Raw genomic sequence first — 72,089 nt, 5'->3', positions numbered from 1 at the left:
GAATCCAGACAGCAGCACCGCTTTTTGCTAACCAGGTCCCTGGTGACCCCACAATCACTTCTAGTTCCATAGGATTTTTGTCGGAGGCACAATTGCATTGTGGGAGGACTCAGGCGCTGACCCTGGGGCCGTCAGTCCGTGTTCTTGCCAGGACCCTCTATTTCCTCCAGGCCTGGCTTCTCACCAGCCAAGTTGGCAGCAATTACAGGAACAAATAGTCTGTGGCTAAAGGAGCCCTGAGCAGGCTGAGCAGGGTGGGAAGGGCTGGCTGTGCGGGAAAGAAACAAGAGAGCGAGGGCGCACAGGCAGGGTGCTGACAGAGTGATTAGGCACTCCGCAGGTCCGGAGGTTAGATCTCTTCTTCTTTCTCCAGGGTCTATTACTTCTTGCTGAAGAGGCAACTGTTTTGAAATGGCCACAGGCAGCTGGTCTCCTCCATATCTGTGGAGTCAGAAAGCAAAGCAGCCCTTGCTAGTAGAAAGAGATCTTTTGTGAATTGACTCAATGAAATCCGTTACTTTTTCTCATAAAGCTCATTTCTAGTGCTTTCCAACTAACCTGGTGACTAGTTTTGCTTTAGTTTCTGGTACATCCATGCACTGAGTCCCAAAGCACTACAGGCCCCCAGTTATCTCAGCACACAATATCCAATTGCAGGAAATAACTGCTCTTAAAGTACTAGAAGCCCCTTATCCTGTCCAGGGCCAGCCATTGAAGATGGAGGATGTATTTCCTTGTGCTGGCTACATATGAGTACAAAAGTCGTGATCTGAGATCATGCCACCATCCCCTGACCCAAACAGAGCCCACTTTGCCTTTATGACGGGTTTTGTTCCTGGCACAATCTATATCTAATAATGTCTAGAGAGGTCGTTCTGAGCATAAGAGGAGAGGTGTGGTACTTCCAGTCTCAATTCTCAGTAAGAAGTGGGTTAGGTAGCAAAAAGAGTGAGGAATCAGAGACTTTTCTCGTCTCTCATCTTTATCATGAGAGATAAAGAGGGTGAATTAGAGTTGCTGCTATTGCTGGTTTGCATGCAGAGAGACAGGCCATAAGCAAATGGGCACTCATTCAGGAAAAATGAGGGTGGGGGGATGAAGAGAAAGGAAGCACAGTGTCCTCTTCTAGGACATCCCTCTTGTGCCAAATGAGACAGGAGGAAGAGAACAGAAGTGAGACCAAGCCTGGTACCAGTGATAAACAGATAGGAAGCTGCTGAAACCTGGGACACATGGGCTATCTTTTCACCGACCCAGTCAAAGGTCATTTGTTCAGAAAGTAATTTGATCAAAGCTGATTTCTCAGACTAAGTCTGAGAACCAGTCCACACAGACAGTTTTTTTTCCCATAATAAGATGCTTATTTTCCTTCAGTTGTTAAAGCAGTATGGGAACCAAAATTGAAGATGCAACTGTTGGCAGGGAAGTACACAGAATTTGAAAGATATCTCCAACAATATCAAGTGGATGTTTTGCTTCGGTTTAGTTTTTTTCCCAATAAAACTTTAGACATCACATTCTAGAGAAATACTCCTTTCATACTTTTTTTATAATCAAGAACTTTCTGAGAAGCCCAAAAATCTTTTTCGGCTTAACCAAAAGCTGTTAAAAAAAAAAAAAAGCATCCCATTCCTGTGTCCTCTAGAAGAATTATTTGTGAACTGCCTTTTTTTTTTCTTTCAATTTTTTTTTTTTTTTTTACATTGAAAAATACCTAGCTGAAAAATCCAGGACCGTTCTTTTGGCAATCACAGTATAAAAGTATTTAATAATCACAGTATGTAAATTATTTATTACTCTATTTTAGTGAATCATAATACATTACTTATCCCTTTAATAATTATAGAGGGCTTCCCTGGTGGCTCAGTGGTTGAGAGTCCGCCTGCCGATGCAGGGGACACGGGTTCGTGCCCTGGTCCGGGAGGATCCCACATGCCGCGGAGCTGCTGGGCCCGTGAGCCATGGCCGCTGAGCCTGCGCATCCGGAGCCTGTGCTCCGCAACGGGAGAGGCCACAACAGTGAGAGGCCCGTGTACCGCAAAAAAAATAAATAATAATAATAACTATAGAAAACCGAAATAAAATATGATCTTAGTATGTAATACACTAAGAAAATCAAAATAAAAGGCATAAAAATTTTAAACTTGGCTAGAGAGTTGGGAGAGGGGAATATAAAGGCCTAAAAAATTGAAAATTGTATAAGCATTTTTAAACCATATATGATGAATAATTATTATATTGTTTACTGGACAAAAAGAATATCTATAAGTTTTCCACTTCTGTAAATTTGTTAAAATAAAGAAGCTCCTGATGGCAAAATTAATAGTAATAGTAATCACAGTATACAACAGCTAGAATTGAACTACCCACATGCCTCCCTTCAGCTCCCATGTAAACATGGGATTGAAAATGGAGCAGAGGGACTTAACAGTTATAATTTATTTTGCATATTATGATCATATATGCATAATATGAAAATCATATTGACAAAGTCCATGACGTCTTCTGACCTGTGTCCTAACCCTTGGTGCATTCCACCCTTTGTTTTTCATTCCACTCAGATCGGAGCAGTGAGAGGATCCTTAGCTCCTGAAACACAAATGAGTGACTGATGTATGTTCTCAGATTTTAAAAAAAGAAATATTTACCTTATGTACACCATTCTGCTATCTGCCCTAGCTCTGAAGCTCATGTATGCTTCCTAGGGGAGGAGTTGAGAAGCACACAGCATATTACTATCAAGACTTTTCCTGGTTGTAAATGAGGCAATTTCCTGCCGGGAGGCCGTGGGGCACACAGTGGAAGTTGCTGTAATGAGGGTCACCACCAAACGTACTGTGATTTGAGTATTGATTAGCTGTTTCACTTTTCTCATGGATATATATGGGGCTCTCAAGTAAATCATAAGACTTGCTTATGGCAGTCTCCTTCAGCATACACTGCCTTGTAATCCCCCAAATGCACAATGACATAAATTCTAAATGAGGATCCTTAAGAGGGATGGTTTCAAAAGATGCCTTAATAATCATTTCAATCTCTCCCCCAAGGAAGCAAGAACTTTAGCATTTAAAAGTATATCGTAATGCTGGGTGATCTGTAGTCTGTCATTTCCTCTATCCAGGGGAACAGAGAATTTGGGAGAGTGTAAGTGCGAATGTGTATGAGTTTTCATCGTTTGCATTACCATAGCTCTTAATTACAGTAATCATTTTCACAAATGGGCTTTGTTTTCTACTCTGGCTCCTTGGCTTTTGGCAGGCTGCACCGGGCAAACACCTGTTGTCTGGTTATACAGAGAAACACCTGTCAGTGGAGCCAGTAAGTACTAATGTAGAGACTGTCATCTGGGGTCTTGGGAACCTTTGCTATTGTCAGAAGAAAGGAAAGAACACCTGCTTAGGGCCCGGGAGGGCTGAATAATAGCTTACTGACTTCTGACAGAAGATGTCGATGAATCCCTTCCCTCTACCTACTCCCCAGAAATGCAGCCTGGGGCCACAACATCTGTTAATGAGTGAATGAATGTGGTAAGGTTTGAGGAAATTCCTTTCTAAAGGAGACTGTAGTTTAATAGATATGAGGGCTTTGAGGCATCAAACTATAAATGGCTTTTATGTATGAATACCCAGTTGCTAAGAGTGGATGAAGGGAAGCAAGAAGAAAAGAGAGAGGATGGGAAGAAATGTTGGGAGAGCAAGAAAAATGGGGCAAAGAAGATTTTTTCCATATGACAACCTCCTTCAGAAAATCACCGTTTGGAGTGCATTCGTGGTACTGGGCTGGTCCTATGTAGAGACAGGTATAACCAGCTTAATGGACTTATCTGGAAAAAGTCAGTGCCAGTTCCTGAACTTATCGATTATTCTTTGACAGTTTAGCTATTTAGATACAGTTTATGTCCACACATGGAGAAGGAAGGAAATGAAATGATACAAAGTTTTGGGAAGGAGAGAGAGAAGATTAAAAGCCTACATTTTTCAAAGATAGATTTTAGCACCAATATTTATTTTTAGATTTCCTAACCTTTTGTTTCCCATAATCAAGATATATAGAAATCCACACCAGCTCAGAGAAACGTCTTGATCCTGCCTCATCTGGTGAAAGGTAACCCACAGAACTAAGGAGTGTAAGAACGGGACCATCGAGACTTTCCATTTGTATCTCTTTCCATTTGGAACTGTTTTCCACTATATTGTGTGGGAGGAACTGTCAGCTTGAAATTCCTCCTCCAGATGGATTTTGCTTCTCTCTTCTGTCCCACTGTCTCCTTTCCCTACGTTATGACTTTTCCTAGGCTCAGAGCTCTCTTGGCATTAGATAAAAAGAGGAAACGGGGGTGCATGAATAAAATTGTAGGTAAGGAGAGCAGAGAGGAGAAATCATTAAGAGAACTTTTAATCTTGGATTCACTCTTGATTTTTCTCTTTCCTGCACCCACTATATGCAATCTATCAGGAGCTCCTTTTGGCTTTATCTTCCAGATGTATGCAGAATCCACACACTTCATACCATCTCCATTGTAACCACCCAGGCATAAACCATCATCACCTCCCAAAAGACCTTGCTTTCGGCCTTTCCACCCTTTCAGTTTATTTTCAATGCAACATAGTAATCGTTTTCAAAAGAAAAGTCAGTGTATGCCACTCCTCTCCTTAAAACTACCAATCACTTCTCATTTCACACCTAAAATAAAAGCTAAACTCCTCCCAGTGGCCTTCCAGCCCCTAACTGAAACCCAGGCTCACTCTGTTCAAGCCAGACTGGTTCCCTGGCAGTTCTCAAAACTTAGCAGCCGCACGTTCATCTTACGACATTCACCAAGGTCTCTTCCTCTGTTCGGACTACTCTTCTCAATATATTTGTCTCTTTCACCTCTTTCAAGTTCTGCTCATATGTTTTCTTCCCAAACATTACCTGCCCACCCTATAAAAAACTACAGGCTCCACACTCCCTAACTTCCATGCTGCTCTTCTTTTTCATTTTTTCCCCACAGCAGCTATTTTTTTAATAAACAGTTATGTGGCTCTTACTATCAATCAGGCATTCTTGCCAGGTATTATTTCATCAGATGCACATAGCAACCTATGGAGCAGACCCTATTGTCTTGTCTATTTTATAGTCATAAGAAAACTGGGGCACAGAGAGGGTAAGTAACTTACCCAAGTCACACAGCTAGGGAGTGGTAGAGCTGAGGTTCAGACTCAGTCTGATTCTAGGAGCCATACCCTTACAAATGTGCTCAAAGTACTTATCACTTTCTAGTATACTATAGGATATACTTCTTATTATATTTATTGTTTATTGTCTGTTTCACCCTGCTAGCATGTAAGCTCCACGATGGTAAGGATCTTTCTTCTGTTCACAAATATTTATCATTCACCTAGAATGATGCTTGACATATATTGTGGGTGTCAATATTATTTGTTGAATGAATAAATAAACTGGATGATTGAGAGTCGGCTCCCCAGCTTGAGATACATTATTTTGGGTTCATTACCAAAACATCCACTTCTCAGTTTATCCTCCAGGGACTTCAGGTAGAATAAGAACAAGGAGAAACAGCATTCTAGTTCAGATATTTTATTTCACCCTACAATTTTTATTTATTTATTTATTTATTTTGCGGCACGTGGGCCCCTCACCGTTGCGGCCCCTCCCGCCGCGGAGCACAGGCCCCGGACGCGCAGGCCCAGCAGCCACGGCCACAGGCCCAGCTGCTCCGCGGCACGCGGGATCCTCCCGGACCGGGGCACGAACCCGCGCCCCCTGCATCGGCAGGCGGACACTCAACCACTGCACCACCAGGGAAACCCACCCTATAATTTTTGAATGAGAGAAACTGCCTCAGAGATGCTGCTGTTATTTCTCTCTAATTTTTTTTCACTGCAAGTTTCCTTTACAACTCCACCCACTCCTCTCCACCCTATATTTGGAGTGGGTAGATGTGAGAAGAGAGAAGTAAGGAAAGGAGTGAGGGTCACACACACATACTAAACACCAGTTATCCTTTAAACCTTACTTCCTCTAAGAATTCTGTAATGATGACAACACGAAGAGAGAAAGATCTGGAGCCAGAAAATGGAGATGGACTATGTGATAGCAATGGAGCTGGTTCTTTGTGGTACCCACACTTGACAAACAAAACAAAGCAAACCTCCTGCATCCAGATTTTTTAAAATTCCAGAGTGGAAGCCTGCAGTGAGTGCTTCACAACTCAGTTCATTTTGTAAAGACAACAGGGGCAATGGTGGAAAAGATCCCTAACGAGGACCAATATACCTGAATTCTAATCCCACAGCTCACCTCCACACATAAACACACACACAGTCACCGTGTGGTGACTCAAACCTTAGAGTCTCATTTTCATTCTCTGTAAAAATAGGGGTAATAATTTCTGTTTTGGTGTTCTTTGTTTAGAGAAGTAAATAGGAGCACAGGTGTGACTATAAATGTGAAATTATCACACAAATTTAATTTATAATTAAAATTATATAATTATAAAAATTATAGCTGGTCATGTTAAATTTGTCAGAATAATGCACTTCCTTAATATACAAAAAATCTAACAATGTATGAGTATAAAAATATTTTAATCGGTTCACCTTGCCTTTGGAGAAATGTAGACGGTAAAATAGATAAATTTAATGCGCTGGTGTGTCATAATTTGTGACAGAAGAGCTCGGTCCAGCAACTTCTTACAAGGTTAGATTGTGATTCCCTATAGGTACTTCAGCAGCTGAAAGACAATCACAATGAACATTTGTGAATTATAAGATGAATGAGATTTATCGGCCTTATTTTGAGGAAAACTAAAGGAAAGGAAAATAATCAAAGTAAAGAAGCCCAATCTGCATTTGCAACTGTCTTTTTCAAATAGTGATCCTAATACCGCTAGTACTTCTAAAAGCAGCAAGAGTCACTGGTGTGTCGTCTTTTCTGACTCTAAGGCCTTTAGCAGGTACAGCAGTTTGCAGAGTAGGAGAATTTATCCAGATAACTTGTCCTTTGAAAGAAAAGGAGTTCTGGTCAGATTTCCATATGGGAATACCTTGGTAGCAGACACATTGACGCCATGGTAGTGAAAGCTACTTGTCTTAAAATCAAACAAAAAATTTCCACAGACTGCTTTGAATAACCTCACAGTGTCTGAGGTGCCCGAGGAGAGCACTTTGAACAAACTTTAACCTGTTTTCACCGCATTTTCTCCATGAGTAAAACTGAGACACAAACGTGTCAGTTTTAAGAGTTTTCCTTATATATGATTAATTTTCAAAGTTTTTTTTAAAAAGCATTTTAGGACCTCTTATTTCATTAAGCTTCATCTGTAATGTGTTTTGATTTGTTTGGAGAAAGATGATCAACAGGGCTGTAGGTTTACTATAACAAGGCCTCATAGGGAAAATAGGGGGGCATGTCTAAGATTAAAAATTTTAAAGGTCAATGTGTTTTAAGAAAACAAAAGAATCAAAAAGAAACTATTTCAGTGGCAAAGACTACTGTTGGTTTGTTACCAAGGTATAGCATTTTGAAACATTTGAAATTGTTATGAAAAATATTACCTTTGCGGGCTTCCCTGGCGGCGCAGTGGTTGAGAGTCCACCTGTCGATGCAGGGGACACGGATTCGTGCCCCAGTCCGGGAAGATCCCACATGCCGTGGAGCGGCTGGGCCCGTGAGCCATGGCCGCTCAGCCTGTGTGTCCAGAGCCTGTGCTCTGCAACGGGAGAGGCCACAACAGTGAGAGGCCCGGGTACCACACACACACCCCAAAAAAAAAAAAAATTACCTTTGCATTGATTAATAAAGAGGTAGGAAACTCTTGCACTCTCCATTGCAGTTGTTTCACACCTAATCTATTGACATTGAAAGCAGGACTGTTAACAAAGCAAAATCTGGGGGACACTTTGGTTACAGCTTCTTAAAGGGAATCACAGGAAACTAACTTCTATGTAAATTCTGGGAACCAGGAAGTATGGTACTGAGATCTTAATATGAATTGAAACAAGATGCAGGCCCAACAAGAGGAAATCAGCACCTAAACATGAGCATTAGAGGCTGATTGGATGAATTATGCAGCGTTACTCCTCTCCACAAACACACCTGACCTTGGCACATGAAACACACACTCAATCATCTGCACAGGCATAATACTCCTAGCTCTGCAGCCTGGACCAGCTTTCTTAACCTCTCTGAACCTCACTCTCCTCACTGGTAAAGTGGAACTGGTGATAACCTCTGTCTCCAAGTGTTGTTTTGATTATTGTTGTAAAAGCTAAGGAACTAATGCACATAAAAGAAGAAGTACTATCCTTTCCTGGCACGTTGGGTGCCTCAGTTCTGTTAACCATCAAAATGCAATCCCTCTTTTCCACTCACTTATTTTGGGGGAAATAATGTTGGACGAGAGAGGGCTTCACATTTTGATGCAAGTTAACAAATGCATCTAAATGGGCCTTCCTTTTCTAAGTCAGATTTCTTCAGTTCTATGAAAGGAAAAGTAAATGCTCTTTATCCTGATGGGTAAAAATCACAAGGGATTTCCTTTGTCATAAATATCGGAAACAATGTCATCAGGTGACACGTAGCGAAGTGATAGGCCTCCAATTTACCAACAATAGTACACAAGTTTTGCAGGCTATGGAATAATAATCACTCATGTCTTCCCATTTCTGGAGTGATGATATTCAGGCACCTATATCATGTGTTCTCCCAGTGTGGGTAGCATATCTTTTCTAGATACCAAAGACACCTGCCACGTAATGCCAGAATAAAGCCTTCAAATGACACTCCATTTGTCACGTCCGTATGTCACAAAAAGTATTCTTCTTGCAGGGATTTTCCTAGCCAGTCCACATATTAGAGGCATATTAAAGAGTCCTTCCTGTATTAGAAAAATAAAACATAAAACACTCAAATAAAAACAAGTGCAAAGAGTCCAGGGTAAGATTAGAATTTCCAGGAAGCACACATATATTTCTGTGTTACTTGCTGCTTCTTTACATGAAGCCCAAGGAGCAACTGGACAACAGTAGTCAATGCTCTACTTTATTTCCATTTTGTTTATTTTGTTTTTCTTTCTTTTAAAAATTTACATATAGTAAAATTCATTCTTTTTTGGCATACTGATCTCAGTTTTACAAATGCATAGACATGTAACCATCGCCACAATCAAGACCTTCATTTGGTTGTAATTTGCCCTAAGATATACGTAACAAAATATAAATACAAAGTGTAAGAGATTCAGTCCTTTAAATGGAAAACACAAAGAATGGGGGAAAATGTTAGAAGAAAGGTACATGGGCTTCTGTCTTCTGAAATAAACCCTCCACTTCCCACAATTTTTCTTAACTAATTTCTTCTCTTTTGTTCCTTTTTTTAAAAAAAACGATCTCAGTTTAAAAGCTATTTCCTCTCAAGTGCCTTCCCTGACTCATCTCCCACCCCAAATCTAGATTAGGTCCTCCCTTGATGTCTTTTCAATGTATCCCATTCTTTATAAAGTATTCTTACTTGCCACAATTGTATCTACGCAGCTTTATTCTACATAGCTTTTTATGGGATAATTAACCAAAGTCCATCTCCCACATCACCTAAGTAAGCTGAAAAAGGAGTTGAGAATACAATTGGTCCTGCTAGTCTCTCCAAAAATGGTATTTTCTTCAACGATTTTTTCAGGCTCAAGAGTAAAACAAGGCTAATACTATCAAATTCTTTTTTTATCTGTTTCATTTATTTTTTAAAATTGAAGTATAGTTTACAATGTTGTGTTAGTTTCAGGTGTATAGCAAAATGATTCAATTATACATACATATGTATATGTATGTATATATTATTTTTCAGATTCTTTTCCATCATAGGTAATTGCAAGATATTGAGTATAGTACCCTATGCTATATAGTAGGTCCTTGTTGGTTATCTATTTTATTTTTTTTATTTTTAAATTTTTCTTGGAGCATAGTTGATTTACAATGTTGTGTTCATTTCAGGTGTACAGTGAAGTGAATCAGTTATATGTATACATATATCCACTCTTTTTTTAAATTTTTAGATTATTTTCCCATATAGGCCATTACAGAGCATTGAGTAGAGTTCCCTGTGCTATACAACAGGTTCTTATTAGTTATCTATTTTATATATAGTAGTATGTATATGTTAATCCCAAACTCCTAATTTATCCCTTCCCCCTCTTCCACTTTGGTAACCATAAGTGTGTTTTCTATATCTGTGAGTCTATTTCTGTTTTGTAAATAAATTCATTTGTATCATGTTTTTAGATTCTGCATATAAGTGACATTATATGATATATGTCTTTCTCTGTCTAGCTTACTTCACTTAGTGTGATAATCTCTAGGTCCATCCATTTTGCTGCAAATAGCAATATTTCATTCTTTTTAATGGCTGAGTAATATTCCATTGTGTGTGTGTTTGTGTGTGTGTGTATATATATATAGATAGATATAGATATAGATATTTATTTATTTATATATATACCACATCTTCTTTATCCATTCATTTGTCGATGTACATTTAGATTGCTTCTATGTCTTGGTTATTGTAAACAGTGCTGCAATGAGCATGCATCTTTTTGAATTATAGTTTTCTCCAGATATATGCTCAGGAGTGGGACCATACCATACCAACCTTTCTCTAATGGTTGAGTAAAAACTGTGTGAAAGTAAAGATCAATGTGCACAGCTGAAAATCAGCATTAGGGTTTATAAAGTACATAAATGAAGTTAAATGTGGGGGCTTCCTTGTATGAACTTGTTTCCAACCAACAAATTGCATGAGACCTACCACCAGTCTCTCTCCTTCTAGGGTTAGACTCTATAGTCAGCTACACTTTTCAGTAACTTTCAATGGACAATCAGCTCTAAGCCAGGCTGGCCCACAAAGGTTGATCTAGGTTCAAATACTGGCAAGAAAGGCAACCAAAATGCTAACAAAGGTTTATTTCACTTTGTCTTACTACAGAACAAGCAGCCATATAGAGTATGGCTTACACACAGAAAGATCTTAGAAGGGAGTGCTCGTGACTGATCATCTCTCCTTAGTTCTTCACGCTACAGTGTGCAAAGTGTCACATTGGTTTATTCAGTCCTTTAAATAACTGACCAGGTATAAGGAGACAAAAAACCATAAGCCTACTGCCTTTTATACTATTTTTTTTCCATTACTCTAGGAGGTGGATCAAAAAAGATCTTGCTGTGATTTATGTCAAAGAGCATTCTTCGTATGTTTTCTGCTAAGAGTTTTATAGTGTCCAGTCTTACATTTAGGTGTCTAATCCATTTTGAGTTTATTTTTGTGTATGGTATTAGGGAATGTTCTAATTTCATTCTTTTACATGTAGCTGTCCAGTTTTCCCAGCACCGCTTCTTGAAGAGACTGTCTTTTCTCCATTGTATATCCTTGCTTCCTTTGTCATAGATTAGTTGACCATAGGTGCGTGGGTTTATCTCTGGGCTTTCTATCCTGTTCCATTGATCTATCTTTCTGTTTTTGTGCCAGTACCATATTGTCTTGATTACTGTAGCTTTGTAGTATAGTCTGAAGTTAGGGAGTCTGATTCCTCCAGCTCTGTTTTTTTTTCCCTCAAGACTGCTTTGGCATTTCAGGGTCTTCTGTGTCTCCATACAAATTTTAAGATTGTTTGTTCTAGTTCTATAAAAAATGCCATTAGTAATTTGATAGGGATTGCATTGAATCTGTAGATTGCTTTGGGTAGTATAGTCATTTTCACAATATTGATTCTTCCAATCCAAGAACATGGTATATCTCTCCATCTGTTGGTATCATCTTTAATTTATTTCATCAGTGTCTTATAGTTTTCTGCATACAGGTATTTTGTCTCCCTAGGTAGGTTTATTCCTAGGTATTTTATTCTTTTTGTTGCAGTGGTAAATGGGAGTGTTTCCTTAATTTCTCTTTCAGATTTTTTATCATCAGTGTACAGGAATGCAAGAGATGTCTGTGCCTTAATTTTGTATCCTGCAACTTTACCAAATTCATTGATTAGCTCTAGTAGTTTTCTGGTGGCATCTTTAGGATTCTCTACATATAATACCATGTGATCTTCAAACAGTGAGAATTTTACTTCTTCTTTTCCAATTTGTATTCCTTTTATTTATTTTTCTTCTCTGATTGCCATGGCTAGGACTTCCAAAACTATGTTGAATAATAGTGGTGAGAGTGGACATCTTTGTCTTGTTCCTGATCTTAGAGGAAATGCTCTCAGTTTTCACCATTGAGAATGATGTTCGCTGTGGGTTTGTCATATATGGCATTTATTATGTTGAGGTATGTTCACTCTGTGCCCACTTTCTGGAGAGTTTTTATCATAAACAGGTGTTGAATTTTGTCAAAAGGTTTTTCTGCATCTATTGAGATGATCATATAGTTTTTACTCTTCAATTTGTTAATATGGTGTATCACACTGATTGATTTGCATGTATTGAAGAATCTTTGCATCCCTGAGATAAATCCCACTTGATCGTGGTGTATGATCTTTTTAATGTGTTGTTGGATTCTGTTTGCTAGTATTGTGTTGAGGATTTTTGCATCTATATTCATCAGTGATATTGGTCTGTAATTTTCTTTTTTTGTAGTATGTTTGTCTGGTTTTGGTATCAGGGGGATGGTGGCCTCATAAAATGAGTTTGGGAGTGTTCCTTCCTCTGCAATTTTTTGGAAAAGTTTGAGAAGGATGGGCATTCTCTCTTCTCTAAATATTTGATAGAATTCACCTGTGAAGCCATCTGGTCCTGGACTTTTGTTTGTTGGAAGATTTTTAATCACAGTTTAAATTTCATTACTTGTGATTGGCCTGTTCATATTTTCTGTTTCTTCCTGGTTCAGTCTTGAAGGTTATATCTTTCTAAGAATTTGTCCATTTCTTCCAGGTTGTACATTTTATTGGCATAGAGTTGCTTGTAGTAGTCTCTTAGGATGCTTTGTATTTCTTCAGTGTCTGTTGTAACTTCTCTTTTTTCATTTCTAATTTTATTGGTTTGAGTCCTCTCCCTCTTTTTCTTGATGAGTCTGGCTAATGGTTTATCAATTTTGCTTATCTTCTCGAAGAACCAGATTTTAGTTTTATTGATCTTTGCTATTGTTTTCTTTGTTTCTACTTCATTGATTTCTTCTCTGATCTTTATGATTTCTTTCCTTCTACTAACTTTCGATTTTGTTTGTTCTTCTTTCTCTAGTTCATTTAGGTGTAAGTTTAGATTGTCTATTTGAGATTTTTCTTGTTTCTTGAGGTAGGCTTGTATTGCTATAAACTTCCCTCTTAGAACTGCTTTTGCTGCATCCCATAGGTTTTGGATCGTCGTGTTTTCATTGTAATTTATTTCTAGGTATTTTTTGATTTCTTCAGTGGTCTCTTGGTTATTTAGTAACATATTGTTTAGCCTCCATGTGTTTGTGTTTTTTACGTTTTTTTCCCTGTAATTGATTTCTAATCTAATAGTGTTGTGGTCAGAAAAGGTGCTTGATATGATCTCAGTTTTCTTAAATTTACTGAGGCTTGATTTGTGACCCAAGATGTGATCTATCCTGGAGAATGTTCTGTGCACACTTGAGAAGAAAGTGTAATCTTTTGTTTTTGGATGGAATATCCTATAAATATCAATTAAATCTACCTGGTCTTTTGTGTTATTTAAAGCTTGTGTTTCCTTATTAATTTTCTGTTTGGATGATCTGTCCATTGGTGTAAGTGAGGTGTTAATGTCCCCTACTATTATTGTGTTACTGTTGATTTCCTCTTTTATAGCTGTTAGCAGTTGCCTTATGTATTGAGGTGCTCCTATGTTGGGTGCATATAGATTTACAATTGTTATATCTTCTTCTTGGATTGATCCATTGATTATTATGTAGTGTCCTTCCTTGTTACTTGTAACATTCTTTATTTTAAAGTCTATTTTATCTGATATGTGAATTGCTACTCCAGCTTCCTTTTGATTTCCATTTGCATAGAATATCTTTTTCTATCCCCTCAATTTCAGTCTGTATGTATCCCTAGGTCTGAAGTGGGTCTCTTGTAGGCAGCATATATATGGGTCCTGGTTTTGTATCCATTCAGCAAGCCTGTGTCTTTTGCTTGGAGCATTTAATCAATTCACGTTTAAGGTAATTATTGATATGTATGTTCCTATGACCATTTTCTTAAGTGTTTTGGGTTTGTTTTTGTAGGTCCTTTTCTTCTCTTGTGTTTCCCACTTAGAGAAGTTCCTTTAGCATTAGTTGTAGAGCTGGTTTGGTGGTGCTGAGTTCTCTTAGCTTTTGCTTCTCTGTAAAGCTTTTGATTTCTCCGTCTAATCTGAATGAGATCCTTGCCGGGTAAAGTAATCTTGGTTGTAGGTTCTCCCCTTTCTTCACTTTAAATATATCATGCCACTCCCTTCTGGCTTGTAGAGTTTCTGCTGAAAAATCAGCTGTTAACCTTATGGAAGTTCCCTTGTATGTTATTTGTCATTTTTCCCTTGTTGCCTTCAATAATTTTTCTTTGTCTTTAATTTTTGTCAATTTGATTACTATGTGTCTCAGTGTGTTTCTCCTTGGGTTTATTCTTCCTGGGACTCTGCGCTTCCTAGACTTGGGTGGCTATTTCCCTTCCCATGTTAGGGAAGTTTTCGACTATAACCTCTTCAAATATTTTCTCGGCTCCTTTCTCTCTCTCTTCTCCTTCTGGGACCCCTATAATGTGAATATTGTTGTGTTTAATGTTGTCCCACAGGTCTCTTAGACAGTCTTCACTTATTTTCATTCTTTTCTCTTTATTCTGTTCCATGGCAGTGAATTCCACCCTTCTGTCTTCCAGGTCACGATTCCGTTCTTCTGCCTCAGTTATTCTGCTATTGATTCCTTCTAGTGTATTTTTCATTTCAGTTATTGTTTTGTCATCTCTGTTTGTTTGTTCCTTAATTCTTCTAGGTGTTTGTTCTTTAATTTTTCAAGGTCTTTGTTACACATTTCTTGCATCTTCTCGATCTTTGTTTCCATTCTTTTTCCGAGGTCCTGGATCATCTTCACTATCATTATTCTGAATTCTTTTTCTGGAAGGTTGCCTATCTCTACTTCATTTAGTTGTTTTTCTGGGGTTTTATCATCTTCCTTCATCTGGTGCATAGCCCTCTGTCTTTTCATCTTGTCGATCTTTCTGTCACCTTTCATACTTTTAGGCTGGGGGAATAGGCCACACCAGCAGCCAAGATCCTATCAATGAGGAATTCTTGCTACTCCACAATTAAATATTCCCACGTTCTCTTTCTCATTTGATCATTGGATCTATAGCAGCCCAGCCATGGTCTCCATGGTCATGAACTCTATTACAGCGGGAACTGTGTTTATTTTGGTCACCAGTTGAATCCACATGATGCCAGCAACTGAGAATGCACTCAGGAAATATTTGTTGCCTGAGTGGAAAAATGAATGAGTGAATGCATCAATGGGTTCTGGTTCTGTCTCTGCCATCGATTAACGATGTGGTTGCCAACTTCTTTATTTTCTCCATACATCAGGTTTTCCTCAACAGTAACATGTAAAATCTGAAAAGCAGTTCGATTAGATAATCACTAAGAGTCTTTAAAAAAAAAGACAGATGTTATAAACACAGGATCAACATAAAAAGTCACTTATCTCTACCTTATTTCAGGTTTTATAGACCACATTACAGCCTATTTCAATTAAACTACATTAAATATTGGAAAGAGTATAGCTTAGTCCTGGCAAGGTTGATTATTGGTATGTGGTTTTGCATATTATATAAACTGCATGGACCTTCATTTTCTTATATACAAACTTAGGAGAAGAATCAGGATATTTCTGACCATTTTTATCACCAATATTTGATTATTCTAGTTTTTTTTATATTTTTTTTGTTTAAAGTTACTCTTTTTTGTGAAAATTCTTGAATTAGTGTCTTTTAAATACTAATTTCCAATACTTTTCTTTAAGCTTGTCAAACTAACAAGTTCTCTAAACCTTATAAAGACAATAAATATTGTAGAAAACAGTTCTGAAAAAGACAATAGAGAGTATATACAAAACTAGGAGAAACAAAGCATAGAGGAAAAGTTGATATCCCAGAAGATGGGGATCACTGTGCTTGCAGAAGGATTAAGATAAGGAAACATGATCACAGCATCCTTGCCACGAGAAGAGTACTTACAAGAATGGATTAACATAATTTCATCTTCCAAACTCTTCACTTTTTGTTCTCTTTGAAACAACAGTTTTGATTCAAGCAGAACACTTTTACTTTTCCCAGACACAAACAGCTTTCATTATTGCAAGGATTTCTTTTAGCGTTTGGAAAAGTGCCAAAGATCCAGGACTTCTCCAGATTTTAACCACATTTCTGACACTGTGCATCCAATAAGATATGACACATGGACATAACAGGTTCCTAGAGATATTTTTTTAAGAAAATAAAACTCACTTTGTTATAATACTAAACCTCTCTTAGACTGACAAGACCAAGCATGATCAAAATACATTTTATTATGTTCTTTCCCATTGTTTTTAATGACACTGCTTTGCATTTGATGAAATAAAGGCACACGGTAGGAACATGCCCTTATTTAGAGCAATTAGATTTAGGAATAAATTAAGTGTGGTCCCAGGACCAGAAACTCAAGAGAGACCAAAGATTCTCTGAAAAGAAGCTAGACCTGTATATACTCACATATGATCCATTTGAGGAAGAAAAAGTTGAGGCATTTTAAACAAATTTTCTGTTTAGTAAACTTTCTTAAGATCTCAGACTTTATAAATAACAACAGTAAAATAGGAGAAGGGGCACAGAACAATGATAAATGCACATAAGGGGCAGAAAGAAAAATTTTGAAAGGGTGAAGAGCAAAATGGATCAAGACAATGGAAAGACTCTATTTTTGCGATGCCAGTAATTAATTTTTAACTTTCTAATGGATATCTTCAATGAGTCTCCCAAAGACTCCTAAAACTTTATCATGTCCTAAATATCATTCATTATCTTTATCTTAGATTTGATCAGAGCCTGAGACAAGGATTGGGTGTAGATAGTTTATTTGGAAGATAATCCTAGGAAGCAGACAAGAGAAATGAGAGAATGAAAGCAGAAATGAGAGAGCCCAAAAAAAGGATAGATTATTGAACTGGTTTCCAGCATCAGTAACTGGGGCACAGACCCACAGGGGACATGCTGGGCACCTTGTAGAAACTGGCTCAAAATTGTCTCATAGAAGGATGGGGAAGTTGGAGCAATTATCCATTGATTCCTCTTCCTCCCACTTCCAGGCTGCATCTACGTGCTAGATGAGGGTACTGTCCCCTTAGAATAAAGCCCTGTGGTAGAAAAGTAGAGAGGTACATTTCCTGTTTGAGATGGGACCCTGGCGATACACAAGGAGCTGCTTACTACAGCAAGGATGAAATATTTGGGCAAAAGAGAGATGGTGCAAAGCACCACATCTATTAATATCTTCACTCCAAACTGCTCCTCTTCATACATATTCACTTCTTCCATTAATGCAATAACCCTCTACCAAGTTTCTCCAAGCCAGAATGCTTTGAGTGATCATATTCTTCCCCATCCATCATATCTAATATTGAAGTTTGCTCTTTTCACACTTTTTTATAATTGTTGTAAACACACACATAACATAAAACTTACCATCTTAACCATTTTTAAGTAGTGTTAGCTCAGCAGTGTTAAGTACCGTCACATCGTTGTGAAACAGACTTCCAGAACTTTTTCATCCTGCAAAACTAAAAATTTATACCCATTAAACAACAGTTCCCCTTTTCCCTTTTGTCCTTTTAAGTCAGGAAATAGGCCACGTCAGCACCCAAGATCTTATCAACTGGGCACTCTTGCTTCTCCACTATTAAATGTTCCCAAGGTTTTTTTCTTATGTCATCATCAGATATATAGCAGTTTGTTCAAACAAACAAGATGAAGGTTATTTTAATTTTAGTATTTAAAAGAATAAAACTTTTCATTGAAATATCATTAAAGAGAATTAGAAAGCTATCAGAAGGGGGTGGGAGGACAAATCACTTATGATTCTAACCCCTAACCATACTCGCAGTCAATAATTCTGATCTGTTTATTTTCTTTTTCACTTCTTTTAACAAGTAGTGTATTTTTCACATAGTTTTAGTCACACTGTATGTACAATTTAGTTCCTTTTAAAATTTTAACATGGTGAACACAGTCAATGTGAAAATGGATAATGATAAAGCCCTACATGTAGGCTTAAAAAAAATCAATATCTCAGGTACAAGATAGATGGGGCAGAGAATCTAACATTGTTTGTGTTAAAACATTCACAAGTACAACACAGGTAAAAGACCTTGGGACTGTTAGTTTGCCTCAATCTCAGTGTAAATCTCTATTGAGACAAGGCTTCTCAAAATCAATTGCAGTATTGAGATACTTTAGAAAAGATATGGATGGGACTTCCCTGGTGGTCCAGTGGTGAAGACTCCATGCTTCCACTGCAGGGGGCACATGTTCCATCACTGGTCAGGGAACTAAGATCTGCACATGCGGTGCGGCAGGGACAAAAAAAAAAAAAGATATGGAAAAACTGTTTCCAAAACAGTGTGACATATTTTACAACGGGACCAGAAAGTTACAGAAAATACAGTATAAAAGATGTGATAATATGAGTATTTGATTGAATGATCAGAGGATGTTTATCATAGAAAATAGAATTGGAAGGACTATACCTCTTTTTGGAGTTATAACTTTTCTGCATTTACTTGGTTGTGTTCCCAATTTCAATCGAAATATAAAAGTGAGGACTTAAACAAAACAGAGGCCTTATTGCCATAACTATTAGAGTTGAACAATGATTAACAGGATCCTTAATGATTCATGTATGAAAACCAAGCATCTCTTAGGGATAAATTTGTCACTGTGTATAATTTCCACACCAGAAGAAATTCTAAAAGCAACTTCAATTTCATGTATATTTCATGTATAGTTATAGCATAGATTGAGATTTACTTTTAAAAATATGTTTTGTATTTTTAGATATTAGTTTAAATTTTAAAAAGAATGCAAACATTCAAATAAAAGGGACCTATATATTTTTTAAAATTAGGGTATAGTTACTTTACAGTGTTGTGCTAGTTTCTGCTGTACAATGAAGTGAATCAGCTATATGTATACATATATACAGATCCTTTTGGATCTTCCTCCCATCCCTCCATCCCACCCATCTAGGTCACCACAGAACATGGAGCTGAGCTCCCTGTGCTATACAGCATGTTCCCACTAGCTATCTATTTTACATATGGTAGTGTATATACCTCAATCCCAATCTCCCAATTCCATCCCACTCCCCCTTCCCCCAACCCATGTCCACACATCCTCTCTCTACATCTGCATCTCAATTCCTACCCGTCAATAAGTTCATCTGTACCACTTTTCTAGATTTCACAAATATGTGTTAATAATATACAATATTTGTTTTTCTTTTTCTGATTTACTACACTCTGTATGACAGACTCTAGGTACATCCACATCTCTACAAATGACCCAATTTCATTCTGTTTATGGCTGAGTAATATTCCATTGTATATATGTACCACATCTTCTTTATCCATTCATCTGTCCATGGACATTTAGGTTGCTTCCGTGTCCTGGCTATTGTAAATAGTGCTGCGATGAACACTGGGGTGCATGTATCTTTTTGAATTATATTTTCTCAAGGTATACGCCCAATAGTGGAATTGCTGGGCCATGTGGTAGCTCTATTTTTAGTCTTTTAAGGAACCTCCATACTGTTTTTTTATACTGGCTATATCAATTTACATTCCCACCAACAGTGCAAGAGGGTTCCCTTTTCTCCACACCCTCTCCATCATTTATTGTTTCTAGATTTTCTTGATGATGGCCTTTCTGAACGGTGTGAGGTGATACCTCATTGTAGTTTTGATTTGTATTTCTCTAATAGTGATGTTGAGCATCTTTTCATGTGCCCCTTGGCCATCTGTATGTCTTCTTTGGAGAAATGTCTATTTAGGTCTTCTGCCCATTTTTTGATTGGATTTTCCGTTTTTCTGATGTTGAGTTGCATGAGCTGTTTGTATATTTTGGAGATTAATTCCTTGTCAGTTGGTTCGTTTGCAAATATTTTCTCCCGTTCTGAGGGTTGTCTTTTCATCTCATTTATGGTTTTCTTTGCTGTGCAAAAGATTTTAAGTTTCATTAGGTCCCATTTGTTTATTTTTATTTTCATTACTCTAGGAAGTGGATCAAAAAAGATCTTGCCATTTGATTTATATCAAAGAGTGTTTTTTAAAAATATAATCAATGTTGGTTAGTAGTATGTTCCTCCATGCCTTTTTCTGTGCTATTTCAAACACATATCCCCAAATATATATATTTGGGTTGTTTTTTTTGTTTGTTTTAAGAAATGAGACCATATAATACACATGACTGTGCTTCCCTCATATAAAAATATGTCAAGTGTGGCCTTCTTAGACTAGATCAGTACATATGAATCTAGTTCATTCTCTTAAATAATTGCTCTATGTTCCATAGAATCATATACAATAAATATATATTCTTTCACTGTTACTTGTTTCCAGTATTTTTTAACCATAGTTACTTGGAATGCAAAACTTTCAAATGTACCTTTGATTTTATTTCTGTGGGATAGATTGCCAAAACTGGGATAGCTGGGTCAAAGGTTATGAGCAATCTTTATTTGAATAAATATTGCCAGATTACTTGTCAAAAAGCTATATATCTCTCCACAGACCCCCTCCACAATGCATAAAACTCTTGATTTTTCACTTTTACAGAAACATAGATATTCTGGAATTTACACTTACATCTTCAATTGTTTTAAAAGATTTGCTAATGAGATTGGGCTATTTTGTATCATTCTAGAACATAGAACTAGCATAAGTGAAATTAGCTTTTGGCTTGGTGTAATTTTTCTAGGAGTGAGAGCTGTTCATAAATGAAATAGACTGCCTTTTTAAGAGATCACTTTACTGTTTCTAGCTGTGCTTCAGAAATAACCTCCTTAAAAATAATCCTTAGGGGCTCCCCGGGGCTTCCCTGGTGGCGCAGTGGTTGAGAGTCCGCCTGCCGATGCAGGGGACGCGGGTTCGTGACTCGATCTGGGAAGATCTCACATGCCGCGGAGCGGCTGGGCCCGTGAGCCATGGCCGCTGAGCCTGCGCATCTGGAGCCTGTGCTCCGCGATGGGAGAGGCCACAACAGTGAGAGGCCCGCGTACCTCAAAAAAAAAAGAAAATAATAATAATAATGTAGTAATAATAATCCTTATATTTGCATAATCGTTAATTGCTTACATAGCACATTCATATCATTTGATTCCTATTGATCTTTGGATCTGCATTAATCTATTATTCTATAGAAATGTAAGTTTTTAAGAAATCTTGTTTTCTGAAAATGTATATTAACCTCTAACATACTCTCTCATTTTCCCTCGCTCTCCCTCTCCCACCACCGAGTTTTCTCTTTGGCATTTTGGAAAAAAAACTAGAATATTATGGGGCACATCATTCACCCAGATGTATGTGGCATAGTCATCAATATCCTAATTATGTATCTTTCTTTTTTTTTTTTTTTTGCGGTACGCGGGCCTCTCACTGTTGTGGCCTCTCCCGCTGCGGAGCACAGGCTCCGGACTCGGAGGCGCAGCGGCCATGGCTCACGGGCCCAGCTGCTCCGCAGCATGTGGGATCTTCCCGCACCGGGTCACGAACCCACGTCCCCTGCATCGGCAGGCGGACTCTCAACCACTGCGCCACCAGGGAAGCCCCTAATTATGTATCTTTTACAGATCGTATACCAAGTTAATGTTCACCTTAAAATCTAAGTTTAATTCAGACTTACCTGTAAATGTAATAGGGCTCTTTGATTTCGACTTATCTCTATCACCTTAGCTAACATGAGTGTTGCTGAAACCAAACTTTTGCAAAATATCCCTTCCTTCGTCTCCCCCTAAGTAAATTTTGATATGACAATCAAAGGAGAAGACTTTAAAAACAAGCTTAATGGAGTAGTTTTAATTAACAGTTAGATTTTATTTTGGTAGAATTTGCAGTTCTTAGAAAGCTGGGGAGTGGAGGAGTGGGGAGTGTTCTTAGAGCAGGAAACACCACAGACCTCAGAACTTGGTGGTTAAATATCTAGGCAACAAAGAGAGTGAACACACCAGCTCAAGGACAGATGACATGATATTTCCCAGATGTCACTGTTTAGTTGTGTCACTGTCCAGCAGCAGCCACCAATTTAAAAAAAAAAAAAAAAAAAACCTTTTCCCCTGAAGGAGCATAACCAGCACTGAAGGCAGCAGGGGAGATGTTGGCAAGGTACCGGAACAGGTGGCAGCAGCAGGTGTGATAGGCGAGAGATGACAAGGGCACAGAGTGTGCTGTTGGCAAGCTGTCGGTAACCAGAGTTCAGGAACTACTGATAGCAGAGAAAGAGCAGAGATGATGGCATGGGGATAGAGGAGCAGGGCAGAACAGACTGTCATAGCAGGGTGGCAGGTACCCCCTGAACAAACAGGAAATGTGATAAGAGTGGAAGTGGTGGTCTGCAGCCCCAAATTGGCTTGGGAGGATCACACCGTGATGACAGTGAAGCCTGCAGAACCCCAGCAGACATGCGAGTCACCCAGAGCTCCCATGCCAGAAGGCAGTCCACACACTGCAGCCACATGGAGAGAGGAAAACAAAGAGAAAAGAGCCTTAGTGTTATTTCTTTTTTTTCATCTATTGTTGATGATTTGCTTTTTTTCCACTCAAAGAACCATGATCTGAGAGGAACATCTGGGTGTCCCCAAATACTCTAAGAACCCAGAGTTCTTAGACTGAGATTAAATATCTTGTTATAGCCCCAATTCTATCTGCTTGATAGCTGTGTTGAGACCACATATCAAGATGGCTAATTACCGATGATTGTAAAACACTTCTCTCATACAATTCAATTGAGTAAATATTTACTGATGCCAGATTACTGCATTAAAAGTCCTATAAAATAAGGAGTCACTGAGGATTGCTACTGTGCTGCATTTTGATACTGCCTTGTCACTATGTAACTATATGATTACATACATAATTCACTGTGATAGAATTGCATCAATATTTTATTATGTTTGTCTTGACAAGTTGTCTCACATTAGAAGATATTCCTCCAGGATTCCAAAGTGTCAATCTTGCTGAGGGGAGAGTTGAGTTGCAAAGCAGAGTTTAATTTCAGTACCTTACTGTATATTATGTTTTCTAATACACTTAATAATTTTTTTAAATAAATATATTTATTTTTATTTTTGGCTGCGTTGGGTCTTTGTTGCTGCACGCAGGCTTTCTCTAGTTGTGCTGAGCGGGGGTTACTCTTCGTTGTGGTGTGTGGGCTTCTCATAGCAGTGGCTTCTCTTGTTGCAGAGCACGGGCTCTAGGCGCGCGGGCTTCAGTAGTTGTGGCACGTGGGCTCAGTAGTTGTGGCTTGCAGGCTCTAGAGCTCAGGCTCAGTAGTTGTGGCGCACGGGCTTAGCTGCTCCGCGGCATGTGAGATCCTCCCAGACCAGGGCTCGAGCCCATGTCTCCTGCATTGGCAGGCAGATTCTTAACCACTGCGCCACCAGGGAAGCCCATTAATAATTTTTTAAATGGAGGTTCTTAAAATGTCAACCTATAGGTATGACTAGATTGGTTTATACATTCAAAATTTTTTTCTTAGTTCTTACTTTGTACCAGGTGCTGTCCTAGGTACTAGAGATGTCATAATAAACAACAGCAACAAAAAACAAGCAAGAATTTTGTTGAACTTTCAGTGCAGTGAAGGGCGGCAAATGATAAATAAACCACTAAAAAATTAATCATAGTAAGCAGGTTGGAGATATTTGGTTGGAGGATAGAATATTGCTATTTTATATAGAGTGATCAAGGACAGCTTTTTATTTTTATTTTTTTAACAAATTGCCATTGCAAAGAGATTAAAATGTGAGGAAGCAAGTTGTGCAGATATGGACAAAAACATATTCTGAAAAAGACATGTCTGGTGCAATTCAGGAAGAGCAAGGAGGCCAATGTGATTGAAACATAATGAGAGAGAATGAGAGTTATAGGAGAACAGGTGGATGCTTATCATGTGCGACTTTACAAATGATGGTAAGGATTGTGAATTTTATTCTGAGAGGTAAGGGAAACTGTTGAAGGTTTCTGAGCAAAATTATATGATCTGACTTAATTTTCCAAAGGGTCGTTCTGGCCGTTGGGTAGACAATATACTGTAAGGGGCACAAAAGTCAAAGCTAGAAGTTCTGTTAGAAGACTATTGAAATAATCTAGTGCTGAGATGATATGGTTGGACTAAGGCATTTGCACTGAAAGAAACTGAAGTGGTTGGATGCTGGATACATTTTGAAGATAGACCAGCAGGAGCTACTCATGGATAGAATGTATGGAGTACAAGAGAAACAGAGAAACCAGAAAGGACACAAAGATTCTTGAACTAAGCAACTTGGTAGAAAGGATATGCCATTGAGTGAGATAGGGAAGACTCCTGGAAGGGTCAATCTGGAGAAGAAAATCAATTGGGAGCTCTATTTTGGCTATCTATTGGGTAACCACATGAAGACATTGACTGGGTATTGATTGTAAAAGTCTGGAGTTTGGGAGAAATTGGCTCTAGAGATACAAATTCCAAAGCCATGGGTGTATACATGAAACAAAAGCCCTGAGGCCAGACAAGGTCACCTGGGAAACTTGTGTAGATACAAATGAGGTCTAAAGGCTTTTTTTTTAAACACAAAGTAAAATTATTCTTTAATTATATTTTCAAGCAATCCAAATGAGGTCTAAAGACTTTAAAGTTAAGCTACAAATAAAATGAAAACAAAACAGACTGAAAACCCCTGGCCAGTGAGGTAAGAGAAAAACTGAGAGAAAAGTGGCCAGAAACCAAGAGAAGAAATTATTTCAAGGAGGAGGAAATGAGCATTCACATTAAATGTTGACAGGCTAGATGAGAACGAAGAATTTGACCATTAAATTTGGCAACAAGATCCTCATCAGTGACCTTGACAAACGCTATTTTTCTAAATGGTGAGAAAGAAAGCCTAATTGCAGTGGATTCAAGAGAGAACAAGAAAAGAGGATTTGGAAAATTTATTCATTCATTCATGAATTTTGTTGTTCAGGGGAACTAAGAAATGGAAAGGTGGCTAGAAAGGAATGCAGGAATGAGAAAAAAAAGTTTTTTAAGACAGAGGGTATTAATCATATATTGGTATCAAGACAAAATGATAAGGTAAGAGGAAAAACTTGATGATACAAAGAAGGGAGGAGAGAAATGCTGGGATGGGATTCAGGGCTCTAGAGTAGGTCAGGATCTCTCTACCTCAGTACTACTGACACATTGGGCCAGACAATTATTTATTGTGGGGATTCTCTTGTAAATTGCAGGACTGCTTAGCAGAAACCATGACCCTACTATGCATTAGATGCCTGAAGCACCCCCTCCCCTATAGTCAAGTTGTGATAATCAAACACGTCTAGACTTTGCCAAGTGCCCCCTGAGGGATAAAATCACCGAGAACCAGTGGTGTAGGACTTGGTCTTAGGCAAGAGTACAGATAGTTCACCCACAGTAGCAAGGGGAAAGGCAGAGTCATGGATTCAGATAATCTTGAAGATGTGATAACGGGAATATAAGGATTGATTCTGTTTCACCTGAGAATGTAAAGGAGAAAGAATGTACTGGAAACTGGAGAAGAGAAGAGCAGTATCTCAGAGAGTGGGAGAGTGAATGGAGTAGGGAAATGTAGTTGGATTACCAGAGAGCCCTAAAGCTAATGGTAATGAATTTAAAGTAAAGCCAATCAGCATGGTTAAAACATTGTGACTATGGTTGTGGGTGAAGGACAATATCCTTAGAGGAAGGCAGATCAAAGAACTGCAAGGGTATTGAAGGATGTATAATATGGATATGGAAACCATTAAGAGATAGTTCAGATATAATAAATTATATACATGAGGGGGGAGAGGAGATAACATCTTCAGGAAATAAGATCTGGGCGTCTGTAGACATCTCCAGCAAGGAGCAACAAGGAGGGTAGCAAGTGGTATAATCCAATGATATGACTCGAAAGCTGGGATTCAGAGAAGTGAGGGGCAAGAACACATACCTCAATTCTGGCTCAATGGCACGAAGGGACTGAAAGACATAGCTGTGACTTGAGAAAGCTGTCAGGGAAGCACAGCCCCTTGTTTAGAGGGGAATAGAGATTAAATTAGAGCAAAAAGATGAAGAAGCATTTAGAAATGCAGTTGAAGACATCGTGGATTTTTCTCATGACAAAACAGGAGCTTCAGATGTCACAGTGGAAAAAGGATGAGGGTTAGGGAAGAAGGTGGAAAAGGGTTAGATGAAACGTGCAAAATTGTATGGAGATGAAAGCCTTCTGGATGCAGTCAGCCAGAATGTAGGACATGGTGGCATTAGTCCTAGTAGTCTCCTGGGCCAAGCTCTTAAAACATTTTGTTTGAAGAAGTGCATTTTATGTGGCTTCCAATATACACTTTCACAAACTAACACTTAAGTTAGCCGTGGGTGAGACTTTTTATGGACTCTCTTTTCTTTTCCTATCTATGCTATTCTCTCTACAATGTTGTAGCCCACCAATAAGATTTATAACCCACTAATAGACTATGCTTAGCAGGTTGAAAAACACTATCTTAATCAGGTTGTGTGGAGGGAAGATTGTGAATGGCTGAAGAAAGAAGCCATTAAATACTTAAATACTTTTCAGTCATGGGGAACTAAGCACAACTCGCCTATAATGGATATGATTTTCCAAATTCTTAGGTGCGAGGAATATAATTCATCTTATGTAACAAATGAGTTTATTTCTCTGGGTGCTTATTACGTCAGATTGGCAAAATACTAGTGATTCCTGGGATCTTCATCCCTCTCTCCATGTTGGGGGCAAGGTGGGGGAGAAGTAGGGAGTCTTGGCTATTAACTGTTTGTGAATATAGGTTGCCACTGAAACGACCATTCATCCACCTTGAACTATCCCTTCAGAATTATTAAACTTGTGCTGGCGTATGCTGTATTTGTGGTATGAATTCACCAGACACTTTTCTCAAAGGTTTTCTTCCTCTCTGACAATGCTACCTGAGCCTCAAAGCCCCCAAATATCTCTCTCCTCATATGTCTGCCTCCAGGCTACCCTTACCCACAATATTGGAGGTTGTGCTTTTATTCTGTGGGTAGGAGAGCACTACCTATGCCCTTGAGTTCTGAGGCACTCTGTTGATACCTGAGAATTCCCTTGTCCCTGTGTCTTCATCCACAAACCCTCTCAGTTCTCCTAAGTGTTGTTTGGATTTTCAGTACCCTGAAATACTTACATGGTGCTTCGGCTTCTACCCAGCCATGTAGTTCCTCTAGCACAATAAAGTGTATAGTCAGCCACTTGTTCTGATGGAGATCAGGGGAATGGGAAATACAGAGAAAAAGGAATTTAAATTAGCAAATCAAGGTATTACCTAATCACATTAAGAAGCTATTCGTGGCTACTCCTAATAGACACCTCTAACAAGGGTCATATTTTGAAAATTGTAAATATGCTTCTCTCCTTAATCTTTCTGAGTGTAAGATCTTTACCAAGCTCACCCAAAATATACAACTGCCTGGAAAGGGAAAATAATGGTAAGAATTTGCTAGAAAACATGAAGAGAAAGGATAAAGTAATATTTTACTTCTGACATGGAAAACAGGATTAGGCAGCAGGGCTAGTTAGGAATAGCTTTGTCAAATGGACTACTGTCTTGATAGACCAGGGTTTATCAACCTCAGAAAAGTTCCTCTGTTTTAGGGGGACTGTCCTGTGCATTGTAGGCTGTTTAGCAGCATCCCTTGCTTCTACCTAGCAGCACCCCAAGTGTGGCAACCAAAAATATCTACAGATGCTGCCAAATATCTCCTGGAGGAAAAAAAAAACATCCTTAGTTGAGAACCACTGTGGTAGAAGATTTAATGAATTCCTTTCAGTTCCATTTAATATATCAAGCCAGTCCTGAAGGATTTACATGATAGAATCTTCCAAAGGATGGAGAAAATATCCCTTTCACCTAGAGTAGCTAAGCCATAGAAAAAAGATATAATCTGAAGAGAGGGGAAAATGTACAATTAGGCAAAAGACCCCCTCACTTTCTTTAAAGCAGTAAAAATATGCTTCCACTTTTGGTCCAATTATCATCCTCTAGAAATCAATTTGATTATTTATTTAATTGCTCTTCTATTTAATAGCATTTCAGTTATTTGAGGACAGTTGTCATGTCCAATCTAGTTCTTCCTCTTTTTGAGTTAATCTTTCCCAATTCCATCAACCAATTTTGCATGTTGGTAAATTTTTGCTGTGAATCATTTTCATGGGGGCCCTGGAGGATAAAGCATAAGGTGTCTTTGTCTCTGTGTGAACTTAAGCAAGAGGATACATCCTCAGGGCTTCTTTACACACTCAACAGACATTCCTCTTAAGACACTGACAATATCCACAATTCTGTTTCTTTCATGAATGCATAATTATCTTATAATATCCCTTATTGGCATCTTATAAAAGTGAGGGTACTCACTTCTGTTTTGCTAGTGGCAAGCCGGGGTCTACTATAATGACTCATAATACTCAAGAAGTATGGGAGAACCCTGGAACTCCTAGGACTGGAGACACCAGCCTCTCGTCTAAGCTCCAAGATTAATGGTCAGTGTGACCCTTACTCGGTGACTTAAATAACTGATATTTCTTCTTTTTAACAATAATTGTATCTTTTTACCTGTATCCTGAAGCTGTAACATGATAACTACCGCCTAAAAGGGTAAGAAGTAATGATTGAAAGAATCCAGTAGCAGTTACAAGAAATTACCAAAGGAAGAAAGAATGGGGAGAATATGCTAGAAAAGAAGTTAATAGCCACAGAAAGGAAGGTGTGGGGGTAGGGGGAGAGGTAGAGGAAGAACAATAGTAGGAAAATAGCCAAAAAGTATAGGGTGCGAATACATGCTTTCTCCTTCTCCTTTTTAGGAACTGACAACTCCTAGTCAGCTATAGCAACTGGAAGGAGGGAGAGGTGAGGGGAGGGTATGGAAGGACCTGAGGATAGAGAAACTGAACACCTGAGAAAGGAAAAGGAAGGAAAGTGAAACTACAGAGAGAGGAAGTGTGAATATTCAAAGGTATTCCAAGAATTGGTGTATCCCAGATGAAGGAATGGAAAGTGAGCAGAAGGAAGAGAAATCTGAATTTAAAATAGAAATAGGTAATCAGAATAAAATGTAAAGAAGGCAACAAGCAATGAGACCTTTGTTAAAACTCGCCTAAGAATAGATAGCTTAGAGCTTCTCTCAGATTATTATAAATTATAGAGATATATTTATATATTATATGTTCTATATCATACAATTATAAACATTATATTTATATATTATATATATATTATATTATATATATACATAATTTCCAAGAGAGTTAACTAGGTGATATAGTCAAAATGAGAAGGCATTTAAGAGTCTGCTAACTATGATGCTGTGTAACAGGGAATGTTGGTTCATTTGACCAGCAGGGAAAGTTGAATGGTTTTCCAAATTCTCCTTATATGTTGCCATGGTAAGAAAGAATATTTCACAGCAATTGTGATTTCAAGAATGAACCTATGTGGGCTTCACTGGTGGCGCAGTTGTTGAGAGTCCACCTGCCGATGCAGGGGACACGGGTTCGTGCCCCGGTCCGGGAGGATCCCACATGCTGCGGAGCGGCTGGGCCCATGAGCCATGGCCGCTGAGCCTGTGCATCCGGAGCCTGTGGTCCACAAAGGGAGAGGCCACAACAGTGAGAGGCCCGCGTACCGCAAAAAGAGAAAAAAAAAAAGAATGAACCTATGTAATTTAAATTTTGGAAGGAGAAAATGTATGAAACATTTTCAAGGAAACTGGGGGCTTGGGTCTAGTTTTATGATATGTTTGTACCCATGTTTTGTAACAATGAAATACTAAGTTCTGCTTAACACAAGAGGTCACTGCAAAAAAACCAGGCCTGATTACTTGCCCTCCTCTTTTACCATACTGTACATTTGACTTAGAAAATAAGCACAGGGCAAATTTAAAAAGTATTAGAATAAAAAATATTTATTTTAAAGTTATTCTATTGTGCTTTTAGACTGACAGCTGTAGTAAGCAACCAACCCAACTGACTTGACCTCAAAATGGCTACGTTTATTTGTTTGCCATGAAGTTGGGGAGGAGACTAATGTATCATTTCCAAAGAAGTGCTTGTAAAAATGTAAACCTCAGAATGAGAGGAATAAGTATGTTAATATGCTATTTAAAACATTATTTCTGGGTGGGGGAATTGGATGACGGTGGTCAAAAGGTACAAACTTTCAGTTATAAGATAAAGAAGTATTGGGGATGTAAGGTACAACATGATGAATATAGTTAAAACTGCTGCATGGTATATTTGAAAGTTGTTAAGAGTTCTCATCACAAGGAAAAAAAAAATTTTTTTTTTTTTATCTATATGAGATGATGGATGTTAACTAAGCCTATTGTGGTCATCTTTGCACAATATATGTAAGTCAAATCATGCTGTACACCTTAAATTTATACAGTGCTGTATGTGAATTATATCTTAATAAAATTGGAAGAAAAAATAAAAATGCTTGGGCTTCCCTGGTGGCGCAGTGGTTGAGAGTCCGCCTGCCGATGCAAGGGACACGGGTTCGTGCCCCGGTCTGGGAAGATCCCACATGCCGCGGAGCGGCTGGGCCCGTGAGCCATGGCCGCTGAGCCTGCGCGTCCGGAGCCTGTACTCCGCAATGGGAGAGGCCACAACAGTGAGAGGCCCGCGTACCGCCAAAAAAATAAATAAATAAATAAAAATAAAAATGCTTAAAATGATATAACACAAAATGTTATTTATTAATTTTAAAACTAAAAATACATTTGTGAATCATTTCCAGGGTTGCCATGAAGATCAGATGAGAATGTGTAAATGAAATGCTTTGGTAAGTATAAAATGCTAAAGAAATTCAAGCTCTATTATTCATATTTCTTCTGAAATAAAAATCATTGAAAATGTGCATTTCTGATGGCTCAACTAAATGAAAACATTAAATGATAAAATACATGTGAAGAAAGATAATTCAATTCCTACACATTTAGAGGAAAATAAAGTTTGGAAGATACAAATATTTAAAAGAGAAAACCAAGTAATGTGGACTAAAGTTTAAAGAGGCAAAATATTTACTACTGTTAGTCTTATAAAGAGACGATCACCCTTGCAACATGGAAACTTATGAAATTTACTCATGGGGAAAATTTCTGGTAGAAATACCTTGTATTTGTAGGACACATTTCAGAAGGAATAAGAAAAATAGACAAGCAATAGTTTTGTTATAATGTACAATGTTAATAATAAATGATTTTGTAAAGATGGGGAAGTTTAGTAAAGAGAAATAGTGCCTCAGATCATTTAGATAACTGGCACAAAGATAAATTAAATTAAATTAAAGTGATATAAAATAAAATCAAATGTCAGTAAGCAATGGAAACCCTGTAGAAGATGAGTGCCAGGAATGAAGGGAGAGTTTCTGGATAAAAGCTGCTTGAAAGAGTGAGGGAGGAAGGGAAGAGGTGATGCCAAGCAGACCAGCTTTGTGCCAATGCACAGGCAAGCAAGGGATCTCCTGACTGATTTCAGGAAAATGTGAAGTAGGGTCAGCTTCATGGTCACGTGACCTGTGCAGGTGCTCAGGGCCCTAGGCTCAGAAAGACCCTGCTTGGTTTAACACTCTGCTCTTGCTACCTTGAAATTCTTAATAATTTTATCCTTGAAATTATGTTTCAGATATGAAGTCTAGTGGGACAAGGAAGCATGTGGGAGAGCAGAGAAGATATGCCCAACATGAGTGTCCACCTCTGCTCCTCGCTGCCCCACTCACATTTCGTGCTTGTGATCCCCATGAGCATAGAATACCAGTGGACCCATGATGTGTGGGAGTTCATTGAGGCACAAAGCCAGTACCAGGTAAGTTTGATACATCTAAGACCAAGAAAGGGGGGTGAGGGAGCACGGCTTACAGTCCCCAAGTGCCACACTTTCAGTCTGAACCAGAACTTGCTTTGAGAGTAGAAAGAAGGCAATGGTGGTGTGCTGCTTTCTTGTATTAGCCAACAACTTATGCTGAAAATAAAGACATAGAAGAAAAGGGAAAGATAGGACAATGCACAATTTCTTTTCCTTTCAGGCCTTCCTTACTTATCAGGAAGCCAAAGGCAAAGACTATTGGTAGAACGTGTGTCTATTAAGAAAAGAAATAAAAATAGTTGAGTTAGTTTTGTGCAGATTGCCACTGTTCTGGTAAGAACAAACTACAAAGCCACATGTATGAGGTACAAAATAGAATTGTGTAATTTCAGTGATTGATTCTGCAAACTTGTTCAATATTCTTATATTTACATTTAAAACTAGCGTCACACAATATGAAGATAAACAGTAAACTTTATGCAATAATTTGCATTTTAAAATTTTCTTTACTTAGAACCATATTAAATAGCTAATGAAAAAAAAAAGTTGAGAGAGAGAAGCAGAAGAAAAGGAAAATCTTTTTTATTTTAATACCTCTAACGGCGCTCTTCTCCTGCTGCACTCGTTGTGCACTGGGCCCTGCAAATCCTGTAGCCAGACTAGTCTGGGACATCTCCACCACCTCCCAACCATCACCCAAAATCCCTCTCCACCTACTTACTGGGGCCTCAATTTCTGTTAAAATAACACAAAGTTGTCATTCAACAATTGCAAAGAAGCTTACAATGCTCAAAGAGGTGTAATACAGAGAGCAGAGATTTGACTAAAAGGGAGGAATCGAGTCCCAAAATTGTTACCATGTGTATTTGGGGAAGTTACTTACATATTTTTGCCCCTAATTTCCTCAACTGTAAAATGGGCTAAATCTCCTATCTGTGGGGCCACTTCAAGCTCCAAGGAATCTGTAATTATAAGAAATTACAGACAGAAAAACTCCAGCTAATAATAATTAAAGAAGAAATGTTAGAATGTCACCATTTTTCAACATTTGATGAAATAATGGATCAAGGCAATGACCATCAATGGTCATTATCATTCCTAAGTGAAACAACAGACAGATGGCTCCTGATGCATGTTCACAGTACCACCTATGAAGAATTCTGATCAAGTCTCTAGAGATCTAACTGCCAGTTTACATGAAATAAAGGTGACAGAGAAACATGATTTAATGACACTACCATGCAATCCAAAAAACCTAGAATGTAGGAAATTTTATAAGACAAATGGTCAATTTTTTCATGAAATAAATTACAAGAAAAAAGTAAAGAAAAGAATTGTAGATTTTAAAAGGTTTAGGAAACATATAGATCAGTTGCAATTTAGATCTTAGTTCAAACAGTTTGTAAAATTAGTATGGGACAACCAAGGAAATTTAAACACTGATTTGATTTGATACTTGATGATGTTAAGAAATTAGTCTTAAGTTTTAAAATGTGATCATGGTTTTTTTTTTGAAATTTTATCTTTTAGGATTACATATGATTTGCTGTCTGGAACATGCTTCAAAATAATCTATTAAAGCAGAGAGTGGGAAATTAGGGATGAACACGAATTGGTCATGAGTCAATTGTTGAGTTTGGGAGATAGTTACATATGGGTTCATTATTCTATTATTTCTACATTTGTATCTGTTTGAAATTTCCCATAATGAAAACCATCCAGAATTTAATCATTTGCTGCCACTATGTCTACCACCACTAGCCTAGGTAGAGCTGCAATCACTCTCACTTGAATTATTGCAATGTCTCCTAATTAAACACATTGATCCCATGCTTGTCTTCCTCTACAGTCTATCCTCAGCACAGCTCCTGCAGTAATTAGTTTAAAATTTAACGCAGAAATGCAGCAGATTTCTATGTATTAATTTTGTATCCTGCAACTTTAACGAATTCATTAATGAACTCTAGTAGTTTCTTTGAAACATCTTTAGGATTTTCTATGTATAGTATCATGTCATCTGCAAACAGTGACAGTTTTACTTCTTTTCCAATTTGGATTCTTTTATTTCTTTTTCTTCTCTGGTTGCTATAGCCAGGACTTTTAAAACCAAAACAAACAAACAACAAAAAACAAATGAACTTACTTACAAAACAGAAATAGACCCATAGACATAGAAAACAAACTTATGCTTATCAAGGGGGAAAGGAAGGGGGAAGGGATAAGTTAGGAGGTTGGGATTAATACATACACACTACTGTATATAAAATAGATAACCAACCAACACGGACCTACTGTATAGCACAGGGAACTATATTCAATAGTTTGTAATAGCCTGTAAGGGAAAAGAATCTGAAAAAGATTCTTTATATATATATATATATATATATATATATATGTATATATATATGAATCACTGTGCTGTACACCTGAAACTGACACAACTGTAAATCAACTATACTTCAATAAATTTTTTTAAAAGAAAAGCAAAGAAAAGAAGGTGGATAAAATAAAATTTAAGTCAAATCAAGTCACTGAAGGTAGAAAAGGGCTTCAATAAGGAGAAGCATTAGAAGCTTTTGATAATAATCCAGGCTTGAGATCATCTTTACTTGGATCAGGCAGTTGGTAGTGGCAAAAATGATGAAATGTGTGTCATATTCTGATACATTTTGATATAGAGCCAACAGGATTTATTGATCGTTTGCATGAGGAATAGGAGAAAAATAGAGGAATCAAGGATAACTCCAAGGTTTTTAACATGAGATATTGTGAGCATGGAATTGTATATCTTTTATGAGGAATAATCATATTTTCCAAAACCAAAAATAATTTAGTAGGAAGAGAAGCTTTGTTTTACATTTCTGTAAATCTCTTTACTATCTGGATTAAAAGAGAGCTGGATTCTCCTATCTGCATTCAGTCTGTTGTGATAGCACACCTCCTATTGCCTCTGAAACACCCCAATCTAGTGTGAGAGACTGAGATTATATGAGTTAGTATTGACATTATGGACTCCCCAAAAGTATCTCAGGGAGCTCTGAACTTTCAGAACTGTTGTAATATACCACTGGTAAATATATAAGTTTGAATGTCTGTTTTTACTTCTAGAATATGGCAATAACAATTAAATCAACTCAGATTTTCAGAGGCACAACTTTTCTCCAGCTTTCAATATTCACCTTCTATGTCTGGCACAAAATGAGCATTCTTTTAATGTTGGTTGAATAAATCACAGACTCCTTATACTGTCATTGGTTAGAAGTATTCATTATAACAGTGCCAAGACCAATAATGGACTACCTATTAGTCAGTAAATTTTAAGCAGCAGTGTTCTTAGGAAAAACTGGACAAAGTATTTAATATGTAGCTTAAAATTGTGTTGTAGCTGATATTTTAGTACACACCAATGGTATATTCTTTATACCTTTGGCTTCAGATTTCTCTGACAAACAGCCTTAGAAAAAAGAATTTCAATTAAGAGGAAATCTAAAGATTAGGTCAGAGGTTTTAGCTGCCTCTGATTATTTTTCTAGGATTAGCCTCAGCTTCACTCACATTGAATAGACTAATTCATGTTGTATGCAATTTATTTGGAGTACTGAGCAACACAATAATCCATTACAACTCAACACTTTCAAAATAGTGATTACCCTGTTTAATAAGAATAATATTTTATTACATTATATGCAGATTAAAAACTAATATCATGTTCCCTAACTTAATAAAAAGTGACTGTCAAAAACCCAGCAAAGTCATAATGACATAATAAAAATTTTCCCATTAAAGTCAATAGAAGACATAGATGCCCAATATTCCTTCAATTCAGCATTTTAAAGATCCTAGTTAAATGCAATAAACCAGAAAAATAATAAGAGGTATATATCTTCAGAAGGGAGAAATAAAACTGTCATTGTCTGATGATGATATGATCACTGATGTAAAAATCATCTAAGAGGGTCACCTGACAAACTATTAGAATTAAGATTTAAAATTAATATTTAGAATTAATCCATTTAGGTAGACAGACACAAGATCAATCTTTAAAAGTCAGTAGCTTTCTTTTGCACAAGCAATCATGAGAAATGGCAAAAGAATAAAAGGTTTCATTCACAATATCAATAACTATAGCATGACTGTGAATAAAGCTGGCAAGACCAGTGTATTAGAAAAATACATTAACTGAAGGACATAAAGTGACATAAAAATTTCAGAGATACATATTCATTGATGAGAGGACTCAACATGCCATTTCACCCCATACTGATATGTGAATTCAATGCAATTATTGACTTTCAGTAGAATTTTTCAGTAACCTTCATAAGCTAATTCTAAAATTAATATGAAAGAGTAAATGAGCAAAAATAGCAAAGATAATTTTGCTATTAAGCTTGCTATTTGAAGAAAGAAAAAAAGGTTTTGATATGCCTGTTAGCGAAACATGGGCTACTTTTAAAAATGTGTGTTACACAGGTATGCATGAATACTAAATAATAATAAATTAATAATAAAGTGCCCAGGAATGATTCTGTGAAATTAAGGAAACTTACATTATCATAAAAGTAAGAAGATGTCAACTATTCATCAAAGGGTATAAGGAATATTTATCATCCATTTGGGGAAAAGAATGAAATGAGATTTTTACCTCACACACAAAAAATAATCCTCAGAAAATCTGAAGACTTGGGGAGAGACCTTCAAGATGGTGGAGGAGTAAGACATGGAGATCACCTTCCTCCCCACAAATACATTAGAAATACATCTACATGTGGAACAACTCCTACAGAACACCTACTGAATGCTGGCAGAAGACCTCAGACTTTCCAAAAGGCAAGAAACTCCCCACATACCTGGGTAGAACAAAAAAAAAAAGAAAAAACAGAGACAAAAGGATAGGGATGGGACCTGCACCAGTGAAGGAGGAAAAGTTTCCACACACTAGGAAGATCCTTCACTGGTGGAGACTGGGGGTGGCAGGGGGCAAGCTTCAGAGCCACACGGAGGAGAGCACAGCAACAGGGGTGCGGAGGGCAAAGCGGAGAGATTCCCGCACAGAGGATCGGTGCCGACCGGCACTCACCAGCCTGAGAGGCGTGTCTGTTCACCCGCCGGGGCGGGCAGGGGCTCGGAGCTGAGGCTCGGGCTTCGGAGGTCAGATCCCAGTGAGAGGACTGGGGTTGGTGGCGTGAACACAGCCTGCAGGGGGCTAGTGCACCACAGCTAGCCAGGAGGGAGTCTGGGAAAAAGTCTGGACCTGCCTAAGAGGCAAGAGACCATTGTTTCGGGCTGCGTGAGGAGAGGGGATTCACAGCACCACCTGAACGAGCTCCAGAGACGGGCGCGAGCCACGGCTATCAGCGTGGACCCCAGAGACGGACATGAAATGCTAAGGCTGCTGCTGCAGCCACCAAGAAGCCTGGGTGCAAGCACAGGTCACTATCCACACAGCCCCTCCAGAAGCCTGTGCAGCCCGCTACTGCCAGGGTCCCGTGATCCAGGGACAATTTCCCCGGGAGAACACATGGTGAGCCTCAGGCTAGTGCAACATCACCTCGACCTCTGCCGCCGCAGGTTCTCCCCGCATTCCGTACCCCACCCTCCCCCCAGCCTGAGTGAGCCAGAGCTCCCTAATCAGCTGCTCCTTTAACCCCGTCCTGTCTGAGCGAAGAACAGACGCCCTTAGGTGACCTACATGCAGAGGCGGGACCAAATCAAAAGCTGAACCCCAGGAGCTGTGTGAACAAAGAAGAGAAAGGGAAATCTCTCCCAGCAGCCTCAGGAGCAGTAGATTAAATCTACACAATCAACTTGATGTACCTGCATCTGAGGAATACCTGAATAGACAACAAATCATCCCAAAATTGAGGCGGTGGACTTTGGGAGCAACTGTAGACTTGGGGTTTGCCTTTTGCATCTAATTTGTTTCTGGTTTTATGTTCATCTCAGCTTAGTATTTAGAGTTTATTATCATTGGCAGATTTGTTTATCGATTTGGTTGCTCTCTTACTTTTTTTTATATATATAGATATATATTTATTTTTCCTTTTTCTCCTTTTGTGAGTGTGTATGTGTATGCTTCTTTGTGTGAATTTGTCTGTATAGCTTTGCTTTTACCATTTGTCCTAGGGTTCTTTCTGTCCTTTGTTGCTTTTTTTTTTTAGTATAGTTTTCAGTGCTTCTTATCATTGGTGTATTTGGTTGCTCTCTTCTTTCTTTCTTTTTTTTTCTTTTTTTCTTACTGTTTAATTTTTAATAAATGTTTATTTTTTACTATAATAACTTTATTTTTTTTTCATTCATTCTTTCCTTTTTTCTCCCTTTTCTTCTGAGCCCTGTGGCTGACAGGGTCTTGGTGCTTCAGTCAGGTGTCAGGCCTGTGCCTCTGAGGCGGGAGACCCGAATTCAGGATATTGGTCCACCAGAGACTTCCTGGCTCCACATAATATCAAATTACAAAAGCTCTCCCAGAGACCTCCATCTCAACGTTAAGTCCCAGCTCCACTCAACGACCAGCAAGATACAGTTCTGGACACCTTATGCCAAACAACTAGCAAGACAGGAACACAACTCCACCCATTAGCAGAGAGGCTGCCTAAAATCATAATAAGGTCACAGACACCCTAAAACACACCACCGGATGCAGTCCTTCCCACCAGAAAGAAAAGATCCAGCCTCATCCACCAGAACACAGGCGCAAGTCTCCTCCACCAGGAAGCCTACACAACTTACTGAACCAACCTTAGCCACTGCAGGCAGACACCAAAAACAATGGGAACTATGAACCTGCAGCCTGCGAATAGGAGACCCCAAACACAGTAAGTTAAGCACAATGAGAAGACAGAGAAACATACAGCAGATGAAGGATCAAGGCAAAAACCCACCAGACAAAGCAAATGAAGAGGAAATAGGCAGTCTACCTGAAAAAGAATTCAGAGTAATAATAGTAAAGATGATCCAAAATCTTGGAAATAGAATGGAGAAAATACAAGAAACATTAAACAACGACTTAGAAGAACTAAACAGCAAACAAACAATGATGAACACAGCAATAAATGAAATTTAAATTTCTCTAGAAGGAATCAATAGCAGAATTACAGAGGATATTGGATAAGTGACCTGGGAGATAAAATAGTGGAAATAACTGGGAGATAAAATAGTGGAAATAACTACTGTAGAACAGAATAAAGAAAAAAGATTGGAAAGAATAGAGGACAGGTTCAGAGACCTCTGGGACAACATTAAATGCACGAACATTTGAATTATAGGGGTCACAGAAGAAAAAGTGAAAGAGAAAGGGACTTAGAAAATATTTGAAGAGATTATAGTTGAAAACTTCCCTAATATTGGAAAGGAAATATTCAGTCAACTCAAGGAAGTGCAGAGAGTCCCATACAGGATAAATCCAAGGAGAAACATGCCAAGACACATATTAAGCAAACTACCAAAAATTAAATACAAAGAAAAATATTAAAAGCAGCAAGATAAAAACAACAAATAAAATACAAGGGAATCCCCATAAGGTTAACAGCTGATCTTTCAGCCGAAACTGCAAGCCAGAAGGGAGTAGCAGGACATATTTAAAGTGATGAAAGGGAAAAACCTACAACCAAGATTACTCTACCCAGCAAGGATCTCATTCAGATTTGATGGAGAAATTAAAACCTTTACAGACAAGCAAAAGCTAAGAGAATTCAGCACCACCAAGCCAGCTTTACAACAAATGCTAAGGGAACTTCTCTAGGCAGGAAACACAGAGAAGGAAAAGACCTACAATAACAAAGCCAAAACAATTAAGAAAATGGTAATAGGAACATACATATTGATGGCTACCTTAAATGTAAATGGATTAAATGCTCCAACCAAAAGACATAGACTGGCTGAATGGGTACAGAAACAAGACCCATATATATGCTGTCTACAAGAGACCCCCTTCAGAACTAGGGACACATACATACTGAAAGTGAGGGGATGGAAAAAGATATTCCATGCAAATGGAAATCAAAAGAAAGTTGTAGTAGCAATTCTCTTATCAGACAAAATAGACTTTAAAATATAGATTATTACAAGAGACAAAGAAGGACACTTCATAATGATCAAAGTATCAACCCAAGAAGTAGATATAACAATGGTAAATATTTATGCACCCAACATAGTAGCACCTCAATACATAAGGCAAACACTAGCAACCATAAAAGGGGAAATTGACAGTAACACAATCATAGTAGGGGACTTTAACAACTCACTTTCACCAATGGACAGATCATCCAAAATGAAAATAAATAAGGAAACACAAGCTTTAAACGATACATTAAACAAGGTGGACTTAATTTATATTTATTTGACATTCCATCCAAAAACAACAGAATACACTTTCTTCTCAACTGTTCATGGAACATCCTCCAGGATAGATCATATCTTGGGTCACAAATCAAGCCTTGGTAAATTTAAGAAAATTGAAATCATATCAAACATGTTTTCCGAATACAAGGCTATGAGACTATATATCAATTACAGAAAAAAATCTGTAAAAAATACAAACACACGGAGGCTAAACAATATGCTACTAAATAACCAAGAGATCACTGAAGAAATCAGAGGAAATCAAAAAATACCTAGAAACAAATGACAATGAAAACACAAGGACCCAAAACCTATGGGATACAGCAAAAGCAGTTCTAAGAGGGAAGTTTATAGCAATACAATCCTACCTCAAGAAACAAGAAAAATCTCAAATAAACAAGCTAACCTTACACTTAAAGCAATTAGAGAAAGAAGAACAATAAACCCCAAAGTTAGCAGAAGGAAAAAAATCATAAAGATCAAATCAGAAATAAATGAAAAAGAAATGAAGGAAACAATAGCAAAGATCAATAAAACTAAAATCTGGTCCTTTGAGAGATAAACAAAATTGATAAACCATTAGCCAGACTCATCAAGAAAAAAAGGGAGAAGACTCAAATCAATAGGATTAGAAATGAAAAAGGAGAGTAAAAACTGACACTGCAGAAATAAAGGATCACGAGAGATTACTACAAGCAACCATATGCCAATAAAATGGACAACCTGGAAGAAATGGACAAATTCTTAGAAAAGCACAACCTTCCAAGACTGAACCAGGAAATAATAGAAAATAAAAACAGACCAATCACAAGCACTGAAATTGAGACTGTGATTAAAAATCTTCCAAAAAACAAACGACCAGGACCAGATGGCTTCACAGGAGAATTCTATAAAACATTTAGAGAAGAGCTAACACCTAACCTCAAACTCTTCCAAACTAGAGCAGAGGAAGGAACACTCCCAAACTCATTCTACAAGGCCACCATCACACTGATACCAAAACCAGACAAAGATGTCACAAAGAAAGAAAACTACAGGCCAATATCACTGATGAACATAGATGCAAAAATCCTCAACAAAATACTAGCAAACAGAATCCAACAGCATATTAAAAGGATCATACACCATGATCAAGTGGGGTTTATCCCAGGAATGCAAGGATACTTCAATATAGGCAAATCAATCAATGTGATGCACCACGTTAACAAACTGAAGGATAAAAACCATATGATTATCTCAATAGATGCAGAAAAAGCTTTTGACAAAATTCAACACCCATTTATGATAAAAACTCTCCAGAAAGTAGGCATAGAGGGAACTCACCTCAACATAATAAAGGCCATATATGACAAACCCACAGCCAACATTGCTCTCAATGGTGAAAAACTGAAACTATTTCCTCCAAGATCAGGAACAAGACAAGGTTGTACACTTGCAATCTTTACCCAGCTACCGATGGCATTTGTCACAGAACTAGAACAAAATATTTCAAAATTTGTATGGAAACACAAAGGACCCCAAGTAGCCAAAGCAATCTTGAAAAAGAAAAACGGAGCTGGAGGAATCAGGCTCCTGGACTTCTGACTATACTACAAAGCTACAGTAAACAAGACAGTATGGTACTGGCACAAAAACAGAAATATAGATCAATGGAAAAGGATAGAAAGCCCAGAGATAAACCCACACACATACGGTCACCTTATTTTTTTATTTTATTTTATATATTTTTTTGCGGTACGCAGGCCTCCCACCACTGTGGCCTCTCCTGTTGCAGAGCACAGGCTCCAGACGCGCAGGCCCAGCAGCCACGGCTCACAGGCCCAGCCGCTCCATGGCATGTGGGATCCTCCCGGACTGGGGCATGAACCCACGTCCCCTGCACCAGCAGGCAGACTCCCAACCACTGTGCCACCACGGAAGCCCTCAACTTATTTTTGATAAAGGAGCCAAGAATATGCAATGGAGAAAAGACAGCCTCTTCAATAAGTGGTGCTGGGAAAACTAGACAGCTACACGCAAAAGAATGAAATTAGAACACTCCCTAACACCATACACAAAAATAAACTCAAAATGGATCAGAAACCTAAATGTAAGGCCAGACACTATAAAACTCTTAGAGAAAAACATAGGCAGAACACCCTTATGATATAAATCACAGCAAGATCCTTTTTGACCCACCTCTTAGAGAAATGGAAATAAAAACAAAAATAAACAAATGGGACCTAATGAAACATAAAAGCTTTTCCACAGCAAGCGAAACCATAAACAAGACCAAAAGATAACCCTCAGAATGGGAGAAAATATTTGCTAATGAAGCAACTGACAAAGGATTAATCTCCAAAATTTACAAGTAGCTCATACAGCTCAACATTAAAAAAACAAACAACCCAATCCAAAAATGGGCAGAAGACCTAAACAGACATTTCTCCAAAGAAGATATACAGATAGCCACAAACACATGAAAGGATGCTCAACATCACTAATCATTAGAGAAATGCAAATCAAAACTACAATGAGGTATGACCTCACACCAGTCAGAATGGTCATCATCAAAAAATCTAGAAACAATAAATGCTGGAGAGGGTGTGGAGAGAAGGGAACCCTCTTTCACTGTTGGTGGGAATGTAAATTGATATAGCCACTATGGAGAATAGTATGGAGTTTCCTTAAAAAAACTAAAAATAGAACTACCATATGACCCAGCAATCCCACTACTGGGCATATACCCTGAGAAAACCATAATTCAAAAAGAGTCATGTATCAGAATGTTCATTGCAGCTCTATTTACAATAGCCAGGGCATGGAAGCAACATAATTGTCCTTGACAGATGAATGGATAAAGAATATGTGGCACATATATGCAATGGAATATTACTCAGCCATAAAAGGAAACGAAATTGAGTTATTTGTAATGAGTTGGATGGACCTAGAGTCTGTCATACAGAGTGAAGTAAATCAGAAAGAGAAAAACAAATACCGTATGCTAACACATATATATGGAATCTAAAAAACAAACAAAAAAAATGGTCATGAAGAACCTAGGGGCGAGACGGGAATAAAGACACAGACCTACCAGAGAATGGACTTGAGGATACGGGGAGGGGAAAGGGTAAGCTGTGACAAAGTGAGAGAGTGGCATGGACATATATACACTTCCAAACGTAAAATAGATAGCTAGTGGGAAGCAGTCACATAGCACAGGGAGATCAGCTCAGGGCTTTGTGACCACCTACAGGGGTGGGATTGGGAGGGTGGGAGGGAGATGAAAGAGGGAGGAGATATGGGGATATATGTATATGTATAGCTGATTCACTTTGTTATAGAACAGAAACTAACACACCATTGTAAAGCAATTATACTCCAATAAGGATATTAAAAAAAATTAGAAAATCTGAAGACTTAAATAATAATTATAACAATAAAATGATATAAGAATTAAATGAAAAAATCGTATATAAGATAAATATATAAAACATATATTTGTTGTGAGAGTGGGAGTGGTCTTTTTAAGCAAGATACCAAAATTAAAGTAATAAGAGAAAGAATTGAAAAATTGACCACATAAAAATATTAAAAAAATTATGACAGTGAAATCATAAAGTTAAAAGTCAAGAGAGAGACTTGAAGAATATTTGCATAAATATAACCAAAAATGACTTGACAGTCAAAATATGTAAAATCTCCTAGAGATTAGTAAGAGAAAGCACATGATGCAGTAGAAAAGGGGCAAAAAATACAAATAAGAAATTCACAGAGGAGGAAATACAAACACCCAATAAATGTACAGAAATATGGTGAACATAATTAGTATTAATAACTAGGCAAGTACAATTTCAAACATGAGATACCATAGAAATGATCGAAAATGTAAAGGTAGGTAGTGACTGTGGACCTGGGTGTGAGGAGTCCGCTCTTCTGCAATTGCTGCTAGTTGAGAGGACACTGGTGAAACACTGAGAGACATTGGGAGAGCCATTTGGCAGTATCTGTTTACATGTTCAGTGCCTCTTCCCTATGATCTAGCAAATTCTCTTCACAATATTCAGTGTAGAGGAAGGTTTGACCATGTGTAGGAGAATATACACACATACACACATTGTTTCTAAGAGGAAAAAGAAACGACTGTGCTTATCTAGGAAAATGGGTAATTCAGCTATAGACATGTTCATTCTCAAAGACTTTATGCTGTAGATCAAAAGAATGAGAGGGATTTATAGGAACCAACATGTACATAACTCCAACATCTATTATTATTATTTATTTATTTATTTATTTATTTATTTTTTTTGCGGTACGCGGGCCTCTCACTGCTGTGGCCCCTCCCGTTGCAGAGCACAGGCTCCGGACACTCAGGCTCAGTGGCCATGGCTCACGGGCCCAGCCGCTCCACAGCATGTGGGATCTTCCCGGACCGGGGCATGAACCCGTGTCCCCTGCATCGGCAGGCCGACTCTCAACCACTGCGCCACCAGGGAAGCCCCCAACATCTATTTTTGAATAAAAATCAAGCACATAAATGACAGAACAATTTGTTTGATGTTATATAACATTTACTTTAAAAACACATGTACATAAAACAAAACATGTCGTACATGTATATAATAGTAGTATGGTACATAAAACATGTACATATGTATAATAATAGTATGGTGTATATTCTAGCTGTTTGAAACATTTGAATGTAAATATGTATCACAAGATCTGGAAGAATACACAAAAGAAGCTATCTTTGGGCCGCTTTGGAGATTAGACCTTGTAAACAATGGAAGTGGCCTCGTCTCTGTAATATTTCAGTATTTTACATGAAGAAGTTATTCTTGTATTATATTCGTGCATGAAAATAAATTCAACAAGTAATACTGTTCAAATTAGGTATTATATGTAGAATGATTTAAATCATACCTGCTGTTTTAACTTTTGTTTTCAGATATCAAATATTTTCTTCAGTAAGATCTTTTCAAAACTGGTAGAAATGTTAAAAGGGCCTCTGTTATAGTGTACTTAGATGAGTGTTGAGTGAATGATATAAAGAGATAGTCTTTTGGAAGGTAAGAATAAATCTATGTTATTTCCCTACGAATGCCTCCATTTCATAGAGAAATGAGATATTGCAGTATTTCTGAGTTTAAAAACTGCTGACTTGGAATAATTTTTTTTAAGAATAACTGAAAATCAATATAGTTATGGAGAGGGCATTTATTCAACTGGGAAGCCAGAAAATTGTAACTTTATGTCAGACAGCTTAGTGAAAAGTACACGACTATATATACACAAAGATATGCTTGCAAAGTGACTTTTTATGTACAAGTAGTGGTACTAACAATGTAATAGCAGCTTGTGAACATTTTAATGCTAGTCAAGCCTCAAGCAAAAAAATGTGTTAGATAAACAAAAATACATTAGGCATTCACATTTTAGAGTCATTGCTTTTTAAAAAGTGATTCAGAACATGAATCTAATGGATCACTAGGGAAATTAAATCAAGAATGATGAAATTCAGAGATTCGATTCAACAGGTGTTGATACTGGATGTTTTTCATCAGCACTAGTGTTTGTGACAAAAAGCAGAAATTGAGCAGCTGTTTCTAAGTCTTAGGAAGATTGTACTCTGGTTCTTTCACACTAATACAGCATTTAAAAAGTCCATGAAAACTTCAGGAAATAGACACGTGTTCTAGATGCTAGTGTTCAAATTAGAGATATTTAAATAATCAAAAATAATATAGACTTAATTAGATATCTAAGAAGGTCATTAAAAATGTCACAATAGAAAATATACTTGAAACATAAGGATGTATGACCCCAGTATTAGAAAGATTTCAGGAAAAAGAGATTGAGAAATAGAAGAAATTTTTCTGGGAGGAATCAAAAGTTCCAACATGGAAAACAAAGTCATGTATAAAAGATTCAATGACAGGAATCAAAGCTGAATTTTTCTGTTTTTACGGGAAATAAGTTGAAAAAGTGACCTCTAGTGGACTCTTAGATTCATGTATAAAGTTTTGCATTTTGACCCAGCAATCCCACTACTGGGCATATACCCTGAAAAAACCATAATTCAAAAAGATTCATGTACCACAATGTTCATTGCAGCTCTATTTACAATAGACAGGACACGGAAGCAACCTAAGTGTCCATCAACAGATGAATGGATAAAGAAGATGTGGCACATATATACAATGGAATATTACTCAGTTATAAAAAGAAACGAAATTGAGTTATTTGTAGTGAGGTGGATGGATCTAGAGTCTCTCATACAGAGTGAAGTACGTCAGAAAGAGAAAAACAAATACCATATGCTAACACATATATATGGAATCTAAAAAAAACAACAAAAATATGGTCATGAAGAACCTAGGGGCGAGACGGGAATAAAGACACAGACCTACCAGAGAATGGACTTGAGGATACGGGGAGGGGGAAGGGTAAGCTGTGACAAAGTGAGAGAGTGGCATGGACATATATACACTACCAAACGTAAAATAGATAGCTAATGGGAAGCAGCCGCATAGCACAGGGAGATCAGCTCGGTGCTTTGTGACCACCTAGAGGGGTGGGATAGGGAGGGTGGGAGGGAGGGAGATGCAAGAGGGAAGAGATATGGGGATATATGCATATGTATAACTGATTCACTTTGTTATAAAGCAGAAACTAACACACCATTGTAAAGCAATTATACTCCAATAAAGATGTTTAAAAACAAGTTTTGCATTTTGAAAAAAATAAAAATTTTTATTATGAATATAAGTTGCTGAAGACACAGAACCTTGATAGTGTATCTTAAAAACAGATTTAGTAACATAATGTATTTATTTTGTTTTCAAAATTTAAAAATCATAATTTCAAAAAGAGTTCATAAATTCTCCTGATATAATCTAATATATTTAAAATAAACTTTAGAGGACTTCCCTGGTGGCGCAGTGGTTAAGAATCTGCCTGCTGATTAAATTGCTGCAGGCGCTGCGGGCTGGTTGTGGGCTTTCTCCGTCTCAAGCGTTCATGAGTTAGTTCCGCCGCTCGCTCTCATCTTCTGAAGCCTAAGCCGGCTACACCTTCCTCCTTCCTTCCGCCAGCAGCCGTGTCATTGTGACTCCGCCACCATGTTCGAGGCGCGCCTGGTCCAGGGCTCCATCTTGAAGAAGGTGCTTGAGGCGCTTAAGGACCTCATCAACGAGGCCTGCTGGGACATCAGCTCGAGCGGCGTGAACCTGCAGAGCATGGACTCGTCCCATGTCTCTTTGGTGTAGCTCACCCTGCGCTCCGAGGGCTTCGACACTTACCGCTGCGACAGCAACTTGGCCATGGGCGTGAACCTCACCAGCATGTCCAAAATACTGAAATGTGCTGGCAATGAAGACATCATTACACTAAGGGCTGAAGATAATGCGGACACCTTGGCACTTGTATTTGAAGCTCCAAATCAAGAAAAGGTTTCAGACTATGAAATGAAGTTAATGGATTTAGATGTTGAACAACTTGGAATTCCAGAACAAGAGTACAGCTGTGTAGTAAAGATGCCTTCTGGTGAATTTGCACGTATATGCCGAGATCTCAGTCATATTGGAGATGCTGTTGTAATTTCCTGTGCAAAAGATGGAGTGAAATTTTCTGCAAGTGGAGAACTTGGAAATGGAAATATTAAGTTGTCACAAACGAGTAATGTTGATAAAGAAGAGGAGGCTGTTACCATAGACACGAATGAACCAGTTCAGCTAACTTTTGCACTGAGGTACCTGAACTTCTTTACAAAAGCCACTCCACTCTCTCCTACAGTAACACTCAGTATGTCTGCAGATGTACCCCTTGTTGTAGAGTATAAAATTGCTGATATGAGACATTTAAAGTATATTTGGCTCCCAAGATCGAGGATGAAGAAGGATCTTAGACATTCTTAAAATTCAAAGAAATAAAACTAAGCTCTTTGAGAACTCTTTCTGAGATGCTAGCACATACTTAAGTCTGTTTTGTCTTTGTACCTCTGAGTACATATGTAGATATTGTTTTCTGTAAATAACTTTTTTTTTCTCCATTCTACAGTTTGTTCAAAGAGTAAAGTCCAAAGTCAAATCTGGTCTTGTTAACCGAGTAATAACTTTGTCTTACCTAGGAATACCCCTTATAATTTTTATAAACAAAAGGGTTTTGACTCTAAATGCAGTTTTAAGTATTGTTTTCAATTTAAATAAAAGTCATTTGAATTTCAAGCATCACAGGACAGTGCCTTCATTTGGACCACGATGGTCCAAGTATCCTAGAGAATTCACAATTCAAGCAGCTCATGTAAATGAGCTTATTTTTTCAGTCTAGAGCAGGTTGATATGACATTAGATACAGTGATAAAAAGTATTCCAGATACAGCAGGTGACAAAGTATTTTGAGGGATTCATTTGCCAAACTTATTTTGGTATTCTGACTTAAGCTCAAGAAATGAAAAGGGGAGAGTAGAACAAATACATAATATTTTGTCAGTTTTGCTAGCAGAAACTAACACTTTACAGAAGCTTAATGTACGCAAAGTTCTGTCAGCTTTATAAGACTAGCATTGTTACAGGGCAGTGTTTCATTAGCCTAGGGAGCCTTGTACAGGAGTCTTGGAAGTTTTAGTAGATCTGATAGGTCCCAAGGAGTATGTTTGTGCAAAAATAATTTCTCTAGCGTAAGTAGCCTTTTGTGGGGACTTATTCCCTTAAAGGATGAAGGTGGCTTAGTTCCATGGATGTTGGATTCAACCAAGAAAGTGAAAAAGGCCAAGCAGTAACTGTGCTACAAGGTCACAAATTGGCATGCTGCATATTGAGAATTCCTTTATTGTAGTCCTTTTTTCCGGTGTATTTTGTGTTTGGTGGATTAAGTGACAGATTTCTGTCGTACTTGCAGTGACGGTAGAACTCACTGTATCCAGTAGGTAACTATTCATTACCTTTCTGTGCGCCTGGGGTTGGAGAAGGATATTGGCTGCAAAGGGGCCTGATGGAAATTTCTGGAGTGATGAAAATATTTTATCTACATTGTGATGATGGCTCCAAGACTATATAAATCTCTCAAAACTAATCCAATTGTACTTTATCATATGTAAATTATACTTAATAAAGCTCGACATTAAAAAAAAAAAAGAATCTGCCTGCCAATGCAGGAGACACGGGTTCAAGCCCTGGTCCGGGAAGATCCCACATGCTGCAGAGCAACTAAGCTTGTGCGCCACAACTATTGAGCCTGCGCTCTAGAGCCCATGAGCCACAGCTACTGAGCCCGTGTGCTGCAACTACTGAAGCCCGTGCTCCACGACAAGAGGAGCCACTGCAATGAGAAGCCCGTGTACTGCAACAAAGAGTAGCCCCCGCTCGAGGCAACTAGAGAAAGCCCGCCCGCAGCAACGATGACCCAATGCAGCCAAAAATAAATATAAAATAAATAAATAAATTTATTTTAAAATATAAATAAATAAAGTTTAAAAAGTACTTTTCACACATGGAATAGCGTTTTTCGGCCAAAAATGCATTTCCAGTCGGACCAGGACAGACACGGTTTAGATCTATAAGGAATGAGTGATAGGATCTCACCAGCACTTGCCTCTGTGGGCCCAGTGCTTCATTTCTTTCACCTCCCACTTTGCCAGTCAACAGCGCACCTGATAGACTGACCCACACCACGTGCTGGTCCCTCACATTCTAAAATAAGGCTGGGGCTTCCCTGTTTGTGCAGTGGTTAAGAATCCACCTGCCAATGCAGGGGACACGGGTTCAAGCCCTGGTCCGGTAAGATCCCACATGCTGCAGAGCAACTAAGCCCGTGCACCACAACTACTGAGCCTGCGCTCTAGAGCCTGTGAGCCACAACTATTGGGCGCGCACGCCACAACTACTGAAGTCCGTGCGCCTAGAGCCTGTGCTCCGCAGCAAGAGAAGCCACCGCAATGAGAAGCCCGTGCAGTGCAACAGAAATTAGCCCCCGCTCACGTCAGCTAGAGAAAGCCTGTACGCAGCAACAAAGACCCAACGCAGCCAAAAATAAATAAATTTATTTAAAAAATAAATAAATAAAATAAGGCTGATCCACACAAAAGAATGAAATAATGTCATTTGCAGCAACATGGATGGACCTAGAGATTATCATACTAAGTGACGTAAGTCAGAAAAAGACAAATACCATATGACATCACTTACATGTGGAATCCAAAATATGACACAAATGAACTTATCTATTAAACAGAAACAGACTCACAGACATAGAGAACAGACCTGTGGTTGCCAAGGGGGATGGGGGATGGGGGAGGGATGGAGTGGGAGTTTGGGACTAGTAGATGCAAACTAGTATATATAGAATTGATAAACAGCCAGGACCTACCTACTGTATAGCACAGGGAACTATATTCAGTATCCTGTGATAAACCATAATGGAAAAGGATATGAAAAAGAATTATATATTTATAACTGAATCACTTTGCCATACAGCAGAAATTAACACAACATTGTAAATCAACTATACTCCAGTTAAAAAAGTGAGGCCGACCCTCTGCAGGGGCTCAAATCCTCTGATGAATAAGTGCCACAAACCAGCACCAGTTGTTTCCTGACTTCAGGATCTTGAAGGAAGTTCATTAAAAAGTACACGTTGGAGACAAGATGTTGATTTACAGTCGGGTGATAAAATAGTAAAAGTAGAAGAGGTTCTCACCAAGTTAAAGATGATATTTCTCTTCAAAAATCACGATATAGGGGGCCTCCCTGGTGGCGCAGTGGTTGGGAGTCCGCCTGCCGATGCAGGGAGTGAGGGTTCGTGCCCCGGTCCGGGAGGATCCCATGTGCCGCGGAGCGGCTTGGCCCATGAGCCGTGGCCGCTGAGCCTGCGCGTCCGGAGCCTGTGCTCCACGACGGGAGAGGCCACGGCAGTGAGAGGCACCCCCAAAAAATCACGATATATCTAATTAAAAAAAAGAAGAACCGTTTTTTCCCAAAGAGCGAAAAAAAGTTAAGATGAAATTTCTTGAATATAAAAGCAAATATATTCAGAAACTGTATTTTCAAGTAAACATAGAAATTCTGTGCAAGTTCCAAGGAGCATAGAAAATTCCTGGAATGATCATTTTACTCTTTCTAACCCAGAGAAACTGTAACTTTTGATTAGAGTTAAAAATTAATTAAAAATTAATTTCTGAAAATTTGTAAATTAGTAATCATCTTGAGGTGAGGAGATTTTTAGAAGGAGAACTTTATAGGTTTTCTTTAACTAATATAATATAGTTGTATGGGACTAATAAGATTTCAGTAACCGCTGAAAACCTCTTGTAGCTCAACCCCACACCCATTCAGAGAAATATTAAAATGGAAAGGGGGGGGAAGCTTAGTATTACTTTCATCTATTTTTCATGTTTTGTTTTTCCTTTTTACTCAATTCCTTTAGAATGAAAACTACAGAGCCACGAATTTTTCATCTTTCCTGGTTTAAATTCTTCTAGCATCCAGGTAATTTAGGAAAAAAGGAGAACTGGAAGGCTATTTAAAGAGATAGGATAATTCTTTTCCAAAGTTAAACGTAGAGATCTGAAAATATTCTATATAGAATCATCTTTTAGGGCTCTAATAGGATAATATGCTAATAAAAACCTTGCTTTTATTCTTTTTTTTTCTTTGAATACAGACTTCTTTGCGACCACTTGACAATTTGTCTCACCAGCCTATACAAGTGCTCGGAACGTGCCTTACGTGCTTAAGAAGCCAGCTTATCAAGACCTCCCATGCTGCTCACTCTGAGTCTGAGTGAGCAAACAGGTCTGGTCTGTGTGCCCTAAAGGCCAGCATTCCTGGGCTCCACCAGACCACCAGGGAAGGGAGCTCTCTGGAGTAGTGAACTTCCAGAGGAGTCTGGGGGAGTGGATTTTTACGCAAGATGTTGTGGGGAGGTAAGGAATCTATTCTGTCAAGTGGAGGAGTCCGTGGTTCAGGCTCCAGCTGTATTTGTCTTAGTTTCCCACCTGCAATTCTCAGGAAAAGAAACAGCCTGCATCCTAGGAAATCTCCTTTCATTGTTTCCCAGCAACATCCTCTTCTTTGTACACATAGAGTACCGAAGATGCCTCCCTTCATTCACAAAAGGGAGAAAACAGTTTATAAAGTTGAGTAACCCCAAGGAAATGGAAAATTCACAAAGACCTAGAAAGTGGGGTTATGAAAATAATTTTTATGCATCTAGTGCCTACTAGGTGACTTGGACTTCCAAACTTTATCTCCAGTCTTTACAACAACCTTATGTGGTCTTCAGTATTCCACTTTACAGGGGAGAAAACTGAGGTTCGGAAAAGTAAGGTGACTTGCCAACAGTACATACTGCACAGACAACTACCGAGAAGAAATGCTATGGTCTCTCTGACTCTGATACCTGTTTTTGGAGTCAGAAAACCTAGAAAAGCAAGAAAGGGCAGTGGTCATTCCTTAGGTCATCAGTAGTCTCAATATCTAAGTAATCATTCTTATTAGCTGCCTAGCCAAAAATTCTGAACCCTGACTTAAGTTTTTTCCCACCAATGAACCAAAAGAAAAAAAATCTCTAAGAAGATGAAATAAAATAAAAACTTGTGACTTTTTTCAGTCCTCCTAGAAGCCAAATTCATCCACTCAAATACACAGAGGTGTTAAAAATATCATATATAAGCCCCAAAGGAAGGCTCTACCTCTAAGGTAGATAGAGAAAGCCATTTAGGCAGCTTGTGTAGTCTGTCAATTAATATGCTTTACAGAGTGCAGCAACAAGAAGGCACAGAATTGTTATGATTTGAGATACTGAAAAAGAAACAAAGACTTTGAATCTCTCAGGCATTTGTTTGACTCTTAGAATAGTGGAATATTCTAGGCTGCTTGCCAAATGAATGTTTGGTTGAATATAAATAAGCTTATTATCATGCATATGTATAAATGTGCTCAATAGAACTGAGGGTTAATAAAACATTTTTCTGTTAAGCAGACCAATATTTTATCAGAAAGAACTATTGTCAGTTTTGCCTGTATTTCTGGGACATTCTTCCATCTTAACTCTCTCTGAATTCTAAGTATGAGCAGTATTTCCAAACTATTTCATTATACTACAACTTCTTTCTATCAGGAGCCATAGAAAATGCCTGGAATTTAACATGTACGACTTCAAAAATTTCTTTTCATTTATTGTCAAAAAACCTTTGACTTTTTAAACTCCGCTTCCCTGGAATGTGTATCAAATGAAAGTGCATTTGGATAATAAAAAGGAAAAAATCAATGCAGTCAAAGCAAAGTTACCTTACAAAGTACCCATTCCATGAGTCTGTACTTAGGATGCCTTCTTTAGTTGAAATGGAATATTTTAATAATAGATTCCTAGAGCGGGAATCATCTCATTATTTCATATGTTCTTTAGTACTCTTCCCCTACAATGCAGGGGAAAATGCTATCTTAAAGAGAATAATAATGGTAATCAGTTGACAGATGTATCTGTTCAAGGAACAGATATATTAAATTATGTTGAAATTTAAGTCATAGATCAATCTGCTAGTTTTTTTCAAACCTATAGAGACTGCTTCCCTAATGACATGTGTCATGATCTTTAATTTGTCCTTGTCACATCCAACCATTGTTTCAAGCATGCAGTATACCCCTCTCTCATATTTTATTGCTGAAACTACCTACGTAACTGAGAAATTTGATGATATATAACAGGCTGGTGACATTGATAATGAAAGTGATGTGAAGCAGCCATGTAATCTGATAGAATAAAGAGTATTTCACACTATTAACTGAAATTTTTACCTCTGAAACTAGGTGGATCTGGTTATTCATATAGAAAAAGCAATAGAGGAGAAACAGTTATGCGTTCTAAGAAGACAGGTAGTTTCTAGCTACATATTTGAGACTTAGAACATTATTTTTCTTCAGTTTTGCTTGTTTGAAAATAGAATAGGTAAAATGGGCAAAAAGTATCACAATATGCACCTAAGAATCAATTATTACTAAAGAGAACACACAAAAAGAGTTTCTAGGAGGAAAAACTGAGACCCTAGAGTCTTCTCTGTTATCAGCTGTCAGAAGCAACTTTCTGTGACTTTATTAGAATAAATGTACTCTGGAAAATTAGCCATTTCTCTCTCTTTTGTTCCTTTTCCTTTCTTGCCTCTGTTGGGGGGTGAGGGTGGGACAGAAAAAGGGACAAGTAAGGGAAGTTACTAGAAATAATACAATTAGCATTCCCTAGGGCCTTATCTCTGGATAAAGCATCGAACAGAAGTTTGATATCAATCTTTCCTATGTCTTCTAACTATTTTCTTAATGCTCATATAAATGCAGTTTCTCACAATTAATTATTTAAAGGTTGAGTGATTATAGCAAACTACCTATCTGTAGTATTTCACGACACCTACTAACTTAGCATGCTTCCTTATTTCCTATAGACATAATGACATTTGCACATTAAATCCATCCTATTTGAAAGGGGAAGACTTCTACCTTAATGCTGTACAGCAAGAAATTGTATCCAACAATTTGAGCCAAAACAATTTGATAACTTAAGCTCCCTGAATTACATCACCTGAAATAGGACCCTTTCTGAGGGCATACACATAGTAGGGTTAACTAATTAAGGATTGTGACACTCTTGTTACGTACCAAGGGCTATTAAAAGGGAAGCATCTTTAAACTCTCCTTTCCTTCCCTGGCCTATGGTAAGAAAGACCTACAGAATTACCAAGTAATTAATATTATCCTTCATGCTTATTAAAGGTCAGCAACAGTAAATCAGTTACTAGCAACTTCCTAAAAGTTTAGGACAGGAAACAATAAAGGATGCTATATCAAAACAGAAGCTGCAAGGATAACTTAGCTGCATAGAATGTAATTGCTGAAGTTAAAATTAGCCAGGTCATCTTACTCTTATGGAAAAAAAAACCCCTGGGAACCTGGCAACCAAATAAATAGATAGGAACTTCATTCCCATTAATAAGCTTCTTTCAGTTTTGTGCTGAAACATTACTCCAAAGACATACACCTATTAACTCACCAACACTGGTTCCTAAACCAAGTTTGGGTACTCTCCTAATTATTAAAAAGACCGTGACCTTAATAACTATAAGCATGTATTATAGATATATAATCTGAACATATTAGAATTGAAAATGTCTACTAAATCATGTAGTTCAACCCCAGTTTTTTAGATGAGGAAACAGTCCAGAGCTGTGACTTGCCCAAGCTCAGTCAGCTATATTTACGTTGGTTGCTTACTATATTACTGACTTTTGTGGGTGGTAAATATTTAATATTTAGTTGTAAATTCTTTTGTCACTTTAGCTAAATATCTTTGATAAAGATTAAGTTCAACTTTATCAAGCAGCATATACTACATGTGTATGAGCAGTTGCTAAATAAAAGTAAAGAATATATAAAAGTCAAAGGTGGTATTGCAGCTAAACATGGAAGACATCCTTTCATTAACAAAGCGTAATTATTCATGATCAAAAAACATTTTAAAACATTTCTTGTACTAACCATTTTGTAGTTTAAACCTAAATTACAACCAGATGATTCTGCCTGTTTTCCACTAGGTGGCAATATATCTTTTTCTTTACAGTCTAAATTTGTTTTTCCAGGGTATGATGAAAATTACTTTTTTTGAGTAGTTTTCCTTTTTAGTTGACCCAACTGAAATTAAGACTAAAGAAACCTTAAGAAAGAGGCATAAGGAATTAAAGATGTATTAAGATAGGGAACAGGGTTGTCTTATAAAACCCAGAATTAAAATTAATAAATTTCGCTTCACATATGCTCATAATTAAAATTTACATTAAATTTACATGATCACATTAAAAATTTGGTAGTGATTTATTTTTTAATTGAAATCAGGTTTGTTATTTATTGTTAGTAGCAAAAAGCACTGAAAATTTTCTTAGTCCTGTTTAAAACATCATCCTCAAGATTAGGTCATAGCTTTCACTTATTTCCATAGCCTACCTTCCATCAAGATTTTGAAAAAAAAACTTATTAAATCACTTGTGTGTGTGTGTGTGTGTGTGTGTGTGTGTGTTTAGTTTGTGTCCATACTAGATATAAGTTGGTTCTGAATGAATAATAAGACAAATCCTATTTTCTTTAAAGCCAGATAAGTTTCAGAAAACTTTGACTAATATATTAGCTTTCAAGGGCTACCATAACAAAACAGCACAAACTGGGGGTCTTATACAGCAGAAATTTCTTTTCTCTCAATTCTGGAGGCTAGAAGTCTAAGATCAAGGTGTTGGCAGGGTTGGTTTCTTCAGAGGCTTCTTTCCACGACTCGCAGATGGCAGCCTTCTCCTTGTGTCCTCTCATGGTTGAACGTCTGTGTTGTGTGTGTTCTAATCTCCTCTTCTTACAAGGCCACCAGTCATATGGGATTAGAATCCACCCATATGACCCTATTTTACTTTAATTACCTCTTTAAAGGCTCTATCTGCAAATATAGTCACATTCTGAAGTACTAAGGGTTAGGACTTCAACATATGAATTTAAGGGGGGAACACAATTCAGACCATAACAACGAGTAAGTCTGTATACACAGAATGCCCCATTTTCTAAACTGAGGTATTGTGGTAGAACCAAAAATCCTAGATTGAAAGTCCAAGTTCTAGAGCTAAGGAAAGACCTTAGAGATTACCTAATCCACTGATTATTGACCCTTGCCACACAGAAGAACTTTTAAAGCACACCAATGCCTGTTCCCAGACCCAGATATTCTGATGAATTAATTTGCAGTGGGACCAGTCATGAGTATTTTGAAAAAACTTCCCAATCATTTCTGAGACCTGAGTAGAGAATCACTGATTTTAGACAAATATTTCCCAAAGGCGGTTAGAGAATCACCCAGAGGGTTTATTAAAATGCAAATTCCTACACATGGGCCATTGCTGTCTTCATTCTGAATCTCCAGAAATGGAGCCATGTCTTTTTTATCAGGTGCCCTAGTAATTATTATGAACCCAAAAGTCTGAGAAGCTCTGATCTAGTCTAACCCTCTCATTTTACAGGTGAAAAGGTTGAGGCTTGGTAAAGTTAGTTCATCCAAGGTCACACAGCTAGAGAACGGCAGAACAAGGAGGAGATTAGATGTTAGACCTGAAATCTAATCTAACTTTTAGCAGGATTCTCTGTTCTAATATAGCACTGTATGGACATTAAAACGATCTTGTAGCTCTGGTCCCAGTATTAGACTGCATCTACCCTTGAATTCAGGCGTGTCCTGACAAACTTAGAAGCCCAATAGGGCAGGCTCATTACAGTTATATTTCCATTAAAAATGCATTCCAGGGCTTCCCTGATGGCACAGTGGTTGAGAGTCCGCCTGCCGATGCAGGGGACATGGGTTCGTGCCCCGGGCCGGGAAGATCCCACATGCCATGGAGCGGCTGGGCCCATGAGCCATGGCCGCTGAGCCTGCGTGTCCAGAGCCTGTGTTCCGAAATGGGAGAGGCCGCGGCAGTGAGAGGCCCGCGGCAGTGAGAGGCCCTCGTACCGCAAAAAAAAAAAAAAAAAAAAAAAGAGCCTGTATTGTGTTCAGTGACAATGGGCAACATCAGAACTGATGGGTTATTGTGAATACTGCATTCCTCCTCCACCGTGCTGCCAGGCTTTGCTGGCCACCTCCTCAGATTTAGGCCTGAGTCCTAGGTAGAAGCTGTAGTAACGAGTTAGCAAATTCAGAGAGATGAAGCCAATGGTGGAGACTGTTTCCCTGGCACCAGTAGCTTCTGCAGCAGGAGTCGTTGGCTTAGAATCACTCACCATTAGAAACGGCAGCCTCTGTGCGGGCATCAGAAGAGAAGCAGCAGTGGTTGATTGGTCATCTGGAACAGGGAGCAAACAGGTAGCTCAAGAGATTTTCAATTCTGCTGCTATTACCTATCCAAAATCCATGGGTAAAGAGGGCTTTTAGGAGCTTGGGGTCAGAGTATGAGTTGGTGCAGGCTGTGAACACACATATACAAGTAAGTTGTGACATGATTTTAGAAAACCTAATGTATCGAAATCCAACAAATAAAAATTAAACCCCTCAGCGGGTGATGATCCAAGAACAGTTAAAAGTTTTTCCATAAAGATTTAGCTTAAAGGTTTTCTTTAACAGAGGCTTTCTTATGCATTTATATTGTTTTGTTGTTCAAAGTGACCAAGACTTGAGTGAGAAAAGAACAGCAAAATGTAGACATGTTATGAAACACCGGAAATGGAAAAAAATCGATCTGAAACAAAGATAGAGCATCACTGAAGAGTTTTTTTAAATTTAATGTATATTTATAGCACTATAATTCAATTTAGCCTCAGTATTTCAGAAACAGAGCAATTTTCTAGACTGAGGACGCACACATTTTACTTTAAGTTTCTATAGGGCTGGTTGCTGTTCTAACCCCTGCACTGTATTTCTCAAAGTGTGCATCGAGAACCACCTGCTCTAGAATCACCTAATGACTATTTAAAATGCAAGATTCTGAGCCCCTCATGAGATCTACTCAATTTTTGGAGGTGAGTTTGAGAATCTGCATTTTTAACAGCTACATAGGTGATGTAGAGATTTCCCTCTCTCTCTCTAGGGCCTCTTTAATCCCAAAGATATTACTTTTCCTCTGCTCTGGGAGCTCTTAATAACTCTTTAATAGAACAGTAATGATAGAAATGATAGCTCTTTCTATCATTTCTGATGAAAATTTCTGAGAATGTGAGTTTCTGGGAATTACTTTCTTTTGGAGCTGTTCTCTCACTGAGTCAATGAAATTGTGAACTTGTTACAGAAGTCCTCTTTTTCTCAGTATCTTTACCTGATTTTCCAGTTGACTATGCTCCTGGGTCCCTGAACAGGCTGTTGTAAATAACCGATATGACACGGACTCAGAAACTGTACATATTAAACTTTAAGTTTCTTCTCCTGAAATGTGTTCAAAGGAAAGCCACCATCCCAGAAAAGAGAAATTTGTGTTATCTGAAATCCCAGGTTCCTGTTTTTGAGCTGCTATAAAATTGCCTTAATACCAAAATAGATGTATTTTGAATATTTAAAGGATTTAAGAAATTCAGATGTGAGCTGCTGGCAATCTTGTAACTTGATGAAACTTGTCTTACCATGCTATTATCTTTACTATGCGTGGAATCAGATTTTTGAAAGGTAGGTTTTCTAAATATCTCCCTGGTTTTAAGTTTAGACACATTTTCAAGCTTAATAAACACTTTCAAGTGCAGTCTCAAAATCAAAGATCTCTGATTTGAAAGCAGTCTTAGGCATTATCACCCCCAAAGAGAAGTACCTCTGCATACCAATGTCTCATCTTTCCTTAGATTGTTCCAAAATTAGAAATGAAGCCCCAAAAAGCAAACGGAGGAAAAAATACCTTCAAGTCAATTCAAATTTTTTTCTTCCTGTTTATTCATACTGGTGGGAATTTTCTCTACCATCTCTTTGCTGGAGGGGAAAGGACTAAGGGAGATCTAATAAAGCCATAAGGCAGAGGTAACTGAGGATGAGAGGTTCTGAGATGGAATTCAGAGAGCACATTAAATGTCCATGAAGATAAACTTCATGGCATTCACTATTTACCTCTATCCAGCCCTGCTAAAGCAAATAGTTTAACTTACACTCTCTCCAAAAGGATTTTAATGGAGAAGTCTGATTTACCCCTCTTTCTAGGAGGGACCCTGCAGTAATATTTCCTCCTTTTTTTTTTTTCCTCCACCTCCATTTTGGACCCCCTGAACCTAGAGAATCCTATGGATACTAAGATTTTTCTAACTGCATGATTTGCATCATTTTGGGGGCTGGGTGTCGCTGTTTGGCTATGTTTTTCTTTTTCAAAGACCCAGTGAAATCTTGCCAGAGGGGAAAACAGATCTTACTTCGTTTGTTTGTCTGGGGGGAAAAAAGTCATCAAATGCGTTTTTTTTTTTTTAAGTTGCACGCTTCACCAAAAAAGTTACTAAATACTGAAAAGTCTACTTTGAGTTCTACAAGCAATAGTGTAACACCGGCACACCCAGCTGAGATGAATCCCCAGAGAAAAGTGTAATCATGCTACATTTTCCCAGATTCCAAAGAAGATTCCCCCAAAGAAGATGTGCTCTGGGTTGCTGGTCAAGGGTGTGCCTGTTTTCTGGATTTCTCCCCTGAAACCCACAGTCCAGCTTTTCTCCAGAAAAAAAAAAGGGGGGGGGGCTGGGATGAAAGAAATTTGGAATTGGTGGCTAGACATCTGAAAAGAAGTGAAGGGACAAAGAACTGATAGAGTTAGTTACTTTTCTCCTATGATTTTTTCTTCCAAATCTCATTCCTGTTCTTGGTTTACAAAGGCTCTTAATATTTCCCTGAAGAATTTACTCCCTGGAAGATTTGGGAAAGAGAAGAAGATAGTGTAGGTACTCTTCAAATCTCCATTATAAAGGAGGGGAAATGTACAATAAAATAATGCATTCTAGCTCAAGGTCCATTTAAAGACACTAAAAAACGTGAGCTGGAGTCAGAGCCCCCTTCTAATGACATTGACTCATTTTTTAGTATCATTCATGGATCCCCATGATCTGCAGAGCCAGAGTTGTCTTCATTAAGCACTGAGACATCTTTCTAAGCAAGATGCCCTTTGTTACATGGTACTCAGGAAGAGAAATGGGCTACTCTTCTACATTTTGGTCATCTTTTCTACAGCAAGGCAAATTATAGCTAGGACTCCTCTTATAGCCCATTTCATTCTTAGTGTTTTGATTGCATATAAGTTTTAAGTGCCGGGAACACATGGTACTCATAGTTTAAGATTATTCTAACTAAGGCAATTAAAACTACATATCCCTGGATGGCTTGCTTGATTTTATTTCTCAGATATTTTTTTCAGTGACCCTTCTGTAAGTTTGGGACATAAGGAAGAAACATTGAGTAGTTAAATACACATCCACAAAATCAAACCAGTTGTTACTCCCACCTGTGCTTAAAAATGAGCAAAGATCATTAAAGAAAGTCAAGACCACAGAAGATTTCTTATAGTGGTTCCTGAGGATTTCTTATAGAGGTTCCTGACCACCTGAGGAAGATAAGTTGAGGCTAAAAGTATATCTCTTTCACCAACTGCGAAGTCAATCGTGTATAATAGTATCAAAGCTTCTACATGAATGATTTTATTTGCTTTTCAAGACACATCTGTGTGATAAACCCACAGGTAGTATTATTCACAAGTTCAAGTAAAGTAAACTGAGACACATAGATGGAAGGGTCACAAAATTCGGGCAGGCTTTCGGACTTAGAAGCCACTATTCTTTCCATTACATTCTGGTATTGCATCTCAGCTTTCTGTTCCAAGATGACAGCCATACCAACAACACAATCCTAAAACTTGATGGAGTGGGACCCTTAGGAGGTTTCCTCCTGGGTAGGTTGTGAGAATTAAACCAGGTCAACATATGAAAAGTACTTAGAATAGTGTCTACCAGTTCTGTGTCTATATGTGTACTAAAATGGATATGTACATTTGTATATGTGAATACATATATGTGCACGTAATATATACATATATGTGTAAATATATACTATGTGTGCAAACATGCATACATATATATTCCAGTACACACACACACATAACTTGAAAAGGGATAAGTAAATAACAATTATCATAACCAGGTTAGCTATTCAAGTAGAACACCTTACCAGACCTCTAAACCTAGAGAGTTTTTAAAAAGAACTTTTTATAAGAACTTTTACTTCAGGTTCTTCATCCTCTAGTCCTGGAGAATAGACATGTTTCTAAAAAGTTTTAAGTCCAATTTAAAATAAGAAAAGCAAAATTTGCCTTAGGAATAGGATCTGTGAAGCAGAGAGCCAGAGAGTGCCCCTTCTGCCCGCCCAGCCAGATTATGGAGCCAGCAGGCACTCAGGTCCACCGGCCTAACACTTATGTTTCTGCCTTATCATTCTAGGCTTCATGGCCCACCTGTCAACTAAAACGCATTTGGAAGAGGAAAAGGAGGTGGCCCAGCTTCTCACCCATCCCCAGTTCAGTTTCTGGGCTGAACTGGGAATGGTGTGAGGTATTTCTACACCCCCTGGAGGTATTATTGCACCTTCAAGGGACGATAATATTTCCAAGCAAGGCCAAAAGCACATCAGTTCAAAAGTCAGGACGGCTGCTTCGTCTCCTTGGAGGAACTGTTCAAGAAGCGACACACATGTGGGGGGCGGTGTTGGGGGGGCTGTCTGGGTGGGTACTGGCATTTGCCCATCTCTTTGAAAACCCGGGTAGGGTGTGCAGTAGTCCTCAATGCCCAGTAAATTGACAGTGCAGTCTCCCGTTGGTCTGGTGAGACTGTCATAGGAGTTAGTTGCCTGAATGATTGAGAATCAGCAAAGAGGGGTTTCCTAATAAAACTCCAGGAAAGATCTCAAATCTCCAGAAGTACTTAAGAGACGGAAAAGAGCGTGGAAGTCAGGAGGGATCGAGGGAAGGGGAAACGGGAGATACCACAGAATAAGCTAACCGATTGCAGAATATGGAATTGGGCAAGGGGAGAAAAAAGAAATCTAAAGCCTTTTTTAGATTTGCGCGTGGATCCTCGGTCGCCGCGCTTGCCCGCGCTAGGTCGGTCGGTCGGCGATGATTCGCTTACGCGCCGAGTCTCCGCGCCACCGAGGGCTGAGGGCTGCCACAGACCTGGGCTTGTGCGCCTCCCTAAGGGCATCTGCCCGGGGCCCTGCAGACCAGTCGTGGACTCCTCCACCCGAGCCGGCTGCACGGTCCTAGCGGGCGGAAGGGAGTCTGGGCCGATCATGGACACGGATGGAGAAAGAGAGGAGAAGCCCCTGACTCACGAGGCGAGGCCGCTTTGGGGCCCTCGGAGTCGGGGGAGTAGGGCGTGCACTTCCTGGTCGTTTTCTGGGTATGACTTGTCCCGGGTGTCCCAGGTTTCCGCGCTGGGGGTCACGCTCACTGGACAGGGCGCCTAAAGAGATAAGCTGCGGGGAGGGCAAACTTAATAGAGGACGGAAAGCGGGCGGTGCACAGCGGTTCAGAGACGGGAGTGGGAGGGAGAAATGCGCCATGCCGCTGGACCCCTGTCCCTTCACCTCCACCGAGGCGCCCGACTGCGGCGGCAGCGGCAGCACGTGCTCGAAACGGGCTGGCCCGCGGGCGCGAAGGCTACACAAGGTCCTCTGGGCCTCGGAGAGCCACAGAGCCTAGGAGTGGGCCCAGGACCTTGGGAACTTTCCCAGGTGGGTCCGGTTTCGGTCTCGGCTCTCCAGCGCCTGCGAACAGGTGCAGAGATGTGCGTGCATTCTTTCCCCAACCCTCCGGTTTCCGCACGCCTGTACGCGTCAGCTACACTCTGCAAGCTCATCTTGGGAAAATAAAGGCGTCCCCCTTCCCACTCGCAAACGCCCAAAGAGGAGAGGGGTTCGCAATCCGCGCAGAGAGCACGCTTGGAGATCGCAGACGCTAGGCGCCGGGTCAATCTCAAGCATTCTGCCCCTGACTGGGACACAGCAAATGCTGGTGCGGCAGCCGCTTGAGCTGCCTTTTCCCCAGTCTTCGGGACGTGCGATTTCGGCAGGCACTCGGAGCTCAGGCCCCCAGCCTGGACTTCACGGCACCAGCCTGCTCCAAGCCTGCATGACCCTGTGACCTTGCTTGCTCCGCAGCTGGGTGCAGACACTTGCGCCTACGGCTTCAGCCAGCAACCTCAGCTAGCTTGGCAGATGAGTGGGGTTATGGGATTTTAGAAACTCTCATTTGACAAAGTTAAGATACATCCAAAAGCTTGAAAATGCAACATTAAAATAAAACATTTCGCAGTTTGTCTTGGCTGAAGGCAAAACTAGCTTTGGGCACCCTTCCCCTACTGCTTCCAGCCAAAGAAAGTCTTGTAAGCAGACTGGTCAGCAAAACTGCCCAGCCCTAAAGTGTCTGCCATTAACACACCCACCTGGATTGCCTGGGCATTAGCTCAGCCAAGGCTCGGCTTTCTTCCTGATTGTGTGATTAAATTAATGACCATATAAAGGAAAACACAGGGGGAGCTCAAAATTGTCTACATGCGTTCTTCAAAAAATAAGATTCTACACTATGGGGAAGTCTTTTTCAAAAAGCAGTATTTACTTACTGTTTCTGTAGACCTAAGTTCATCTTTGAATCCCCAACATGTAATAAAACTAGTGAAAGGAAGATTCTGGACAGAAACAAAGGGGCATTCCAGGGTTTTTGTTTGTTATTTGGTTTTTGTTTTTAAGTTAGGCCCTAGGCAACCTGGGTTGGTTGGTTGGTTTTTAAGAAACTTTTGCTCTAGAGATCCACTAGTGTTCCAGGCATGGACAATTTAGTCAGCCTCTCAGGCATAGTGGTTTAAGGATCTCTTGCGGCCCACCTTCCATTTACCTCCAAATATCTTTCTCACTTCTTGCCATCAAATTTACTCCAAAGCAATCTTGGCCTTTTCTCTAGAAAGCCTCCTTTAGATTTAATTGGAGCCTATTAGACCATTAGAAAAAACAATTCTCCAGTGCCAGAAGTGCTTTAAAGATAGCAGAACCTGTCTCACTCATTGTACAGATAAGAAAACCAAAATGCAGGTAAATTAATGATACCAATAATGATGCAAGGTCATACTCGTCATGCAGAGAAGAGTTAGAACGGGAATTTTGGACTGTTCTTTCTTCTCATCACACTTTGCTGGGGATTAGTGTTTCAGATCACCTAACTGTTGCCTAGGAAAAGTGAGATCAGGCCTCAAAGAAATGTAGCACAAAAAGTACTTGGATAATCTTAAGAAAGTCAACCTGCTTTTTCCACCAATCACACTATGGATACATCTCTTTGCCTTACCCCTGGTCTTTACCTGCCTAATGGTAACTTGTTATGTAGTCCTCTTAAGATAATGAAGGTTTCAAAATCCTTTTAGGGAAAACCATCGAAGGCCTGCAATGAGACCTTGTGCAAGTTTCACATTTCAGAACTTTTCACAAATATCCTTCTTCTGACATAGGGGAGGGTTGGCAAGATGTGAAGGAAGGAACTACAAATGGGAAAGAACACCTCTTGTGATAGATAAAACAGTGTAATATTGGTTTCTAGAGCACCTATGGAGTGACTCTGAAGATGTCCATGGATTAAGTACAAGCTACCCTAAGACCTAAAGGATCATCATTCATTTGGTTTTGCATCTAATGGTTTCTGGACGTACCACATACACCTACATACATACGCTCTGGTTCAGAACTGTTGTCACTATATGAAGAGTACAGAGGGACATTTCATAAGACAAAGGGCAGGGAGAGGAGGAAAGTTCTCAAGGTCTTCTGTATTGTAATGCTCCAGGGCTAGTTTTTTTCCAGAGGCTGTGCAGCTGTTCAAGTCTGTGCAGGGAAAACTGGGCCAATACATACACTACCATGGCCATTTCACCTCGGTTTCTAAAGAAGCTCTCCATAGAGTCTCTTAATGGGTAATGACAGAAAGCTGAAGGGTTCTAGAGCACAAGATACTCTTCCATGTAAGCATCACTAGTAGAACCTAAAGTGGGCTTTTCACCTGGTCTCCCTGATCCAGGTCTGAAAATTATTTGTCTTTGGCCACTTGTGAAAATGCTAGTTATCCTGCTGCTGAAAAGAATGATGACATCCCAGGCACAGGTTAGCTTCATGGCAGGCATCTTTGTTTAGATGATTTGTCCTTTGATCAAGAAGCTCAACACTCTCCAGATAAAGATTTTCCAAATAATAATCAGACTTTGTCTTCTCACTTTTAGGCTCAAAACTGGCTTAGAGTAAATAATACAAGTAGGGTAGGGTTTATCGTTCCTCTGTTCTGCAGTTTCTTCCCCTCCTTTTCGGGCACTCAATGAAAATATATGGTATATACTCAGAGTGTAGCCCTTAGCTACAAAAAACATTTTAAAACACCTTCCCAATAATTGCTTTGAAGAAAATAGTCATTTATTGTCAAAGCATCCAACATATCCAGATAATCTATATAAAGTTTAATAAATCTTTCCAGGGATAAAAGAAACACATAACTATTCAGACTCCATTTCACTGGCACAAAATTACACTTTGTATTAAAAGGAAATACATATTTACATAATGATGACATTCTTCATTGAAGTCCATAATCATTTCATGATACATGCACTTCCCCCTGGAAACTTAAATTGAATGGTGACCCTCTTTTTATTTGTTTTGCTTATTTTTGTAGGAACACAAACTGTAATCGAGATGCAGAAAGCATCTCACCCTCCTCCTTTACTTTATATCTAAAATAAATTTTGCCCTTACATATTATTCCATCTAAATCGTAAGTGCTTAATAATTTAAGTAGAAACGTATGACAAATGCATCAATATGTTGCAATATATGACATTTTAAAAAATGTACTTTGTTTTGGGGAAAGTGAAAATACGTGCATTCAAAAGAAAACCTCTTAAACACCCCACCCAATCAAAAATCCACCATCTTGTCTCGTGTGTGTGTGTGTGTGTGTGTGTGTGTGTGTGTGTGTGTGTAGTGTAGGTCACGGGTAAGCACTTGGATGTAAAGGTTGGGGGAGGCAGAGCACGTGTGTGAGTGTGTGTGTGTGTGTCTGGGTGCGATGTTTCAGGTCACAAGGAGGTGGTGGATGTCCTCGTGTGTTTGCTCCTGCAAGGCTCGACTGTGCGTGTGCGCGCGTGGAAAGCTGGAGTCCTTTCCGTGTCAATTATGCGAAGTCATGTGCCTGGAGAGGTGGTGGCGCTCCCTGAAGGACTCATTGCAAATGGGGCACTTGAGTTTCTCCTCCCGTCTTCGTTTCACCAAGGGCTCCATGGCGTACTCCTTTTTGTGATGCGACCTCATGTGGTACACCAGGTCGGAGGTCATGCGGAAGGAGGCATTGCACTTGGCGCACCAGTTCTGCGCGGGCAGACACAGAGAGGTGAAGGAGGGCGGCAGCAGCGTGAGCGCCGAGGGCAGCTGCAACTGCAGGGGCCCCGCGGCCGCAGCCGCGGCGGCCGCCGCGGCGGCGGAGCTCTTGGGCCAGAAGGCGGTGGCGTAGAGGAAGGGGCTCTGTTTGGGCAGCCCGCCGCCTCCACCACCACCGCCGCTCGGCAGAGACCCGCAACCTCCGTTCAGGTCCGCAGCTCCTTGGAGCTTCACGGCCAGAGGATCGGAGGCGGCGGGGTACAGTCTGGTGGGGCCCACACCGTCTCCGGGGTGGCAGGGCTCGAGCGCGCTCAGCTTCTGGCCCAGCACCAGCGGGGACAGCTGCGAGAAGGAGCGCGCCGGCTGTGAGAAGGCGCTTTTGCGCTCGTCCGACGCTGCGCCCTGGCCGCCGCCCGCCCCGCCCGCGGCCCCAGCGCCTGCACCGCCCCCTGCGCCGTTGCCGCCCGCACCGCCCAGCTGCTGCACTGAGGTGAAGGCGCTGCCCCGCGCCGGGCTGCCGCCCTCCAGCCGGCCGGGCAGCGCTCCCGCGGGCCGCGGGGCCAGCAGCTTCTCGGAGCCAGCCGGCGACGCGGCCACGGGCGTGCAGGAGCCGCCGCCGCCCGCGTCCTGCTCCTCGGCGGCCATGCTCCCGCCGTCGGCGGCCGCCTCCTCCTGCACACCGGCCGCTCGGGCCGCCTTCTTCACCTCCACGAAGGCGCTGCGCTTCGCCTCGCCTGTCTCCGGGCTGGGCGGCGCGAACAGGCGGCTGTTCTCTTCCAGGCCGAAGTAGCTGCCCGAGGCGCGGTACTGTTGGGGCGTGCACACCAGGTCCTCCTTGGAGGCGGGCGGGGGCCGCTCGGCGAAGCGGCCTCGGCCCGCCACCAGCCCCGCGCCGCCGCCGCCGCCGCCGCCCTCCGCCGCCTCCTCCGGGAATTTCCTCTTCCCTTTGCCCACGCCCGCGGCGTTGCCGTCGGGACTCAGCTCCGCCCCCTGGTGGTCGCTGCAGCCGCTGAGGCTCCTCACTGGGGAGCAGCTGCTGGCTCCCCCGGAGTTCTCCAGCTCCCGCGCCAAGTTGTGAAAGTCCGTGGACGGCTTCGCGCTGCTGCCGCCGCCGCCCGCCGCAGGCGGGTTACCGCCCTCGGGGGAGGGGGCCGGGTAGTGGTGGACCGGGCCGGCTTTGCAGAACTTGGGGCTGGGACCCAAGGGTGCCTCCTGCGGCTGCGGCGGCTGCTGGTCCTTGCCGCCGCCGCCGCCCCCGTGATCCTTGGTGCCCACGCCGCTGCCTTGCTCCTCTCGGGGGCTCACATCAACGCTGTGAAGTCTCTTGGGGCAGCGGAAGCGCAGATGCGCCACATAGGGAAACTCAAACTGGAAACGTTGGCTGCATTCCAGGCATGTGTAAGGGGACGACCCTGCTTAGTGAGCAAACACCACATACACACAATTGCGCGCGCGCGCGCACACACACACACACACACACACACACCACATGATTACTCAGCATCGTCTCTAGGCCAGTTTGCCATCACCCCCTTCACAAAGCCACCTTCGCTTCTCAGGGCCTGAGTGCCTGAGTACAGAACATCGTGAAAGGCCCGATCTAACTTTCCCTCATGATTTGAGGGGAGTGCAGTCATTAAGCCAAGCGTGCCCCGAGTTATCCTCACCTAGCTGTCCCAGCTTCATTCCGGACTATATCTCAGAAGCTCCCTATGAGGCACTCCAAGGGAGGAAAGGCGCGCCGAGGCGCCAGAGTGAGCCCCGCCGCTCCCTGCGTCGCTCCCCCGCTAGCTAAGGGCCCAGACGCAGGTCGAGAGCCAACCTACCATTCATTTTGCTGTGGGATCTAGAGGGGCAGAGCAAGAGTAACTCAGTCAGTTCTTTCCCGTACCAAACTAATAACTCCTCATCTTTGGCAATCCTGCGGAGAGAGCGGTAAAACAGCTGTCCGTTTTTTATGTAGGCTTCAAGGTTCTGCTCTTCTTTATCTCTGGCTGATTGGACCAAACGCAGCCACATCAGACCTTCTGAGGAACCATTCGCCGCTGAGGTGTCTACCTACAGTTTAGAAAAAAGAAAGAATACAAGAAGGAAGGGGATGAGGGAGGGAAACTCTTGTGAGAGAATGAAGCCACAGGAGCCAGGGCCATTTCCTCTGTTATTCTTTCCCAAAGAATTATCTGAGGTCAAGCTTCCAAAAACTTGACCCGAGTTAACAGCCATCCTCATGTTTGTGGCCAGCAGGCAAGATAATGTTCCTAGAAAGCTGCATCAATTATGTAGATTATTTAAGTCATCGTATATTGGTTGAACACCAAATTAGCAAATTTCTTCTTACAATTCAAATTAGTGTTAACCTCTTGAGAATTGATTGCTAAATTATATCACGTTGCAAAAGTATGGGGAATTTTCTTTGTTTTAGAAGTAAAAAGCAGGCTTAGGTTTTAAAAATTATTCTGTGGCATTCACTCATCTTCCTAATTTTGGCTTAAACAATTAATAGTTCTTTGTAAAGAAAGAATAGGAAGTGAGAGGACTTTTCACACTCAAACATATGACTTTAATGATGTTTCATTGTCAAAACATTAACATTTTTATTTAAATACAAACTCTAGGCACTAGCTAGCTTAACCAGAAAGAGTAATATTCCAGGGAACAAGAGGCCTCTGGGATTGGAAGGCAAATGCACCCAATATTTATAATAAAAGTACTTATAGCAAGTACTTAGTATGCAAATAGCCTCAACCCTAGTGAAACCTCCCAAAATGTTAAGGAAGTGGTGTTCATCTCCAGGAAAGCCCAGAATTGAGGCACTGATTTAGACATATCTGGCATTCAAAATCAATTTTTGTCACTTATTTTGGAAAACCAGTTGGCAATACTTCTGAGTTTAATTTTCCTTTTCTAATTTTTGGTGTGTAAAATAGAATGGCACGTACCATTGCATTTTCTACATTCAGAACCTGTCTCAGCTTGCCATTAGAATGATTCTTAGTCCATTTTCAAAAGGATATTACCTTCATAACCCTACACAGCATCGGCCAAGACTTACCCGGAAGATATAAGGGACCGTTCTCTTGTCGGTGGACTTGAGAGCTATGAAAGCTATGCTGTCGTACAGGGAAGTATGGCTCAGGACGCAGGGACCGAATATAGCATTCTCAGGGATGTCGCAGGTGGTGTAAACGCTGGTAAAAATATCTGTCAGACATTGTTGGACAGCTTTGGCATCTCCATCCCAGATGCCTCTCTGGATGCCCGAATCCTCCATCACTGAAGACAGATACACAGGACAATTGAAACGAGTTACATTACTCCTTTTGCCTCTATGAATCCAGGCAGAACGTTTTGACTACTAGACAGATTTTTCTTGAATTTGCCTGGTTTTTGCATCGCTCTTATTTCAAAAATAAAGCCAATGGCAGATTAAATCTGGCATATTACAAAGATGCCAATGAAGAGTACTTTCTTTTCCTTTAAAAATTATTTAAAAAACTTGTGATGGGGAGCTCAGAGTGGACTGACTGCTAGAGAGAAAGAAAAACTGGGCTAGGAAAGAGAAGATCGCTTTTTTCATTACCTTGGGGGAGGATGGGGGGAGGGAGAAAGAAGGGAAGAACAATAGGATTTTTTACTAGCCTATAGACTTTCCAGACTGAGAGAAACTTCTAACCCTTGGGAGAAAGCTCCTCTCTTCTACTCTTATGTATTGAACTGGGTGCCAGGGAGCTGATTTTATTCTATTTTTTCTTCCAAAGAGGGGAGCAGCATTTGGGAGCAGGCGGAGACAGCAGAGCATGGCGAATGGATTTCAAGTAGAGTGTCAGGGCCACTGATTCCATGTCAGCTAACCTTTCTCTGCAGCCTACAAGAGGGGACGTGTGTCTGCTCATTTCCATAATCCAACACTGTCCCTCCGAGGGCTTTAATTAAAAGCAGCAAGCGGAGGTAATTATTTTTTTCTCGACACGCTTATTTATGGATGAGGGTGAATCCCAGTTACCTTGTTATACAAGGGGGTGGATAGAGTCGCATGTGCCTCATGAAGTGTGCAGGTATAAGGCAGGACTGAAGGGTCCCCAGTCTGAAATACCGCGTGTGTAATGATTGGTGAATGCTCACTCCCCCAGATAGGACCTTGTCTGGGCAAGAGGGGGCAGCCCCGCTTGAGTAGACCTCGGTGGGCTCTCCAGCTGTTTAATCCGCAGTAATTCAGAAAGTGATGCCCCGATGGAGAGCTCTCTATTATTAAGCTGTCATAAGGAGACATTTTCCTTTCTTTGCCACTGGACACCCCCCCCACACACAAGACTTATCATTAAACAAACAAACAAACAAAACATATTTAAATTTTAAAGTGGCTTTAAACTAACTGCATTGTTTACTCTTTCTGACTGATTAAGAGATTCCTCCAAGTTGTTTTTTTCCCTAATAACGTCTCCATAGGCAGTTATTTAAGTATATTTTGTACAATTTAAGTAGCAGGAAAGGGAAACCTAATTCTTTTCCTCAGAAGCTGTTCTTCATGGAATAATATTAGTCATGTTCATTTTTATCTTAATGTCTATTAACCAATTAATCTTGCAAATGTGATTACAAGGTAGTGCTTTTATTTATTTTTTTTCTTTCCAGCTAACAGAGAATGAAACTTTGGTCAGCCTCTTTTCCATTCACTCTGCTGCATCCCCCAAATGTCAAGTATGGGCTGTATATGCCAGGCAGGAATAAGAGAAATTATCCATACAGTAGAAACTTACTTTATTATGCTACAGCATCTATCCCTGGGCATTT

At 39.6% G+C, this 72,089-nt stretch overlaps 1 protein-coding gene and 1 pseudogene across 2 annotated transcripts; one reads left to right on the top strand and one right to left on the bottom strand.

The window, feature by feature from the left end:
- Window positions 1–47,453: 47,453 nt before the first annotated feature.
- LOC111187596 (DNA sliding clamp PCNA pseudogene) lies at window positions 47,454–48,306 on the top strand (annotated as a pseudogene).
- A 17,932-nt stretch (window positions 48,307–66,238) lies between these two features.
- PRDM8 (PR/SET domain 8) lies at window positions 66,239–70,918 on the bottom strand. Of its 2 annotated transcripts, none has more exons than XM_030764038.2 (3): window positions 70,351–70,918; window positions 69,125–69,356; window positions 66,239–68,713 (listed from the first exon to the last, which is right to left on the bottom strand). In XM_030764038.2, exons 1-3 carry the CDS (start codon window positions 70,567–70,569, stop codon window positions 67,092–67,094), a joined length of 2,073 nt encoding a protein of 690 aa, XP_030619898.1. In that variant the 5' UTR covers window positions 70,570–70,918; the 3' UTR covers window positions 66,239–67,091. The 2 variants fall into 2 exon arrangements, with proteins under 2 accessions (XP_030619898.1, XP_022455249.1); XM_022599541.3 differs by having other exon boundaries at window positions 66,239–68,710.
- Window positions 70,919–72,089: the final 1,171 nt, after the last annotated feature.

The sequence above is a fragment of the Delphinapterus leucas genome, chromosome 5 (assembly GCF_059928025.1).
Source record: "Delphinapterus leucas isolate spDelLeu-1000000601 "Yukka" chromosome 5, BTC_Dleu_Yukka2, whole genome shotgun sequence".
Taxonomy (NCBI): domain Eukaryota; kingdom Metazoa; phylum Chordata; class Mammalia; order Artiodactyla; family Monodontidae; genus Delphinapterus; species Delphinapterus leucas.
The sequence above is the reverse complement of the archived record's forward strand: the minus strand, read 5'-3'. Positions and strand labels throughout refer to the sequence as shown.

What these genes read in the sequence shown, in the direction of transcription:
- PRDM8 (XM_030764038.2), bottom strand. Translation starts at nt 70,569, where the DNA reads ATGGAGGATTCGGGCATCCAGAGAGGCATCTGGGATGGAGATGCCAAA. An exon ending in CGGTCCCTTATATCTTCCGG is followed by an intron (nt 69,357 to 70,350) that starts GTAAGTCTTGGC and finishes TCTAAACTGTAG; the next exon opens with GTAGACACCTCAGCGGCGAA. An exon ending in ATCCCACAGCAAAATGAATG is followed by an intron (nt 68,714 to 69,124) that starts GTAGGTTGGCTC and finishes TTGCTCACTAAG; the next exon opens with CAGGGTCGTCCCCTTACACA.